This window comes from Lycium barbarum, chromosome 5 (genome assembly GCF_019175385.1).
Source record: "Lycium barbarum isolate Lr01 chromosome 5, ASM1917538v2, whole genome shotgun sequence".
NCBI classification, from domain to species: domain Eukaryota; kingdom Viridiplantae; phylum Streptophyta; class Magnoliopsida; order Solanales; family Solanaceae; genus Lycium; species Lycium barbarum.
In genome coordinates this window covers 12,705,954-12,778,042 of record NC_083341.1, presented here as the reverse complement: position 1 = coordinate 12,778,042, position 72,089 = coordinate 12,705,954, and the positions used below count along the sequence as shown (strand labels likewise).

The 72,089-nt window shown below is 35.0% G+C and overlaps 3 protein-coding genes across 8 annotated transcripts in view; 1 reads left to right on the top strand and 2 right to left on the bottom strand.

Annotated features, from left to right (window-relative positions):
* Window positions 1–1,764, bottom strand: part of LOC132640494 (DNA-directed RNA polymerases II and IV subunit 5A-like) — a 4,459-nt gene extending 2,695 nt beyond the window's left edge. Inside the window, exon 1 of the mRNA XM_060357101.1 lies at window positions 1,605–1,764. The gene's annotated coding sequence lies outside the window, so the exon portion shown is untranslated. The remainder of the gene's footprint in view (window positions 1–1,604) is intronic.
* A 5,176-nt stretch (window positions 1,765–6,940) lies between these two features.
* Window positions 6,941–11,539, top strand: LOC132642299 (glutathione hydrolase 1-like). The gene is made up of 7 exons (XM_060359542.1): window positions 6,941–7,063; window positions 7,732–8,069; window positions 8,580–9,098; window positions 9,398–9,633; window positions 9,853–10,117; window positions 10,223–10,360; window positions 11,085–11,539. Exons 1-7 carry the CDS (start codon window positions 7,051–7,053, stop codon window positions 11,310–11,312), a joined length of 1,737 nt encoding a protein of 578 aa, XP_060215525.1. The 5' UTR covers window positions 6,941–7,050; the 3' UTR covers window positions 11,313–11,539.
* A 9,210-nt stretch (window positions 11,540–20,749) lies between these two features.
* LOC132640492 (systemin-like) lies at window positions 20,750–69,086 on the bottom strand. Of its 6 annotated transcripts, none has more exons than XM_060357099.1 (11): window positions 69,005–69,086; window positions 68,820–68,860; window positions 67,086–67,149; window positions 66,903–66,943; window positions 64,273–64,318; window positions 25,636–25,676; window positions 23,898–23,961; window positions 23,714–23,754; window positions 22,414–22,459; window positions 22,220–22,260; window positions 20,750–21,213 (listed from the first exon to the last, which is right to left on the bottom strand). In XM_060357099.1, the coding sequence occupies exons 1-11, from the start codon at window positions 69,036–69,038 to the stop codon at window positions 21,205–21,207; spliced, it is 468 nt and encodes a 155-aa protein (XP_060213082.1). In that variant the 5' UTR covers window positions 69,039–69,086; the 3' UTR covers window positions 20,750–21,204. The 6 variants fall into 6 exon arrangements, with proteins under 6 accessions (XP_060213082.1, XP_060213078.1, XP_060213077.1 ...); XM_060357095.1 differs by having other exon boundaries at window positions 20,750–21,253; window positions 23,898–23,963; window positions 25,641–25,676; window positions 69,005–69,070; XM_060357094.1 differs by having other exon boundaries at window positions 20,750–21,253; window positions 69,005–69,066.
* Between the last annotated feature and the right edge of the window lie 3,003 nt (window positions 69,087–72,089).

The following is a 72,089-nucleotide window of genomic DNA, read 5'->3' as shown; positions in this document are numbered from 1 at the left end:
GGTGGGAAAAGAGCGTAGTACAGTGAGTAATGGTACTCAATGCATAACCTGAGAACATGAGTTCATGATAAAGTACATAGAAGCACACAAAATATTGAGAATGCAAAAACTAACTTAAATAATCCAGATGATTTCACTTTTTTTTTTATCTACCATAGTTGTCATCATCTTCCTAATAATCCATCATTATCATAATCAACCTCGCCATAGTTTTCATTATCAATTGAATCACATCAACGTACTTAGTCGCAAGAGACAACAAGGGATAACAACCATATCCTTTTTTAAGTGGATCATAACCATACAATTTTGTGTTTCCTCTTCTAATTTCTCCTTCTAGTTATTGGGAACCTTATAAGTCTTGTTCTTTTCTTTAATAATGGTGGTGTCAGGGCAAGCTTGCACACACCCCAACTAATTCACCTGGTATCTATTGCCTTCCACTAATGCAGATACAAAACGACTCTATCCACCCAAGCTTATACAAATGAAAAGAGATCATCAAGTTCTTTTTTTTCTTTTGACTCTGCTGGAATTTGAACCCGGATCTCTCACGGTCCATTCAACTTCATCGGCATTTCTTTTAGTCACTAAAAGCCAAACAATATTTAAGCCTAAAACTATGGATTCCATTGGTAACTATACAATTACAATTACAATTAAATCAATCTCAATAATTCTCCTATTATACAAGCAAAAAGTTCAATCAACTAATTCTCAGGAATGAAGAGCAGTAATCATGTATTTCAACTAATTTTAGTTAAAGAACAGATTTGCAACTAAGGCAAACAATAGATATGTATAGTCCACCCTAGAAAAATCACTAATTTTGACACAAAAATTAGTAAGTAATATAGGTTATACAACAACATATAAGTACAATCCATGGAGCCATGGAAACAAAATAAAAACGTACAAAACCTAAGAAGAAATTGCCAATCAAAAGAGGAAAAATAATATGCTGTCCAAGAATCAAAATCTAAATGTTAGAAGCATAAAGACAGAAACTTCTTTTTTTTTTTTTTTCACTTACAGTACCCTAAAAAAATAAAAAAAGCAAATTACTCGATTTAAAATCATATCAAGTGACAAACACAACTACTTACAGATATCATTATAAACCCCATATAAAAACTTTCCACAAAATTTCACAATCGGATTAAAACTAAGGGCGTGTTCGGTATGGAGGAACATGTTTTCCTACTTATTTTCTCATGTTCGCCTGTTTAGTGGAGAATGTTTTTTGGAAAATAGCCACCCCCACACCCCACTCCCATCTTCCACCACCCCACCCCCACTAACCTCCCATCATCCACCCACCCACCTCCACCACCCCACCTCACTCCCACCCCCTCCACCGCCCAGCCCATCACCCACCCACCCCACCCCCACTAACCTCCCACCATCCACCCACGCACCTCCACCGCCCACCCCATAACCCACCCCCACTAACCTACTACCACCCCTAAATATCAACTCAACTTTTCTATCATGTATCAGCATAAAGAAAAAAGAAACAATAATATTGAACAAATTGAATATAGTAAACAGCATATTAACAAATGTAACATCTATGAAGCACTCAAATTAGGAGATACACATACGAGTATTGACGAAATTCTCAAGGAAGAAATCCGATAAATGTTGGCGCCTTTATAAGGGTCTGGTCGGCTTTCTCTTTATGACGAAATTCTGGAGGAAGAAATCCGATAAATGTTTTAAAATTGAATAGATTTAGGTTTTGGGCTTTTGGCACGATTCCCTTATTCGGAGCGGGCAATCTGCAGCATTGCTGTTCGCTGGGGGTGGCCTTTAATTGTTAGCCCTCAAATTGGTGGTTTTTAACTTTTGTCCTTAAGGCCTAAATTCTGCCTTTGCATGGACATAATTTTGTCTTATAAATTTATTTATTTTTTGCTGAGCTGGGGTTCGAACTCATAACCTCAGGGTATTAGGTGAAGGGAAAAACTTAAAGACCACCAATTTCAAGGACAAAAATTAAAGACCACCCCAAATGAAGGCCAATCCGCGTAAAAAAAAGATTCGGTGGTGGTCTTTAATTTTGGGCAATTTGCACGATTGCTCTTACTCAGGGGTGGTCTTTAATTTTTGTCCCTCAATTGCTGGTCTTTAATTTTTGACCTTCGCCTAATACCCCGAGATTCTCAGCTCAATAAAAAAAAATCGCAACGTAGAGTTTCGTAGCAAAATTAGGCCTATTCGGCCAAAAGTTAGGCTTTAAGGCAAACCTCTGCCTTAAGGCCTAACTTTTGCCCGAATAGACCTAATTTTGGGCAGAGGTTTCGCGAAAGCCTTGTTTTGCAAAATTCTTTTTTTTTATTGAGCGAGAGTTCGAATTCAAAATCTCAGGATATTTTCGATCACCCTTTTTAAGCGAAGAACAAAAATTAAAGACCAGTGCGTTTGAAGGGCAAACAAAAGATCTCTCCATTTCTTTAAGTTGGGCTTTTTATTTCTTATACTTGGTGCTCTAACAATGGAGGAAGTGTACAAATACATTTTTTTTGCGCGAATTGTCCTTCTTTTGGGGTGGTCTTTAATTTTTATCCTTCGCTTAAAAAGATGGCTGAAAATATCCCGAGATTCTGTGTTCAAATCCCCGCTCAGTAAAAGCAAAAAAAAAATCGCAAGACAAGGCTTTGCGAAAAGTCTGCCTTATGCGGCAGACTTTGCCTTAAGGCATAATTAAAAGTTTGCCTTATAAGTCAAAGTCTGTCGCATAAGGCAGATTTTTTTTGCAAAGCGCTGCCTTGCGAGTTTTTATTTTATTTTTACGACTAAGCCGGGGTTGGAATCCAGAACCTTGGGATATTTTAGTTGAAGGACAAAAATTAAAGACCACCCCCAACAAAGGTCAATTGTGCAAATCGTCCGTACAAATACGCACTTTTGGGGCCGTTAAATTGTATCCAAAGTTGAAATTCAATATATATGCTTTTAAACCACTTTAGACATCCGGCATATGGGACCGAAGTTTGACAGACTTTCAAACTTTTTTTGTTTGAAGTGTTGCCTCGTTAAGGCCAAACATCAGATTTTATTAAAGTTGTGATCTTTGCAAGGCTAAACTTCTGACATATATTGACTTGCCAAGGCATTAAACATTTTACTAAAGTTGCAGGCTTGGTGTAACCTAACTCCAGACAATGTTAACTGAAGTAGTGGCCTTGCAAGGCTTAACTTTAGACATACGCTTTAGATATTTTGGCATGAAGTTCAGTTTCTCAAAACCAACAACTTGTTCTTCAAATTTCAGCAATTCAGCACAAAATTCAACACAAATCTACCACAAAGAAGCTTAAATTTGAAACATAAGTTCCATATCCATATTAAAAAAAATGTCAATCATCAATTTGTCGAAAATAACAACAAATTTAACAAACGCATTTTGCAACAATGGTGATTTGTCGTTGTTTTCAAGCTTTTTCAACAACACACATTTGATTTATACTTAATTTACGTATTCAGACCAAGACCACTTCTTTAAAATATTATACTTTAATTGCTATAAGTTTGAAATATATTATTATACAACAATTAAGGAGGAGGAGGAGGAGGAAAAGCAAAGCAAGCAATTTTGTCTGGAGTTATCCATAATTGTGCCTGTTAAACTTTTTAAAAAATTATGTAGGGTGATCAAATAAGGTAGCTGGTGAAATTTTTGGCCCTTTACAAACTTTTTTTGTGCCTGTTAAACTTTTTCAAAAATTATGTAGGGCGATCAAATAAGGTAGCTGATGAAATTTTTGGCCCTTTACAAACTTTTTTTAGTGTTGTGACCTTTTTACATGATATCTTCATTTTTTTACACATAAGAGATATGAAAAAAACACATAAGAGATCTGGAAAAGACATTTTCGTCTATTCAAATTGTAAAAGGCCAAGAGATCCTATTTCTCCGAAAATTTTCCTCTAACAATTTATGCACAAAATAAAATTACTCAGTAACTTTAAACCTACTTGCAAACATATTCATTTTCTCTTTCTATTATTTCACTTGTCCTATAAAATTTGGTATCCCTAACGAAGGGAACTTTGTTAATTAAATATCTAGTGTTTCAAAAGTTCTTAATAATTAAAACAACATAAATCCAAAAACAAAAATTTTCACAGACTATAACCTTACTTATGTAGTATTCTGGGTTAGGTTTGTAAATCAGAAATTTTAAGCTAAATCTTTTTCTTGTTTATATTTAGCTTTACTAGTTTTCGGACACATGCGTTGCACGTGTATTTCATGCTAATTAGTACAATTTTTTTAATATAGTTGAAATAACATTATAATAAGTGCGTGATTGCACAAATTTTGAAAGGGAAAACGTGTTTTGTGAGAGCATACAACACCAAATCAGAGAAAATAAATCCAAATCTTAGATCAAGCCAAACATTTTGTGATCATTACGTTTCCTCATAACGAAATCTTAAAATTTGACGGGATAGATTTTAAAAGTTTTACCAACGAGATCGTTCTTTTTCTTTTCAGGCTTGATTGTATTAGTTTTAGGTATAAATAACAAAATTTTAAATTGAATTAGTCATACAATGAAAATAAATGAGGAAACTCTAAAATTGACAATATATATATATATATATATATATATATATATATATATATATTGTGCCATCAAAGTAAAACGTCTTTGATAAACTATAAAGCAATGGATTATTAAATATGGTTAACCGTACCAGTTAGTACTTTGAGTTATCAAAAAGGATACTTTTGATAATTATCTTGATAAATTGTCAATCTAGATTCAAATAGAATCCCTAAAAATTAAGCATCTCATTCCTATCAATTAGAATCACCAAATGCCCTAAAATTTTGGGTGCTATTGTCAACTTCATCTTCTCTACTAAGTCCGTCCACCAATAGTTTAGTCTTTTTTTTAATCCTCCGCTCCCTTTAATTTGTTGATTCCATCTAAAAGAAATTTCGTCTTGTTATCGTATTCGTCTTAATTCATAAACATAGTGAAAGATATACTACTTCTAATTCAGTACAACAAGTTATATAGTGTATATAGTATTTTTATCATACATCAACTATATTTATATATAAAATTGTTATGTACTGAGCCAACCAAACTGATTGACGTAAACTACATAAACACCAAAAGAAAGGAAAATGAATGAAGAAATCGAGCGGATGCGAGAATTTCAAAAGATAACCATGCAAAATAAGTAAGGTAATATATAACAAAATATGAAGATTGAAAACACAAACAATCAACACCAAAGAGCAAAAGAGAACGAAAATTAAGAGCAAAACGAAGGGCTAAGCAGCTTTAAAAAAGCTGGTTATATGTGCAAAATTAAAGGAAGGCTAACAAACTAACATTAAAATAGTATACCTTTGTTGCAGAAAGGGTTGAGAATACAACAAACATTGAGTATACTAAAGACAAAAACATATAATAATCTGATAATGGACCAAAGGCTAAAGCTACTGTGGCCCGTGGAATTTATAGAAGGCAAAAAGATTTGAAAAGTGTTTTAACTGATGGAAGCTTCAAAGAAGTAGAAAATAGTAGTAATTAAAAAGAAAAGGACAAACTGATGGAAGCTAAACAAGCAGAAAATGAAAAAACAGACAGCTTATATTAAATTAAGATGGTCCCACCTAACCACATTCTGTCGTTCTCTCTTGCTAACATTTACTATGTGTTTTTGGTGAACTGAATGAGTATCATTAAAGTACTACGGTTGTATTTCTAATTTCCCCCTTATGTAATTAAAATATTAGTAGTAATTAATTGAATACTTAATTAGATTTTGATTTACTGAATTAAAATATTATTATTTGATTAGAAATTTATTTAGATTTTGATTTATTGTAAGGGTAAAATTGTAATCTAACTTTTAAGATAGGAGTTTTCCACTTTTAATATAATATACTCTGTGATATATGATATGATATGATGATATAATGTTACGTATATAAGGTAGTTCATTTATTAGTACCTGCAAACATAATACCTATGTGGTCGTTTGGTTTGAGGTCAAAATAGTCCCGGGATTACAATCCCGGGACTAATTTATACCATCTGTTGGTATTATTTTATACCATCTGAAAGATGGTATAAAATAATACCAGTATAAGTGGGTTAAGAAGATATAAGTTGAGTTATTCCAGCACTAATTTTTATACCACGTTTGGTACAAGGTATAAAATAATCCCGGGATAAATCTATACCTTATACCAAACGTGGTATAAAAATTAGTACCGGCATAACCCATGTTATACCTTAAACCAAACGACCACATAGATTACTAAGCAACACACTATGATGTATAAAAGAAAAGTTGACCACTAGCTTCGTCTTTCTTTACTTATTCTACATTTTAATGGAAGGAACACTAATAAATTACTTGATCTCCTTTCGAGATCCGTGTTATTTCAACTTAATTACAAGCTTAGTAATTACGTTAATGTTCTAAATTTCACATGATAAATAGCAGAAATGCTAATAAAATAATTGAGTCCCGTTATTTGAGATCTAACTACTAGTAGGGATGTCAATGGTACAATTCAATTGGTTATTTTTTAAAAAATTATATCATACAAATTTTTAGATTAATCTGTCAATGGCACAATCTGATCGGTTATTTAAAAAAAATTTATATCATACTAATTTTTAGATTAGTCTACTGCGTGTAATTAAATTTAGACTTTTTAAAAGCGTCTCAATCATCTCGGTTTCTCTTCGTATATGGTACAAATAAATAATCTGAGCCAAAGCTATTGAATTCTGCCGGACCCGTAGCTAATACTGTGGCTCTGCCACTGGGAAGGATTATCCAAGACCCTGTAAATACTAAATATACATTAAATATTTACAAACATTTGACTATAAACCAGTTATTATTGTATATTAATTTGAAATCGCTATACGAACCCATAAACTTCAAATAATCCACTTCTGCATGAGCTATGTAAAAGTTCTTTTAGACTGGAGAGGTTCTATAAATTCAAACTCTCCAGTAGAGCAGCACCAATTCTAGCCTGCAAGAGTTTTTCAGCTCTAAAGAATGAAAACCACTTGTAAGTGATAAATGAATTGTAGAGTTATTTGTTTCAATTCCTTTTGAATCCGTAGTTTTTACTAGTTCTTATCCATCTCAAGTTCAAGAATATAGATTCAAAGGTGAGGAATTTGCCTTCGGATTTTGATTTTGATCAAAGAATTACCAAGAAATAAATAATTGCTAGCTGCTGTTTTCCTTGCTAATGATTAGGCCATGCAATCTTGTTCGGTTGCTTTATTCTTGTTGTTGAGTGTAGTGTTTTTTTCATAGTGTAAGCTTTTTTAACTGAGCAGGAAAAATCTAAATAGAGATCAGTACTGTGTAGTTCAAGTCTTGCATTTCTTGTTTTCTGAAATGCAGGTTTCTATATTGAGAAAGAAACAGACATGCAGAACTCAGATGAAGAATGAATGAACTCAATTTATTGAATTTTCCTCTTTCAGATTGTTCGTTATGAAAGCTGATGACTTTATTAAGCATTTAGCCTATTTCTATTTCTTTTGGGATTATTGTTGTTGGTGATCTTAAGCTTAAGCCTGAGTACTAATTAGCCTATGTGTAGTTCAAGTTCTGTCATTTGGTTTTTCTTGAAAATCAGATAAAGCAATGGACTCAATTTGTCGAATTTCCCTCTTCCTAGATTGTTGGTCATGAAAGCTGAGGAGATTATTAAATATTTTACAGCTCTGTTGATGTCAAACTCTAGATTGCTGTTTCTTTTGGCATCACTGTTGGTGATATGGGGAACAAGTACGTGTTTAGCCTATGATAGACGCGAGGTGATAAAGGCAAATCATGGTGTTGTTGCCACTGATGATGGCCGATGCTCGAGGATCGGAAGAGATGTTCTGAAAGAAGGCGGCCACGCTGTGGATGCAGCGGTTGCTGCAGCGCTTTGCTTGGGAGTTGTCAGTCCGGCGTCTAGTGGCATCGGCGGAGGAGCATTCATGCTAGTAAGATCAGCAGATGGAAAAGCACAAGCCTTTGATATGAGAGAAACTGCTCCCAAACAAGCCTCTAAGGTATTTGAACTCTTTGGTGGAAAACAGAATGGTCATTGGTTATACTACTACACTTTACTCCCTCGTCCTAATTTACGTGAAGGTGTTTGACTGTGCACGTAGTTTGAGAGAAAAAAGGAGACTTTTGAAACTTGTGACTAAAATAAGCCATAGAAATTTCTCTATAAATCATCTCATTAAGGGTAAAATGAAAAGTCAAAGTTAAATTGTTACTGAATATAGAAATATGTCATTCTTTTTGGGACGGACTAAAAAGGAAAGAGTGTCACATAAATTGGGACAGAGGGAGGACAAGAGCAATGCTTACAAGTTGGTAACTTCAGTTGTTTAAGATTAGTATCTTTAGCTATGATATGAATTGCATTGCTTGTCATTTATGGCATATCAACTATTATTTGAGTAAGTCTTTCTCAATCGATATTGCTTCAAGTTCTTGCATTTTCAACAAATATATGCACTTAAAGTACCAGTTAGACTTCTTGAAAATCATGTCAAATCTTTCTTGTCCAGGATATGTACGCGGGAAACGCTACTCTAAAAGCTAGAGGAGCTCTTTCAATAGCAGTTCCAGGAGAGATTGCTGGCCTTTACAAAGCATGGAAACAATATGGAAAGCTTCCATGGCGAAAGCTTGTGAGGCCTGCTGCACATCTAGCTCATAGTGGGTTCAAGATCTCACCATATCTTCACATGCAAATGCGTGCAAGTGAATCATCTATAATGGCAGATAAGGGACTTCGTGACTTGTTCACATCAAATGGTAGCCTCTTGCAGATAGGAGATGTATGTTATAACAAACAGTTGGGAAAAACACTTAGAGCACTTTCCGCGTATGGAATTAGACCATTTTACAACGGATTGATTGGGGTCAAATTGATCAAGGATATAAGAAAATCCGGAGGCATACTGACAATGGAAGACTTGCAGCAGTATCAAGTTAGAATAAGAGAACCTATCGCTGCAGATGTAATGGGATTTAAGATACTCGGTATGCCACCTCCTTCATCTGGAGGTGTTGCAATGGTGCTAGTAAGTATATCTCTTTGATCATTTCCTTTAATCAACGGATTTCAGATAAGTGAGACTTTAACTCTTAGTTTGCTTGTTTTTCCCTAAAAGTATGTGTTTCTTATGTACATTAAACCATCTAGTTCGTGTGAGTGGGCAAACATGAGCTAGATTTGGTAGTTTGGAGTATCTAGTTTAGACATCGGAGTCGTAATGTGTGTTTTTACATTGTGTTGATACTTCTTATCGTTCAGAGCATGTTGTGATAATTGTTCAATATGGTACACTTTTGAAGAAATGCCTCTATTTGTCTTCCTTAGATACTTAACATTCTTGCACAATATGGAACTCCGATGGAAGGTCCAAGCCCCCTTATGATTCACCGACAAATTGAATCCTTGAAGCATGCATTTGCAGTGAGGATGAACCTTGGTGATCCAGATTTCGTCAACATTAGAAGTGTCACAAATGATATGCTGTCAACTGAATTTGCAAAGCAGTTGAAGAAAACCATATTTGACAACATGACTTTCGATCCCAATCACTATGGTGGAAAGTAAGCAACTTGAACTAGTTCCTCGAGTGATTATGATTTTGTTCCTTCTATGTTAACTAATTACTTCGAGCGCTCTAAGTAGTTAACAGGATTCGTATGTCACTTACTCACGTACCAAGATATTCATCATTTTAATCTTACAAGAATTAGATGTTGTTAGCAGTGTGCTTGTATCTTACAAATATAACAATTTTGAAAAGAACCTTCGATCACAAATAGGTGGAATCCGATCAACGATCATGGTACCAGCCATATGTCAATTGTGGATAGTGATCGAAATGCTGTTTCAATGACGAACACCATAAATTCTTACTTTGGTGCTAAGTATCTGTCACCAAGTACCGGGATAGTTCTTAACAATGAAATGGATGACTTCTCAATTCCTACAAATAGTTCTGAAAATGTCCGACCACCAGCACCTGCAAATTTTATCCATCCAGGCAAAAGGCCATTGTCATCAATGACACCTACTATTGTTCTCCAGGTCAGATTTCTGATTTATCCAAGTTTTAACTCATGTAAAGAGCAGACTTTTTTAAAAGATACTAATTCAATACGGGATTTTGTTGAACTGCATTTGTAATAACAGGGTGAACAACTGAGAGCTGTTGTTGGTGCAAGTGGAGGAGCAATGATTATTGCTGGTACGACCGAGGTTTTTCTGAATCACTTCGTGAGGGGAATGGATTCCTTCTCTTCTGTAATGGCTCCGAGATATTACCATCAGGTATCTATATTCTAAAAGCCAATAGTTCTATTATTTAAATAATCGAAAAGAGAGTTTCAATCAAGTCTTTCTCTTTCTGACAGAAAGATTATATAAATGGATATTTTCAATCTCGGTGAATAAATTTACAAAGATGCTTCTCATAAGTTTGCCTTTAAAGAAAATAGAGTCACCTTCTAGGGGTGTTATAAAAAGTAGATCTTACACATATCAATGCAGTGGCAATGGTAAAAAAGTTGTACACATATCTTTTCTTCCAGTTTCTGATTTACAAGCTGATTGTTATGGTTATTGAATTTCAGCTTAAACTTAAAGGTTACATGTAGGGGTGTCAAATGGACGAGTTGGGCTGAATTTGGGTGGGTCAAAATGGGTTGAGCTAACGAATGGGCAAACTTGAACTGGTTGGCCAGGTCATGTTTTCATGGGCTAACTGCCACCCCTAGTTACCTAGCTGGTAAATTTAGTTTCTCAACCGTAAGGCTGTCGTATTATTACCCACCACATAGCAAGGCCTTGAAAAAATCCAATAAAATATGTTGTTATTAGTTTCAGAAAGGTTCTTAGCACTTAACTCATTGGATCGTTGAAATTCTAGTACTAATTGAAAATTTAGTAGTTTTTCATATATATGTTCTGTATTGAAATACAACCCATTGTTCAAAAACTCCATAACCCTTTGCTTAAAAATGCACTGTTGATCTCTCACGTTATGGTGTTGCAGTTGATTCCGAATGTGCTACAATACGAGAATTGGACGATCGTGACAGGTGACCACATAGAGGCTCCAGAAGAAACAAGGGCTGCCCTGCAAAAGAAGGGACATGTCCTACAGAGTATTGCAGGAGGGACAATTTGCCAGTTTGTTGTTCAAGAATTCGAGTCATCAAAGTTAGGAGCGCTTGTTGCTGTAAGTGACCCGAGGAAGGGCGGATTTCCTGCTGGATTTTAGATCTACGACGTCTAACAAGAAGTCATCACCTATAAGGGATTTACTGCATCACTAAGATAGAAGATACTTACCTTCGCACCACATTGGGTACTACGTGAACGATTAGTTTTGTCATGTAGTTATTTTAATTCATGTATTACTAATTCCTGTATCCTTATAAAATGAAATAAAGATCTCTGCATAACTTACGCAAGTATTAGTTATGGGGAAAAATAATTTAAACCAAACATTCTAATGAATTATGCTAAGGTTGATGTGGAAAAGCAAATTAAATTCCTACTAATATGAGCAATTTTTTCCCACGAATACAAAACTTGATGCTACATAATTTTAAAACGGAGTTGTGATTGTATAGCTATAGAGTCCTTTAATACAAATATAACATCCATAGAATGAAAACTGGTATATCACCTCTTCAAATCCTTGCTAGGATTCCACTTGTCCTTCGAATCCAAACAATTGAATATACAAAAACATAAACAAAAGATCCAATCAGCATCCGCAGAATACATAATTTCTACGATGATATTGATGAATTAACTGGTGAAGCTGTAATGATGTAGATCTAATTTTGAACAATAATCAACAGAATTGAAACAAGAAGTATTTTTTTTTTGGGATAATTTTCTTTATATATGAAAAACTTGTAAAATGGAACTCAAACAATAGATCTAGAATTGATGAATAAAACTAAGCTATTGGATAGATGTGATACGCCATAGCCACGAGAATCTGAAGAATTGAAGAAGAAGAAGAAGAAGAAGAAGAAGAAGAAGAAGAAGAAGAGATTAGAACAGGAAGAAGGAAGAAATCGAGAGAGAAGAAGAGAAATGAGGAAGAAACCTAATTTTTGCTCAATGCCCTTTCTCTCTCCTCTCGTGGAAGTTATAACAACTTTGGCTGACGTGGCTGAATCCTGTCCCTTGCTATTCATTAATGCAGATTTAATCTCTACCGTTCCTTCAAAAGCTGGTCAATATTCCTTCCTTGTGTACCCGATATCGACCCCGGCCAACTTCATAGTTATTATTTATATTTCTACAACTTCTACTACTTTATACTTAGAATATATGTGAATCATGACATACCCTTCCCCTTGAAAACATCCTTGTCCTCAAGGATGGTAAATGAATAACTGGAGCCACCCAGATCAAAAGGAAATGTCAGAAAATGTTCTCCAAGCTTAGCACGCAAAGGTCGATGATCTCTGGTTATATCTTGTAGCAAGGAGAATTGATAGAATGTATCCCATCCAAAAGCTTTGCACTGCTCCTTTAAGGTTATCTCAACATGAAAGTCCACCAGTTGTTGATATGAAAATATACCTTCCATCTCAACTCTATAAGTATTTGGTGTTAGAAATATCAAAGGTGCTCTAGATCAAGTCAGGCAGTAGTACCCTTTTACGAAGGAGCCTCTGATGTACCGTGAATTTCAGCACACTTTATGCCTTTGTTACTAGAAGTGTTGCCTATTTTTAAATGTTTTTACATCGTTTCTTATGTTATTTTGGTGTTTTGTAGGGTTGGTTGACTAAGGAACGAAAATGATAAGAAATGCTGAAAAACGGACAGCTTGGAGCAAAAAGGACGGTCCGTAACTCGAGTGACGGACCGTAACGTGATCCCTACCAGAAAGGAAGATCCAGATACGTTCCGCTATCAAATGACGGTCCGTAACTCATGTTACGAGCCGTAACGTGTACCGTAAGCTGAGGAAAATTTCCAGTAAGAAGCCTAAGTAGTGTCACAGGTTACGCCCAGAAGGACGGTCCGTAACTCATGGCGTAACGCATTGGCCACTGAAGACTGAGGCCATGATCCGCTGGAAGATACGAACCGTAACCTGTGTTACGGTCCGTCGCAAGAAGCCGTGACGGTTGACCTAATCAAGCTGACAAAGGACGAAACCGAAGGACGGACCGTAACCTGTGTTACGGTCTGTAACAATGCCGCGTAAGGGTGTTTTTGTCCAGAAACTTGGCACGATTTTTGGCCCTATAAATACTTAAAGTTAGGGTTTTAATCAAAAATTCTTATTTTCTTTGGAGCATTAACTTTAAGCCTTAAATATTTGAAGTGGTTGGAGCATTTAAAGCACCAACTTCACTTTCATTCCATATTGTATTAGCATTGTAAGTATATTATGTTAACTTTTAAGCTTTCTTTGTTAACCAAAATGATGAGTAGCTAATTTTAATTCTAAGGTTGTGGATCCCATGATGGGTATTATGTGAATGAGTTTCTACTATTGATATATGCATAATGGTTGTTAGTATTTATTCTATATTTGTGCGTTAGCGTTGGGTAATGATTGCAAGCATTAGCCTAAGCCATTATACTAACTTTTCTTGGGAAAGAGAGTCAGTATTTGTAAGATTGAATAACAATGATTCGGGGCGTTAACCCTCGTTTAATAGACTAACTTAGGGATAAGAACAAGTCTAATTGGCATTATTGGTCGCTCTTCAATTTCAACTCTTTTACATTTGGAAAAATCATAAAGAGGAAATACGACATAACTGTTGGGAAACATTAGGAAGTCCTTAAGAGATCAAGTGAATACTCTTAGAACAACCATTAGAAATATATCACATTGAAACCTGAAGCATAATATCTAATCAAAATGGGGAACACAACCTTAGTCTCTCTCTCGCATTAAGTACAATTCAATTCAAAGTATTCAATTACATTACTCAACAAATATTTCAAACTATTCGGAATAGGATTAAAGCCTTTAAAGACTAGTACCCTTTTCTCTCCATATTCCCTGTGGGATTCGACCCCAACCTTATTTGGGTTACTATATTTGACAACGTCCGCTTTACGCCATTAATAGGTGTAATTTGAGCGTATCAAATTTTGGCGCCGTTGCCGGGGAATACGGTTTTGAAATTACTGATTGTTGCGTACTCTTCTTTAAAACTTTTTCTATTTCATCACACCTTATTTGCTGTTATGGTGAACCAGGTGAACATGGCTGGAAGACAGAATCGAAATCAAGGAAACCGAGGTGGACTCCAAGTGAACCCACTTGCACCAGAAGAGGACGAAGATGAGAATATATTTGCGGAATTCATCAATGAAGCTGATCATGCTTCTGTTGTGGTCCCTCCTAGGACTGGAAATGCTACGTTCAAAATTGATAGTTCTATCTATCAGCTGCTGAAACTTGAAGGTTATTTCCGAAATTCTTTAGAGGATTGTCCACTTCGACATTTGAAGACCTTTCTGCACGTGTGTGCTCAACAATCCCAAGGTGTTGTTTCTGCTAATGCACTTCGGTTACGGGTCTTCAAATATTCCTTGGCTGACCAAGCAAGGGAATGGTATGAAAAGCTTCCTAGCAATTCTATTCATACCTAGAGCGAGCTAGCCAATACATTTCTGAAGAAGTGGTTCCCACCGAGCAAAAAGGCTGAACTTCGAGATAAGATCTTTGAGTTCAAACAACTCCCGGGGGAACAATTATATTCGTCATGGGAGCGGTTCAAGTAATATCTAGCTCAATCTCCAACTCACGGGTTTCCGGATGCTATTCTCACGGAGAAATTCTACAAGGGCTTAGATACAATGAATCAGATTGCTGTCAATACTGCCGCGGGAGGATGCTTCATGGACAAGTCATTTTTCTCCATCACCCGTTTGCTTGATAAACTCACCACCCACAATCAAGCTTGGCATGAAACTGATAGTGAGAGTCTCTCTTATGGTGGTCCATCACTAGTTGTCGTTGCAAAAGAAAACCATAAGGAATTACCACCTCATCCACAAGGGATGTATCAAGTCCCTGATGGGATGTACCAAGATGGGCAGCAACAGTATGAAGATGCTAATTATGTCAACAACTCGCAAAGGGGTTATCAAAGGCAAAATTATCAAGGTCCGGGCCATCACCTATGGCAAAAGCCTCAACACCAATTTCAAAGGAACAATTATAGCAGAAATGATCAGGGAAATCCAAATCAAGAGAATTACAAAAACAACAATTATGGCAACAAGAGCTCGAACCCCTACATTCCACCAATGGGGCAAGCACCAAGTTCCCAACAGTGGAGAGATAATTCAGCTAGAAACTCTGCTAGCAATGCTGCTAATGATTCTGCTGAGCTGAAAAGTATGATGCAGAAAATGCTAATGAATCAGGACAGAACTGAGAGCACGATAAAGGGAATGTCTCAGGTTCAACTATCTCATTCATCTTCCATTCAGAAGCTTGAATCGCAATTCAGAGACCTTTCCAGCGAAGTGCATACTCCTCAACGTGGACAACTACCAAGTGATACAGTTCCAAATCCGAAAGGTAGTGGGGTAAACTCTGTGGAGCATGTAGCTGCTATTAGCACCCGAAGTGAAAAAATACTTCAAGGTGCTGATAAAAAGGTGATTGATCTCGAGTCAATTGTTGAAGAAGAAGCACAACCTGATGTATCTAATGTTATTGTGGAGGAAGAAACAGAGGAGGAAGTCCCTATTATAGCTGAAGAGGAGCAAAATCTTGATAATCTCAAGGCACAAGGAGAAAAACATGAAAAGGGGAAGGCAAAACTTTTTGGCGCTCTACGCCCTTTGAGTCAAATGTTCAAATCTTCACCGCCTTTTCCTCAAAGGCTAGTGAGGAAAACAGAAGATGACAAGTGCTTGCGATTTTATGATCAACTCAAGCAGTTGACGATGAACATTCCTTTCATGGACGCCGTCTAAGAAATGCCTGGTTTTGCTAAGTATTTGAAGGATCTCTTAACAAAGAAGAAGAAGCCATTGAAACACGACATTGTGGGTATCACTCATCGCATTAGTGCTATTATTTCCAAGACCACAGTGCAAAAAAGGAAAGATCCTGGAGCATTCACCATTCCATGCACCATAGGGCAGCAGAATATTGCCAAGGCGTTGTGTGATAACGGAGCTAGCATAAATCTTATGCCCCTTGAGATTTTCAAGAGATCAGGATTAGGGATACCAAGGCCAACTACCATGAGGTTGCAGATGGCTGACAGGTTGATAAAAAGGCCAGTTGGGGTAGTTGATGATGTGCTTGTTCAAATTGGGGAATTCCTACTGCCGACAGATTTCGTGATTCTTGACTGTGCTATTGATCAAGAAATTCCTATTATTCTGGGGAGACCTTTCCTTGCTACAGGGAGGGCTCTTATGGATTCAGAGAAGAATGAAATCAAGTTCCGGGTGAATGATGAGGAGGTGACTTTTCACGCCAACAAGGATATGAAATTGCCTAGTCTTTATCAAAGTATTTCAGTCATTAATTCTCTTAATGTGGTGGATGAAGCGGTAGAATTCAAGATGGAGGAAGAATGTTTGGGTGAAGCACTATCGGCCATTTTGGTAAATTTTGATGCAGAAGAAATGGAGGGATATATTGAGACGGTGAATTCACTCACCGATCTGGGGTCTTACTCTTATGAGCCTAAGAAATTGTCTCTTGATTTAGAGAAGCGAACAACTCCTCCAGCAAAACCGCCAATTATTGAGCCACTGAAGTTGGAGCTCAAGCAACTTCCATCCCATCTTAGATATGAGTATCTTGGAGCAAATGTCACCCTCCCAGTTATTGTGTCATCACTTCTGAATGAGGGCCAAACTCATAGACTCATCGCAGTTTTGAGGAAACATTTAAGAGCTTTGGGTTGGACTATTGCAGACATCCGGGGGATTCCCTCCGAAATTTGTGAGCACCGAATTCAGTTAGAGGAGGAAAGTTCACCAAGTGTTGAGCATCAGAGAAGATTGAATCCATTGATGCAAGAGGTGGTAAAGAAAGAGATTATTAAGTGGTTAGATGCTGGGGTGGTTTACCCGATTGCCAACAGTCCATGGGTAAGTCCAGTCCAGTGTGTGCCAAAGAAAGGGGGCATCACTGTTGTCCCTAATTCTAAAAATGAGTTGATTCCTACAAGAAATGTCACCGGTTGGAGAGTGTGTATGGACTACAGGAAGTTGAACACTGCATCTTGCAAGGATCATTTCCCGATGCCTTTTATTGATCAAATGCTTGATCGGCTAGCTGGAATGTCTTATTATTGTTTCTTGGATGGTTACTCAGGGTACAACCAAATCAACATTGCATTGGAAGACTAAGAAAAGATTACTTTCACTTGTCCCTATGGGACATTCGCTTTCAGCCGGATGCCATTTGGTCTTTGCAATGCCCCAGCTACTTTCCAACGATGCATGATGTCCATATTCTCTGACATGGTTGAAAAATTTCTTGAAGTCTTCATGGATGACTTCTATGTGGTGGGAGATTCATTCGATGAATGTTTAGACCATCTTGATCGGGTGCTACAAAGGTGTGAGGAGACAAACCTCGTTCTCAACTGGGAAAAGTATCATTTTATGGTAAATGAGGGAATTGTCCTTGGCCATAAGATTTTCGAAAGAGGGATTGAGGTTGATCAAGCCAAAATCAATATGATTCCAAAACTCCCTCCACCCATCTCAGTAAAAGGGGTTCGAAGTTTCTTGGGGCACGCCAGATTCTATAGAAGATTTATCAAAGACTTCTCCAAAATTGCAAACCCAATGTGCAAACTCTTGGAAAAGGAGTCCAAATTCAATTTTGATGAGAAGTGCATCGAGCCTTTCGACGAGTTAAAGCTGAAATTAACCTCCGCCCCTATTGTTGTGTCCCCGGTGTGGTCGTTGCCCTTTGAATTAATGTGTGATGTCAGTGGTCTTAAAATTGGCGCTGTGCTTGGTCAGCGGCTCAACAAAATCTTGCACCCAATTTATTATGCCAGCAAAACACTAAATGGAGCTCAACTGAACTATACAGTAACAGAGCAGGAACTACTTGCTATTGTTTATGCCTTTAAAAAGTTCCGGGCTTATTTATTGGGTGCCAAGGTAGTGGTTCACACTGACCATGCTGCCCTGCGATACTTGATGGCTAAAAAAGATGCTAAGCCTCGGTTGATAAGATGGGTGTTGTTGCTACAAGAATTTGACTTTGAAGTCAGAGACCGAAAAGGGTCAGAAAATCAAGTAGCTGACCATCTCTCCAGACTTGAAGCACCAGAGAGACCGATTGATGTGCTGGATATTGATGACACTTTTCCAGATGAAAGAGTCTTGGCAATGTCCAATGATGTGGCACCATGGTATGCCGATATTGCCAATTATTTGGTAACTGGTATTGTTCCTGAAGATTTGAAGGCATATCAAAAGAAGAAATTCTTGAGAGATTGCCGACAGTATTATTGGGATGAGCCTTACTTATTCAGGACTTGTGCAGACAATATGATCAGAAGATGTGTGGCTGAATCTGAGGTGATGGATATTTTGTCGTGATTCTCCGGTTGGTGGGCATCACAGTGGAAAGAGAATTGCAGCCAAGGTGCTAGAGTGTGGGTAATATTGGCCATCTATCGTGATGCAAATATGTTGGCACGTTCTTGTGATAAATGCCAACGCTAGGGCACAATAGGTCGGAAGCATGAAACACCGATGAATTTTGTGCTTGAGGTGGAGCTCTTTGATGTGTGGGGCATTGATTTTATGGGGCCCTTCGTGAGCTCATATGACCTGAAATATATTCTTGTTGCGGTGGATTATGTCTCCAAGTGGGTGGAGGCGGTGGCTTTGCCTAACAATGATGGTAGGAAAGTCAATGCCTTTCTAAAAAAGAACATCTTTACTAGATTTGGCACTCCTAGAGCTATTATTAGAGATGGTGGTTCTCATTTCTGCAACAAACCATTTGCTGATCTTCTTGAAAAATATGGAAAGCTGAGGTTAATTCAAATCAACGAGATGGATGAATTTAGGTACAATGCCTATGAAAGTGCAAAACTGTACAAGGAAAAGATGAAATACTATCATGACTCGAAGATCCTCAAAAAGGATTTTTAGCCGAAGGACTTGGTCTTGTTGTACAATTCGCGCCTAAAGTTCTTTCCAGGCAAGCTAAAGTCTCGATGGTCAGGTCCGTTTGAAATCGCAAGTGTTTCCCCAAATGGAAGTGTCATTGAGGTGAAAACCGAGGATGGCACTCGGACTTTTAAAGTGAATGCACAAAGAGTAAAGCACTACCATTGGTGCATTGATGATGGTAAGGTGGTTGATAGGTATCGTTTGAAATACGGTTCCTGAACTGGAAATTGAGGTATCACATCGAGCCGTGACGTTAAATGAAGCGCTGTGTGGGAGAAAACCCACATTTACTGCTTTATAAGTACTTTAAATTTCGTATTTCCTTTGTTTTCTTTTATGTTTTTGAAGTTTGCTGATGTGGTAGGATTGTGAGGACTGAAGAGGCCAAAAGAAAATAAGTGCTAAAGTTTGCAAGGAAGGACGCTCCACGTTACGGCCCGTAACTCATGTTACGGTTCGTATAATGGAGCGTAACAAGAGAAAAAAAATGCAGAAATCACTGAAGGATGAGGGAAAAGTGTTACGGTCTGAGTTACAGACCGTCGAATCGCGTTACGGATTGTAACTCAGGAGCGTAACCTTGACAACAATCTGGGCAACCACTGGAAAAATTGCACCCGTTACGCCAGATAATACGGACCGTAACACGAGTTAGGGTCCATCGGCTGTAGTGCCATGTCATTAATGAAAACTGAAAACGGGGTCATTTGGTTGACCGTAACACAAGTTACGTCTCGTATCTCATGTTACGGTCCGTCACTCTAAGCGTAACGGTCGGGCATGTTTAAATACATCACCCGACGGTTACACTTTCAAATTCAACCGGCGCTTAATTTTTTTTAACCCCTCTCTCCCTCATAACTTCCCTCATCCTCTCTTCATCTCCCCCTTGCCATCTCTCCATATTTCTTTCACCATAGTTGTTATTTTTCTCTTCAAAATCCATCACTGTTTTGCTTTAATCTCGAGTTTCATCCAAGCATCGCCAACGATCAGGTATGAAAATGTGTTGACTCTCTCTCGTCTTTCATCTATCGATAAGATTGGTATGATCTTCCATTAGGAAAATTCGTATACAATGCCATGTAGTTATGATTTTGAATGATTTTGAATCCTCATTGAATAATTGCGCGGGATTTAACAATGGTGGGGGGGGGGGGGGGGGGGGGGAGGGGGTTTGGGTTTGGTATGATTGTTGTTTGAGAGACTCGTGGGCACAAGAACATTGTCTCCCACTGAGTCGGAGGGCATCCCGATTGAGGGTTTCATTTTCTGCATACACAAAAGCTTATTGAAAGTATTTGTCGGATGAATCTTTAATCCCTCTACCAACATTTAAAGAATCTCACCAGAAATTTTCTTCTTGCTACCATCACTGCTTATTTTAGCTTGTCTCACAACAATAACATTGTCACCCATATGGCTGCTAGCGGTGGAGGCAGAATTTTCAGCTAAACAGGGGGGATTTACCTTAGGCAAGCTAGGTGAAACTAATAAAGTTATTTTTCAGATTACTAGTGCATGGCACTACAAAACGACGAAAAGTGACATAATTATCTAAATATTGTATTTATCAATACAATACAATACAATAAAATACAATACGATACAATACGATACGATGCAATACAATACGAAACGATGATACATTGTCATCAGACGATACATAAAGGTTTGAAATATAATTGAATTTAAGTGACCTAACACAATCGGATTGATTCATCTTATTTTCTTAGGTGACAACTCCACCCTTTTAAAATAGTAGTTGAAAATTATTCAAAAAGAAAGGAAGTGGAGTACAAGCACCACTTAACTTAACAATCTAACAAACTTTTCAAAGTACTATAACCAAATTACATTATTTAGTCAAATATACCATAAATATATTTTCAGGTCAACATATTTGACCTTTGTATTTATCTATTAGGCTATGGTATTTTATCCTGTCTGCATACCGGGAGGACCACGTTTTCCTGGAGGTGCTGATGTCCTTGCTGGCTTCATAATTCCTGGTGGCCTTATAGTTATTCTCTCTTTTCCATGTTTTTCCTGTAATTTTGAAGGAAAAAAATATAACATCCTTTAATTATAAATCATATGTTTCCTACTATCAATTTTGTATGACGATGTTAAACTAAATGTAAAATATTAAAAATTAAAGATTTCTAACACGTTAGCAAATTGTATATAAAGTACCAACTAAGTGGGTGTCTGAAAAAGTCATGTCACTAAGAGACCTTTTGGATCGGCTTATAAGTTGGGCTGTTTTCAGTTTTTTTGAGTGTTTGGCTGATCAGCTTAAAGTCATTTTGTGCTTAAAATAAGTCCAAAAGAATAATTGGGTCTGTTTGGCTTAGCTTATCTAAAGAAGCTTATAAGCTACTTTTTTTATGTCCATCCAAACAGGCTCTAAGAGGTCGTTTGGTACGGGGATAAGATAGGATATCCCAAGATAAATTTATACCATCAACTAAATACAATATAAATTTAATTCCAGACTTCATTCTGGATATTCCATCTTATCCCATCAAATTAGGTGGGATAAATTAGTCCAAGAATTATAATCCGGGACAATAATACGCTAACCAAACTGGGTACAATGAGAATGTTAAGATCAAATAATTTTCAAAAAGAGAAAGATATCATTCTTTGTAGGACATATTAAAAAGGAAAAAGTGTGTGCGCGATAGAGAGTAGAAAAAAGTATTTCGGCCAAATAATTAGGTAGAATCTTAAACTTGGCAAGATTTGTAGGTTAAACACAACCATATAGACACTTCGACTTGATAAATATGTGTCTCTTTGAATTAAAAGTCAAAACAAAGAAAAATTTGCCGAGAGGATTTCAAAATTTTGTATTTGTGACATTATTATATTTCAGATCATGTGGATCCCAATTATTTTGTGAAATCTAGCATAATCAATTACGTATATACAAATTGTGAACATGAAATTAACTAATAGAAAGATATACAAAATTAATATAATAAAATGTCGAAGGAGAAATTAAGTTACCTCCTCATGTTCCACTTTTGATTTTTCTTGTGCATCATCTCCTGGCGGATAATATTAATGATTAAAGATTTAAAGTTTCCCAAAAATTATACTCTTATTAACTTCTTTAAGGTGATTCAAAAAAATATTGTATTGAAGCAGATGAAAAAATAAGAAGAAAAATAAATACTTTTAGACATATGAAGAGATGATACCTATGATCTTGATATCTTCGGATGGAGTCTCTTTTTCAGCTCCTCCCTGTAATTTTGACGAAAAAAGAATCAATATCCGTCAATAATAAATGATATATCTGTCTAATTTTATTGAGCATGTTTGACTGGCCATGAAGCAAATTGTATACAAAGTATGAAATTCATTGTTTTAAATGAGTTGTGTTGTATATAAGGATGACAAATGGGCAGGTTGAGTTGAATTTGAGCGAGTAAAATGGCTGAAGTCAATATACAACTTTACTCAAAGATAAATTGGATCGAGATGGACTAAAATATAAAAGAGACTTATAACATTTATAAATGGTGATGCAAATGCAATTTGTTAGATATCAAGAGCAAACGGGCAGTACAATATAAGAGATATGTTTCCATGAATTAAGATTGAACATTATAATTTACAAGAAAGATTTTGGAAGTGGATGATTTTGAAACTTTTACCTCGCTTTGTCCCGTGAGCAAAACTAAAAGTTTTAATAAGTTTTGCGCTTTAACTTGAATATTTGTCCATGAGGCAGTGGAAGGGGTGAGGGACGAAAGGAGGGGGAGGGATCAAATGTATAAGATCATCCATCTTTAATGTCATTGAACGTAATTTCCTGGCTTGAACATTTTCATGAGTCAACATTGAAAATCATTATGAATTTATTTGGGTTGCTGATTTTTGATGAATTAAACTTGGGTATAAACCAAATCAACTCATTATCAAAATTACTTTAGTTCAAACTCATTAAAACTTGACGTGTTGGAAGATTACATTTGGTTTGATCGATTTTGACAAAAAAGTGCTCCGTCTCTTTTCTTCATATCTAACAATAGAGAATAAGCCTTATGGTTTATTCTCAGTTTTGAGGATATCAATATAATGATTATTAGTAATATAATGTAAAGGAAAGAACAGAAATGAAAGGAAATTAAAAATCAAAATAAATAAAAATTCGCAAGAGCGATTTCAATTTTTGTTAAGCAACAATTGTAAATATTACCATTGATAACAATAAAAGCAAAAATACACCTAAGAGAGCACCTAATCCCCCCTTAATCACCTTCTATGAAGGGTGCCAAGAGAGTTAATTAGGCCTCTAATCGGACTAGTTCCATAGTAAGTATTGAACAAATTTCAAAATTTTGAGACATTATTAGATTTCAGATGAGGATCACGAATTATTTTGTGACATCTAGCATGGATGATTACAGATATATTACTTATGAACATTTAATAAACAGATAGAAAAATATACAAAAATAATAAATAAAAAATTCGAAGGAGAAATTAAGTTACCTTTTCATGTTCCACTTTTGGTTTTTCTTGTGCATCGTCTCCTGGAGGATAATATCATGATTAAAGTTACCAAAACATAATATTAATTTCTTTAAGATGATTCGGAAAAAAAAAAAAAAAACTTCCATGAAAAGAAGATGAAAAATTAAGAAGAAAATTACTTAGATATATGAAGAGATAATACCTATGATCTTGATATCCTGGGATGGGGTCGCGTTTTCGACTACTTTCACTTTTTCATCTCCTCCCTGTAATTTTGAAGAAATAAAAATCAATATCCTTCAATAATCAAATAATATCTCCTTTGTCCAATTTTGTATATGATGCTTGACTGAATACGAAATTTAAAAAAAATTAAAGAAGACATGTGATATTTAAGCACATTGTATTACAATGTCCCAAAGCTATCATTTTAAAGGAGTGACAAATAGTGTGATAAATAGGCGAATTATGCCAAAATTGAGCAAGTCAAAATGTGTTGAAAATAAACGAGTCATTATTCAACGTTGCCCGAAGATGACGGGGTGATGAGCTAAACAATGAGTTATAACTCGACCCACCCAACTTGACTCATCATTTTTATAATTCCAAATTATACATTTTATGACTCCATTAATATAAGACAGACTTATAATACAAACAAAATGGTGATTCAGATGCTCTATTTGTTAGACATCAATACCAAATGGAATCAAAAGTACATTTTCATAGGTTAAAATTGAGTATTTTCATGGATCAAGATTGAGCATTAACATGTGTCTATTAATTGGAGTGTTGATTTTTGATGGGTTAATTTGGGCTTAGCTCAAATCATTCCATCTTTAAAATCACGGGTCAATACTAGCACTTTTGGTCCTGGAATTATTGGTTAATTTTTTTTTTTGGTCGCTATGTTATTTGACTAGGCATATTAAACTTTCAATTAATTGAATTGCGCACTTTTAATTCCTTTACTTGTGAACATTCACAAATTTATCATAATTATTAACCATTTCACTACTTAATTACTTGTGTATTAAGTTAAATTTGTCTTGTTACTTCATATTTGACGCTGGTATAGTTTTATAAATACTCAAATACTACATATTTAATACATGAAAGGACCAAAAACACACATCTTGATTAATTGAAGATCAAGTATGTTAAGTCATATATCACAAGAACTAAAACTAGAATTTACCCATAACTTAAGGCGACAAAGTGCTCTATCCCTTAAAACTACTCTAGCTCAAATTTATTAAAACTTGATCGTGGGAGGCAGGCTACAAGGGTTTGGATCAATTTTGTCGTCCATACTTGGGTATTGGGTCTCAGCAATGAAAATGTCAAGATTAAATAGTTTTTCAAAAGAAAATTGTCATTCTAAAAAGGAAAAAGTGTGAGATAGAGGGAGTTGGGGAAAATTATTTCCTCATGTAATGTCCTTCCTCTTTTCCTTCCATCTGCATTTTCTATTTTGAAGGTTGGGATAGTGTAATGAACAATTGAATAATAGAAGAAAAACTCACTACAAGAAAGTATAGAAATGGCAACAAAAAATTTAATATTTGGCAACAACTTAGTTTTATTGTTGGCAAATGAATTTTTTTATTGTCAAAGCATTTAATTTTGTTGCCATTGTATTGATTATTGTTGCAAAAAGTACTTTTGGCAACAAAACAAAAAAATTGTTGCACGTTGTTGCAATATCAGCCGTTGGGAAAAGTCTATGCAACAAAAAAAAAAAATTCTTGTTGCCATAAGTACTTTTTGGAACAATAATCAATCTATGACAGCAAAAGAACATTTGTTGCTTAATATATTTTTTCTTATAGTGAATAAAAAACAAAAGTTATTAGGTTTATTGTAAAAATGAAATAAACTGACAGAAAAATGTACAAAAATAATAAAAAATAAGTCGAATAAGAAATTAATTAAGTTACCTCCTCATTTTCCACCTTCGGTTTTTCTTGGGCATCATCCCCTGAAGGATAATATCATGACTAAAGTTACCAAAAATTCATTTTAACTTCTTTAATATGATTAAAAAAATAATTAAAAAATATCTTCCATACTAAAAGAAGATAAAATAAGTAGAAAATTACTTCGACATAGGAAGAGATGATACCTTTGTTCTTGATATCTTGGGAAGGAGTCTCCATGGATTTTCTTGGTTTATTTCAATGGTTCAGAGATGAGCTTTATATACTCATCATTGAGCATTACTGTCTTTTTCCTAAACTTATAATTACTTAAATTATAATATACTTATGTTTTTGGGTTTCTCACCTGGTGTCCCGTGTCCGCATTCGGGATTCGCGCCGCGTAGGGCTCATTCGGGGGAAGTGCTCCCTACCAAGGATATATTTATACCTAAAATTCGAACCCGATATCTTTGATTAAGGGAGAAGCGACCACATTCATTGCACCACATCCTTTGGTGGTTAATTATTTATATTATATAAATATATAAGTGTAAATATAATTATACATTATTAGTGAATTTTAATTTGTAATAGTTGGTTCGTTATCATATGTACCATATTACCAACTAATTTTTATAATAAAGATTTGGGATAACACTTTTAGTCCTTCAATTATTGGTAAATCTTGTTTTTATCCTCGCGATATGGTAAAACATGCATAACCTTCAATTAAAAATAGTGTGCACCTTTGGTCTCTATGATTCTGAATTTTCTCAAACTTAATGAATTATTTAATTATACATGTGTTATGTTAATTAGTATTGTCACTCCATATTTTGAGGATAATTAATTCTACAAATAATCTAAATTTATGATATTTCCTATATAATAGACTAAAATATACATTTGCATGAGTCAAAGGTTAAGATCCCGTTAATGGTGGTTGTAAATATTTAATAGTCATTACATGCTGATAAGCACCTTTAAGTGTTTAGATTAATAATAAGCAGCTATATATTTGGATGAAATTAAAGCATATGTTGAAATTGATAACAAACACTTGTAAGGAAAATGATGAACAGCAAATATGTAATAAAGAAGAAGTTAGAGGTTTTGTTTTGTAAAAGGTATTTTGTGAATTAGAAAATAAATAGTTAAAAATTTGATTAAACTAAAAGTGTCTATAAGATGAGTTCAGGGTGATCAAATTTTGGCTTTTGGCTTCTAAGCACTTTGGGTATATGTCAAACGCGTAGATAAGCTAAAAGGTGCTTCGAAGCCAGTTTGACCAGTCTATACTTTATAAGCTTAGTCAAATACCTTCTAAATGTACTCAGTCAAATATTACAAAGGCTAAAAGTAAAATTCATCAATAACTTGAGGACCAAAATTAAAGTGCCTTGATTGTTAAATTCCTTTTATACCATGAGTGAATTGAACTTAAAGGAAATTTTAGCACGTTATAAATGTTACGAACTTACAATAATGGAGTATATTCAATCATGAACCACAAGAAGTATATACAATAATTTCACCTTTTGATTGTGTGTCGAAGAGATAAAGAGCATGCAGTTTCCATCATACAGAAAAGGGGATTTTGATAGTTCGTGGCAAATTTACTTTGCAGACAATAGTACACCGAACACTTGTATGCAAAAAAAAAAAAAAAAAAACTATTGAGAGTTTGAGACCACATAACGGATAAAGTGTGATGTTTTCGGTTGTCTGGCATTAAGTTTATTTTGAGTCATTCAAAATTTAATGAATTTTTTATAAATAAAACGTCATTTTTTTTTTTTTGTGGAAAGATGCATTCAAATTTTATAGGACATGAATACAGTTGAAAAGATGTATCCAATTCTTGTAAAATAATGTATTTAACCCTTTACAAAAGAATCTAAACTTGAAGCGTCTTACATTTGATCTTTGATCTTCTATCTCCTCAAAAGTCTCTTTTCTTTTTATTCCGAATTTTCTATACAAATAGTTGAAAGATTTAACAATTTTCGAAAGTTTTATTTAAGTGCACATTAAAAAGTTCTTGAGTGGGTTGTTATATTTTAAGAGTAGAACATCGGTAGAGACAAAATTCCACTATGAAGTAAGCACTTTTCATAATATGTCTAGAAACAGTTTTTCCTTTGCAAAACTCTTATCTCTTCTTTTCCAGTTAACTATTGTGTCTTGTTTGTTGATCAAATGTATTCCATTTCTAATATTTTTCCAACAGGTAGATGCGTTTATTTACATAGAAGTATAATATATAGCTGGATCATTTGTCTGACGAGTCCTATATTAGTTCCTTCCGATTACGAACTTCGTGCACATACTACTAAATATAAATTCATTACTTAATTACATATAGTTTTATGCAAAACATATTTACTCAAACATATGTATCATTGCCAACCAACGACTAGACAATTTTCATTCGTTTTTTTTTTTTTTTTAATTTCGCCGTACGGTGGCATGTTTTTTTTTCCATTCATTTTAAGTATGAAACAGTTCACACCATTGTCTAAGTCATACTTCTCCACTCCACGTAAGTCGAAATCGAACAAAATTTAATTACCGACTCACTGTATCGTACAAATCAAAACCAAACCTATAAGTATCTTATCATACCGAAATAATTTTGTACGGTCATGATAGGCTATTTTTAAAAAATAAAAATTATCAGATCGAAAATTTTAAAATCGTACTGTACCTGAGCACCCCTAGACGAAGGTACGTTTATAGAGTTGTGACTTGTGAGCTGGAAACTGGAAATGATTGCTTACACGTAAATTGAAGAAACTTTGAAGGTTCAATGTGTGCTTATCTTGCTTATGAACAAGGTGAAAACCGATACTATTGTCTAGAAAAGCATTTTGTCCAAATATTATTTACTCATAAGACATAATTATTTTTTAAATATTTCTTAAAAAAAGAAGCTGAAATTTAAAGAGTGGGGTCAAATCCAATTCCTTCCACAACACTTCAAAAGTAATAGCACTGGGGCTGCGATTAAAGTTTTGGTCCCGTTTCAAAAAAGTTCAGCAAAAGTAAGTTGCGTGCTAAAATTTGGAGCTTGCCGGTCAGAAATTGACCATAAATTCTAGCGGAACCGGCTCCTCTCCAGTGATTTTCTCTCCATTTCGTCCAGTAGCTACTTAGATTGTTAACACGTGTTTCATTAATGTAAAGAAATGGATCAGATGCCTAACTCAACCTCAAAAGCTAGCTTATGAGGGGAGGATTGCCCAAATTCATATAAGGAGACCACCCATCTCATTAACCACCGATGAGAGACTTTTTTTCATTCTTCAACAATTAAAATTTTAATGACCAAGATCTGTTTAGTATTTAACCCCGGTTTACATAATCTTTCTTCTTCCCTTAATTACCTAAGTTCAAAATCCAAGACTCTCATCAGCATCCTTCTTCGCATTCTTTTCTCAGTTTCTTAATTCCTTTTTCAGAAGAGAATCAAGGTTGTCAAGAATTATATCCAGGATTTACTTAAATTGATAGAAGTCAAATAGACAATTCATATTTAGAGATACGGAAAAAAAAAAGAAGAAAAAAATCAACATGTAAAAAAACATCTTTCGTTCTTAGTATTGGGGTAGCAAAATCAGACTCTTTTCTGTCCATACTATGAATCCAAGCACAGGTCTCATTGAATGAAGTTTTTACAAATTATAGTGAGCTCCAATATCCTTATGGACTGCCAACATTTTCAATTTTTCGAGTATTACATCTAGTCTCTTTTTTGTTTTGTCTTCTTTAATTTTGTTCTATTCTTCTATGACTACCTGGTAAATACTAGTCAGAAAAGAGTTCCTCAATTAAAAAATGGGTGGAACATTCAACTGAGTTCCGGAATTAAAAAATGAGTGGAACATTCAGTTGATTCACTTTTGCTTATCAGATTCACCCACCAGATACTAAAAACTCATTTCAAAACAAGACATGTAAGTTCAAATTCAACCTACAATCTTAATAAACGAAAAGCTCTTGCACGGATTCCAAATTGTTAAGGCTTAGTTGCAATTCTAAAAAGGACAGGAGAAGAGGACGATGAAATGGGTGTGAATTTGGGTTCGTGAAGAGGGGAGCAAGTATGGGTTCTATGAGAGCGAAGTAACTTAACCACAGTTAATAAGATAAATCAAATCTTGGTCGTTAAACTATTAATGGGATACGTGTCAAAAATCTAAATGCTCAACTGGACGAAATGGAGAAAATACTACTGGAGAGGAGCCAAGTCCAATTCTAGCGGATCGCCATAAGTATGAATAGATGGGCAAAGATGATGAGTCGTGAAATTACGCGATATTCGATGCTAATTCCTTAAGTTTTTGCGACTCTTTAAGCACTTTTGTTGTTACTTGTTGTGTTTTTATGTTGTTTTGTAGCAAAATGGATCAAAATTGACCAAAATGGAACAAAATAGAGCAAAACAAGCCAAGTAGCTGAAATGAGTGATCGGAAGAAACCAAGTGAAAAGAAAGTCAAAAAGAGGTCAAACTGGACATTTTTGCAAAACTGTCAAAACTGGACAGTTTTGCAAAAACGGGCAGAATTGCAAAAACAGAAATATGGGGGCAGATTTTGACATTCTTTTGAACTTGGAAGAATTAGAGGAGCTACAAAAGAGAGGCTTAGGGCAAAACATTATCATCTTTTGCCATTTTGCAAGCTTGGAGTCTAGGGTTCATCTACACCACACTTTGGGGTTGAAGATTTGAAGATTTGGTTGAGCATTTCTTAAACCTTTAATTCATTTCTTCAATCTCTTGCTTTGTATTGTATATCTAAGTGTGTAGTGTTTATTTTCTTCACTTGAATCTTGTTTATGGAAATATTCTAGGATTAAAGTGTTGGATGAAACTCTTGTTTTGCTTATGTATTGAATGATTTTTATTGCTATTGAAGTGGGTCTTTGTTGATTTAATTAATCTCGTTCTTGAATGTTTCCAAAGGGATTAGCTAACCCTAGGACTCACCCATTTACTTAGATTGAGCTTGGAAGAGGAAATCTAGGTTGAGAAAGATTAATTAACAAGAATTTGGGTCATTAAACTCATCTAATAACTTGAGCTCGGAAGAGGATAGTTACTTGAGGTTAAATTGATTGTGCCTAATATCACACTCTAAGGCTTGGAAAAGCTTAGAGTGAAATTCATTGATTTGGTTGGAAGACTTTCAATGAGATTTTAGAAATCATTATCTATTGACATAAACCCGTTCTTAGTTGTAAAATCGTGAAATACATTGGATCGTTACTTGAGTGTAATTTCCTTTGTATCCAAACTTGTGGCCATTGATCATTTTACTCGCTTTCTAGGTTAGTTTATATTTTTGCACTAATTATAATCTTTTCCAAAAACCCAAAATATCATTTATCGTTTGGCTTTAGCTTAGTTGGTGAAAGTTCCTTACTTTCTTAATCTCCTAGCATATTGTTCCCTGTGGGATCGACCCCAACTCATAGTTGGGTAAATATATTGCATACGACCGTGTACACTTTCTCTTTGAGGAGTGTATTTGGACGCTATCAAAAGACCTATCTTGCCACAAGTTCTGCCAATCACTAGGTAGTATAAATTGTGTCTCTGTATTGGAACACATTGTTCACAACCCCTAGTGGATCACCATGACTTTTTGATGTATGGACAAGGAATTGTCTTGCCACATATAAGTCCTGGCGATTAACAGGACTTTAGTATAATTATTTGTTTAGTTTTGAAAGAATCAAATGAAAAAACACATTCAAACCCTATTTTTTATTTATAGTAAACGTGTGTTTGCACATAATGTGTTTTAACTAATTTTTTGTATTAGTTATTTAGTGAATGGGGAAAATCATAATTTCAAGAAGTAAGTAATACGGAAAAAAAAAAGTTTATGGGTGTTTCTATGCCTTATCCCTTTAAAATTAGAATAATATACGTTGAACAATGCCGACTGTTGAGCATGATAATAAATCAAACTGTAATAAAGACCTATGATAATATAACTTATATATACACATATAATAAAGAGTTTAAGTTATATACATCGTCAGTATAAAAAAAAATATTCCATTAGATCCCTTTTACCTCCTATAGCAGGTAATTAATTAACTTGTTTTATTTCCAAGATTACATATCTCACATTTTAAGGAGGCTTACCTGTAAATATTCTTTTAGTGACTTGTAACGGTGGACAAAAACAAAAACAAACATGACATATGTACGTTATATGTTAGGCCAATTACGAACTATCATTAAGGCTATTTTCCAATCTTGTTCGGCTCAGAGCGATCACTTGAATATAACGGTATTGATCGATCTACATAAAAAATTCGGACTTTCCTTCCTAGGATTGTATATCTACAGAATAAAGAGAACACGCAACACACTAAGCTCCTTCAAAAAAGAAGAGATTAATTACTTCCAGATAGCCTTTTCCCCAAACCCTAACCAATGAATGATAGGTCGACGAGTTAGGATTTTGAGTTTCTAGATTAATTTTTTTTAGAAAAAGACTACTTAATTATTAGTTTCTAGATAAATTATATTACACATATTCAGTGCATTTATTAGCATAAATACAGGGTTTGAGTCGAAGCTACTAAACTCTGCCGAACTTGTAATTAAGCACAACTATATATTTCTCCATCGTTCCGCCCCTAATGACCTGATTATATAAAAATATCTTCACACCAATAATGTATATAACTTAACATCATAAACTCTACATTATCTTACCCACACTAATAATAGTTAGAGGGATCCAACTAATAACATAAAGACCCAAAGATCATTGTACTCATTATATCCTTACAAAGACTCAATTTCAGGTCCATCTGTGTATAGGGTTTCGACATCCTTTGATTTAACCACACGTTCAAAATGTGCCCTCATGTACGTCATCTTGCCGTTGATAAATAATTTATACGTATTAAATAATTTTTTTAACACAAATACAACATGCTAGGACCAAGCTAATGAATTCTGTTGAATCCATAATCAGAATTGTAGCTTCGTTCCCGACCCTGGTGACTTGATTGTGTAAACAAATTCTTACACTGACGATATATATAGCTTAAACTCTACCATAAATCCCTCACTAATCATTTTTAGAGGGGATCAACTAATAATAAAATTAAAAGACCCAAAGATCATTGTATACTCATTATATTCTTACAAAGAAAATACTCAATTCAGGTCCATCATTTGCATCTGGGCTCAACATGTATAGGGTTTCAGCATCCTTTGATTTAACCACACGTTCAAAATGTGCCCTCATGTACGTCATCTCGCCGTTCGGCCCTTCCACGTCGGATTTTCCGGGCAAGACGCCGGCGCCCATCGACACTGGCTTGATAATCTCCATCACATTGAGATCTTCTTCTGTAGCTTCTCTTTTCACACCATAGCCATTTTTTTGCCATTACAATACATTGTCCATAATGGTTCTTCAAGAAGATTTATCTTCTCCTTTTTGTCCCTTTTCTCACATTCTAAAGCAATCCTCACCTAACCAATTAGGAAGCATATAAAAGGTATCAAAAATAGAAATTGAAGACTCAATGCCGGAATCAGAATTTTGATAGATTCAAAATATGATAAGTAAACAGATAGAAAGACTGAGGAGATTTAACATATGATATATACTAAAAAAAAGATTTACATATCTATGTAATGTAATTTTCTAGATAAATTATGTCAATTGACACCCCTCAGACAACGGCCGCTGTGCCACAGAGCAGAGTTATATAATTAGCTCTATAAGGCCATCTGCAACCTTGCACCATTTTTTGTGTTTTGGAGCTCCAACCTCGCACCATTTCTTACACCATTTTGGTGTGTGAAAAGTGTTACACCAAATTTGGTGCAACATTATTCATCAACACCATTACTATTCATCAATATTTTATTATTATTTTTTATTTTATAACACTTTTAATTAAACATATTATAAATTTTAATTTTTTCATTTAGGTCCCTAATATACCTAAATATTACCTAAATATTTTTTATGTAATATCTTTATAATATTAATTTTACATCTCAAAAGAAGAGGGTTCGGACGAACCCCCTTTGGCGCTTACTGGCTCTGCCTTTGTTCACGAGCCACAATCTCTAAAGAAGAAATACTTCACGACGAAACAAGAATCATGTTGAAAAGATGTTGAACTTGCATCCGGAGTTTTGCAATCTCATTTTGCAATTATTGCAGGGCCGCCACGTTTTTGGAGAAAAAAAGTGCTACATGATATATTAACTACATGTATTATACTGCACAACATGATAATCGAGGATGAGCGTGATCTTAATACACCAATTCAAGATGCTTGGGAAGGTCCAACTCCAACAGTAGAAATGGTAGTAGATGAAAATTACCGATTTGAACAATTTTTAGCTCGACACGAAAAAATTAAGAACAAAGATGCTCATTTTGCACTTCGTAACGCATTAATAGAGCATTTATGGGAGCAACATACTAATCATAGAAGTTGAATATTTCTGTAGAAATTAAAATAAATTTTACCATAATGTAATATTTATTTAATTATATTTTATCAATGATTTCACTTTTATTTGAATTATTCATTAATATGTATAACATATAATATTTGCTTACAATTTATATTATTTAAAAATTTATAATTTTATATTAATGGTTATATAACAAAGGAATGTGAATTACATGGGATGAATATGTACAAAAGAAAAAAAAAAGAAAAAAAAGAAAGGATTTGTTTTATGAAATAAAAAAATAAAATTTAAATAAAAGAAAATAATATAATATAGAAGAGAGAGAAGAATATAAAAGGAATATTTTTTTTTTGGTGTAAAAAATAGTATAATAGGTTGGAGTTAATTTCCACCATTTTAACTTGCATACATCACATGCTTTTACATTGAGGAAAATCAAGTCGTTGATAGTTTAGCTAAAATACTTTTGAAGATGGTTTGTATTATGATTCCTCGTCCAATTTTGTGACAAATAATATATATATGGAAAAGTCTTAAGAGGGACAAAATCTACAAGAATGGTCCCTTCATGTAATATGATGCCAATATAAGTACATATATATACCCCATTTTATCCCAGTTTATACGACACTATCACTATCTGAGAAGTCAAACAGTTTTTTTTTTTTGCTATGATTTTCTAAAACTCCTATATTTGTTGATTTATAGTAGTGCTTTACACGTAATTTTCAAATGTGTAAATTTTACTCAGAAACTTTACGTATAATATTAAGGAATTCAACAAATGTGTGATTTAGCCACGAAATTTTTAGCTACGGTTGAAAATTCGTCACTAATTATGCACTTTCCGTGACAAAAATTACATTTCCTTGTCAAATGCACGATTCACGTACTTTTGGTGACGAAGAAAAAATTTCATAGCTAATGTTTTGTCTACGAAGCTTTCCCGCCAAAAAAATGAAATGGCGCCAATTATCGAGTAGTTTAGCTACAAAATTGAGGACATTGGCGACGATTAGTTTTGTCGCGAAGCTTGTTGACAATTTGTGACAAATCATTATTTGTCTTTAAATTAGCTTAAGTTTGGATACGAAAAGGTTTCGTCACTAATAGTATGTAATCAAATTAGCGACATAATAATATTTGCAGTGAAATGGTGTAAACTTCGGCGCCAATTATCGGGTAGTTTTAGCTACAAAATTGAGGACACTGGCGACGATTAGTTTTGTCGCGAATCTTGTTGACAATTTGTGACAAATCATTATTTGTCTTTAAATTCGCTTAAGTTTGGATACGAAAAGATTTTGTCACTAATAGTATGTAATCAAATTAGCGACATAATAATATTTGTAGTGAAATGGTGTAAACTTTGGCGCCAATTATCGGGTAATTTTAGCTACAAAATTGAGGACATTGGCGACGATTAATTTTGTCGCGAATCTTGTTGACAATTTGTGACAAATCATTATTTGCCTTTAAATTCAATTTAGTTTGGATACGAAAAGGTTTCGTCACTAATAGTGTGTAATCAAATTAGCGATATAATATTTGTAGTGAAATGGTGTAAACTTTGGCGCCAATTATCGGGTAGTTTTAGCTACAAAATTGAGGACACTGGCGACGATTAGTTTTGTCGCGAATCTTGTTGACAATTTGTAACAAATCATTGTTTGTCTTTAAATTCGATTAAGTTTGGATACAAAAAGGTTTCGTCACTAGTAGTATGTAATCAAATTAGCGACATAATAATATTTGTAGTGAAATGGTGTAAACTTTGGCGCCAATTATCATATAATTTTAGCCACGAATTTGAGTATATTGGTTACGATCAACTTTGTCGCTAATTTTGTTGACAATTTGTGACAAATCATTATTTGTCTTTAAATTCTTTTAGGTTTGGATACAAAAAGGTTTCGTCACTAAAAGCATGTAATCAAATTAGTGACATAATAGTAATATATGTAGTGATATTGTGTAAACTTTAGCGCCAATTATCATATAATTTTAGTCTCGAATTTTGAGGCTATTGGTGATGATAAGTTTCGTCGTTAATTTTGTTGACAATTCGTGACAAACTATTATTTGTCTTTAAATTCATTTAAGTTTTGGATACGAAAAGATTTCGTCACCAAAAAGCGTCATATAGGGGTTTTATAGCCACAAATTTTGGGTTTTTTAAGCCACAAATTTTGAGATATGGTGACGATAAGCTTCATCGCTAATTTTATTGAGAATTCGTGACACACCATAATTCGTCTAAATTCGTTCAAGTTTGGATACGGAAAGATTTCGTCACTAAAAAATATGTAATCAAATTAGAGACTTTATAAAATCTATAGTGAAATGGCGTAAACTTTAGCCTTTAACTATATATTATTTGTTACCTTAGCTTTTGCACTAATTTTACTAATAGTATAGACAATAGTGACAACATAGATGAGACCATTTATGGCTTTATCCTAAAGCATCAGATTATGTCAAACATTTACCGAATGATACCTCAGATTTCACATAAAAGATATAATGTAGAAGATTCGACAAATAACAAATCGGAGAAATAAAAAGTGCTTCATAAGACAGAACATCACAAATTCTCCAACCTCCTTCACCTGACATGGCAGGGATCTTTTCAAATCTTAAAACCTTGGTTAATAGAGGAAGCATTAGACGATGAAACACACAATCCTAACTAAATTTGATGAAAAATCCAACATTTCTTTTCTTGGTCTACAACGAATGAAAAAGTCCCTAATTTCAACTCATGTTACCACTGAAGGAGGAATTTCTGAGGGTTAGGACAAAGAGATCAGTGAGAGGAAAAAGAAACTTGCATATTTTAGTGTAACCAAACAAAGGAAGAAAGAGGAGTAGTAGCAGAGCGAGCGCACACAAAAAAAATTCGAGAAACAACTCTGTTTCAGTCAATTGTGCTACTCCTAAGTCCTAACAAACAAAGCACACCATTGAGTATCACCAACAAACATAAAAATCAAGGAACAACAAAACCAGAAAGTAGGAAAGGGAAAAATCAAAATACTGATTTTCGACAATAGAGAAAGAACGTGATGAACACAAACTTATAACGACAAGAATAGCCGTACTTTCAATTCGAAGCCCAGCAAACACACATGTGCAAAAGAGGTCCTTTTTCATCCCAATTCCGAAATAGCTCTTTTTCACATGAAACTATGAATAAGGGCGATCAATGTACCAAGTAATTCTCCTCACAATATCTAATAGGATTGAAATTATAAAACTGGTATATAAATGAACTAAAACCCACCAAGAAGCAAGAATTTAACCATCAACTAATACTCTAAAGAAGGCCTTCACTACTTTCGTTTACCTCTTGTTCTTTTGTTGCACCTACAAACCATAAAAAAAATTGATCTATATCAAATTTTTTGGTAACTAACAATTTCCATTAATCACCAGTAAAGCTTTACATTGCCATAGCATAGTTCATCCCTAACTAGCTATCTAAATCGACTAACTCATTTACAAACCCATCCTATACTTGTAATTACAACTCAATAAATCAAAAAACACATCCCTGAATTAGTGATTGAATTCCAGGTGTAGCTCTGACATTGCAAACGTAGGCAAGTTCTCGTGCAACTCTCTCCACCTCTCTGCTTCTTTTCTCAAACACCCTTTGGTTTCTCTCTATCCAAACAGCATGGATGACTTCGGCATAAACCATTCTGAACAGTCTAGCTCTTTGCGATCTCCGTTCTCCATTAATGATTACCCATTTCATATATCTTTCCCACGTATTAGTATTGGGTACTGGTAGTTTAATCCAGTGAAGTATTCGAGCCTATAATCCAAGTGCGTACATGCACGAAGCATACAGATGGTCTCTGTTTTCAGCAGCAGCTTCACACAGATCGCATGTTGGTTCGACTTGCATCCCCATTTTAATAATCTGTCGGCCGTAAGCATCCTCCCATGGAAGTGAATCCACATAGTAAATATTGTCTTTGGCCTTGCATCGTTTTGGAACATCATGCTTTTCCATTTCACTGGTTCATGTCTCTCCAGGAGCTGAAAATAAATATTTCTGATCATACTCTTACCTGTCTATTAGGATTGGAGACTTGCTCTAAGATTCCTCTCGTACCAATGATCTGTCTGACCATCCAGCTTGCCTGTTTGGGCATAGTGGCTGTTTGGACAGTTTAAGCCTTAATGTAGTAGTCGTGGATCCACCTCATCCATAATTTATCCTGTTTGTTAGCCAAATCTCAACACCTTTGTGCTATTGCAGCTTTGTTCCTTAAGGTCAGATTCGTGAGGTTCCAACCACCACTTGCTTTAGGTGAGCTGACCCTATCCCAAGCCACTAGGACATTTTTTGTGATGGCATTAGTTCTCGACCACACATAGCTTCGACAATAAGCCTCAATTGCTTTCACAACATGAGCTGGTAGTATATATAATTGTGCCCACTATGCTTGAATACCAAATAAAACAGTTTGTACTAATTGCATTCTACCTGCATACAAAAGCTTTTTTGCAGTCCATGAGGATATCCTTTTGACAATCTTCTCAATCAGCGGTTGCCATTGTACTAGAGTAATCTTCTTAGTAGCTAATGGAATTCCTAGATATTTAAAAGGAAGTTCCCCATGTGAATAACCAAGGAATTGTAGTATTTTGGTCCTCTTGGTCGCTGCCACTCCCCAAAAATATACTAAGCTTTTGCTCAGATTTGCTTGTAGCTCGGGGCATTACTACTACGGCTACTATCGACCCGAGCCCAAAGAAGGAAAAGCCAGATGCTAGGGAAAACTTAAGAAAGCAGTTATGAAGTGCTGAAGCTGAAGCTATGTCAACCCTTGAAAATAGAAGTAGGTCATCCGCAAAGCTAAGATGAGTGATTCCCAATTTTGAACATCTCGGGTGGAATTTAAAAGTCTTGTCTTCCTTCAAAGTGTTGAAGCCTCTACTTAGATACTCCATCACTATCGCAAAGAGGAAGGGTGAGAGGGGGTCTCCTTGTCTTAGCCCCTTAGCTGCATGAAAAGGCTCTATGGACTCCCTACAACAACAACAACATACCCAGTGAAATCCCACAATGTGGGGGTCTGTGAAAGGTAAAGTGTACGCAGACCATACCCTATCTCGGAAGACAGGGAGGCTGTTTTCGAAAGACTCTCGGCTCAAGAGAAATAACAACGAGAAAGGTTAGATAAGCACAAGCAGTTCAAAGCAGAATGCAAATGAAACTAAAGAAAGCGAATAAGTCAAAATAAAGCAGTCTGAAAAAAGGGAGCAGTAGCTACCACAGATAAATAAGATAATTAAAGTACAAGAAATCACATATAGTAGCAAGAAACAAAGGGCAATAGACTATAGATCAAAACAACTACCTACTAGCCTTCTACCCTAATCTGAGTCCTCCAAAACCTCCTATCTAAGGTCATGTCCTTGGTAAGCTGAACCTGCGCCATGTCCTGTCTCAGCACTTCTCCCCAATACTTTTTCAGCCTACCCCGACCTCTTCTAAAACCATCCATAGCTAACCTCTCACACCTCCGCACTGGGGCATCTATGCCTCTCCTCCTTACTTGCCCAAACCATCTCAGCCTCGCTTCCCTCATCTTGTCCTCCACTGATGCTACTCCAACCTTATCCCGAATATCTTCATTCTTAATCCTATCTCGCCTGGTGTGCCCACACATCCATCACAACATTCTCATTTCCGCAACTTTCATCTTTTGGACGTGAGAGCTCTTGACTGCCCAACATTCTACCCCATACAACAAGGTCGGTCTCACAACCACTTTGTAGAACCTGCCTTTAAGTTTTAGTGGCACCTTCTTATCACACAGCACTCCTGAAGAAAGCCTCCATTTCATCCACCCTGCGCCAATACGATGTGAGACGTCATCATCAATATCCCCATTTTCTTGTATAATAGACCCGAGATATTTGAAACTTCTTTTCTTTGGGATGACCTGGGTATCAAGCATCACTTCCATGCCAGACTCATGTGTCCCGTCACTAAACTTGCACTCCATGTACTCTGTCTTGGTCCCGTCACTCCGCTGCGTGTCTCGTCGATCAAGACTATGTCATCCACAAATAACATACACCATGGCACCTCACCTTGAATTCGCCGCGTCAGACAATCCATCACTAGAGCAAATAAAAATAGGCTAAGAGCTGATCCTTGGTGCAACCCCATCTCCACTGGGAAGTGCTCCGAGTCTCCTCTCACTGTCCTTACCCTGGTCTTAGCTCCCTCATACATGTCCTTGATCACCCTAGTGTACGCTACAGGTACACCTCTGGCCTCCAAGCATCTCCATAAAACCTCTCTTGACACTTTGTCGTAAGCCTTTTCTAGGTCGATGAAAACCATGTGCAGGTCCTTCTTCCTCTCCCTATACTGCTCCACCAGTCTCCTCACAAGATGGATGGCTTCTGTAGTCGAGCGCCCCGGCATGAATCTGAACTGGTTCTCTGAAATGGAGACACCTCTTCTCCACCACCCTTTCCCACACCTTCATAGTGTGGCTTAGCAGCTTGATCCCTCTATAGTTGTTGCAACTTTGAATATCACCTTTGTTATTATACAAAGGGACCATCATACTCTACCTCCATTCCTCAGGCATCTTCGCTGTCTTAAAAATAACATTAAAAAATCCAGTCAACCACTCCAAACCTGCCCTGCCCGCACTCTTCCAAAACTCCCCAGGGATCTCGTCAGGACCAGTATCTCTTCCCCTGCGCATCCTGCGAACAACACCCTTAACCTCCTCTACCTTTATACTCCTGCAATACCCAAAGTCGCGACGCCTCTCAGAGTACTCCAATCTCCCAACACAATGTCTCTCTCACCTTCCTCGTTCAAGAGTTTATGAAAGTATGACTGCCATATCCGTCTAATGAGAGCTTCCTCTACCAATACTTTTCCATCCTCGTCCTTGACGTACTATACTTGATCCAAGTCTCGTGCCTTTCTCTCCCTCACCTTGGATAGCCTGAACAACTTCTTATCCCCGTCTTTGTCCTCTAGTTCTGCATATAGACGTTCGAAAGCTGGCGTTTTTGCCGCCGAAACTTCCAACTTCTCTTCCTTTCTCGCAATATTATACCTTTCCCTATTCGTCCACTTCTCCTCCAGTCTCTTCAATGTCTACCAAACTCGCGTACGCCACTTTCTTTGCTTCCACCTTTCCCTGGACTTCTCCATTCCACCACCAGTCTCCACGTCGCCTACCACGGCGACCTCTCGAGACTCGCAGGACATCTCTAGCTATTTTCCTAATGCAGCTCGCCGTCCTATACCACATACTGCTCGCGTCCCCCCCTACTCTCCCAAGCCCCCATAGCCATCAACTTCTTCCCCATCTCCTGGGCACTCGACAAAGTCAGACTCCCCCACCTGATCCTTGGCAGGTCATCCGCGGCCCTCTTCCTCTTCTTTCTCGTAATCCCCAAATCCATCACTAAAAGCTTATGTTGGGTCATAAGGTTCTCACTCGGAATGACCTTGCAGCCTTTACAAAGGCCTTTATCCTCTTTTCTAAGGAGCAAAAAGTCTATCTGCGTCGTCGCTGTCGATCTACGGAAGGTTACCAAGTGCTGCTCCCTCTTCAGGAAATGCGAGTTGGCTACTACCAATCCAAAGGATTTAGCGAAATCCAGAAGTGAGACTCCTCCTCCATTTCTGACTCCGAAGCCGAAACCTCCATGCTCATCATCATAACCCCCGAGGTTTAGCCGATGTGTCCATTGAAATCTCCTCCTATGAATAACTTCTCGGTGGGCGGTATACCTCTAATTATTTTTACTAAACGAACATGAGAAAATTGGAACTAGTTAAAGACCACCAATTTAGAGAGCAAAATTTAAAAACCACCCCAGCGAAGGGCAATCTTGCAAATTGCCCCTCCAAAATTGATATATAGGCCCTCCTAACAAATGTAATTAGGACTAGTTCTTTGTTAAGTCGTACTAATAGATGAACAACAAATCTTAGAACTAGTTGGGTCGCATCAATAAATATGAGTTGAGTAATTTAATTCACATTGAATTAATATTTGGACCAATCATACACTTCCACGTGGATTTTTATAAAGCCCTATCTAGTCAACTTTTAGTTTTAGGGGCATTTTTAAGCCAAAAGATTACGATGAGAACATTTTCGGTCCAAATAGGTAGACGGAGGGGCATTTTTGGACCAATAAGTGGAAGAAAGTTATGTTTTTAGCCTAATCCAATAGGTCAGGGGTCTTTTTGAGACTCCTCCCCCCCCCCCCCCCCCCCCCCCCAAAAAAAAAAAAGGTAATAAATTATGGGAATGAGCTCTTATGCCTCAATTGGTTTAACTTGCCTTCACCTCTTAAAACACTTCAAAGCAACTTATTTATAATTAAAATAAACTTTTTATATGAACATCTTAACTTGATCCAAGAGGAAAGTAGGAAGAATTAACTGAAGGTGACTAAAAAGTCTTCAAATTACTAAAGGTGACGTGTAGGAACCACCCCACATCAAAACCCAATTAAATTTGGAATTAAGAAGAGTGGGGGTTTAAAATGTAATTTTTAAAACTTCTTAATCTTTTACAAACTACAAAAAAACCCAAAACACCCACCCATTATACTAAAACACCTAACCATTATTCAAAACATCCCAAACAGTTCCCTTCCCACAACTCCCTCGCACTTCTTCCATATTTCAAAATCAAAACTCCCAAGCAAACAGTTAATCTCCTTCACTTGGACGTCTCTCATCTCTCCTCTTTTCTCGTCATCTTCTTCTTCACCCTCGTCTATAGGTGCCACTGCTGCTGCTTCTTTTTTAATATCAAGGTAAAATTTTTGTTTCACTTGTTCCAAAATTTATTTGGTAGAAATTGATGATTTTAGTTGTAGAAAAAGAAGAAGAAGAACATGGGTTTGTCTTCAATGTTGTTTATTTTGTTGTTCCTTGGTCAAGAAACCCTTATTCGGGGTATTTATTTGACTTGTTGGGATTTTTTCGTTTGTAAATAGCGTACATTGTTCTCAAATTATGGTTTTTTGTGATGTTTTTGTTCTTGTTCTCCTTAAGATTTTGAAAAAATGGCTTGCAATCTTGTTGTCCTTTTCGAACAGATGAGTAAGTTGCTGCAATAACTTCAGCATTTGTTTGACAGTTGCAGACAGTTGCTGAGGTTTCTTGATTTAAAAACCTCTAATTAGTGTATTTTGTAGTGAAATATGTTGTTGGTGTTGGTGTTGGTGTTAGTGTTGGTGTTGGTGTTGGTGTTGATATTGATGTTGGTGTTGGTGTCGGTGTTGATGTTGATGTTGGTGTTAGTGTTGTCCTGTTATGGTATGGTTTAGGAAAAGAAAGGATAAACAATTATTGCACATACATTTGGTGTATTTTGTTTAACTTGTATGATTGTGTGTCTGTAGTAGACGATTTGGTTGTTGTCTTGGAAGTAGATGCTTGTTGTTTTGGTTTGGTTAAGTGTATAGGAAAAGCTTGGATAAAATCCATCTTGTTGTTGTTGTTGTTGTTGTTGTTGTTGTTGTTGTTGTTGTGTGTTTGTAGTGAAATAAATGCTTTTTTTCTATTGTTGTCCTGGTATGGTTCAGGGTTTAGGAGTAGATATCCAATAGATGGTTTTTTTGTTCTTGTCCTAGTATTTATCTGGTTCTGTTTATAGAAGCTATGTCCAACAGATTTTTAGTTGTTGCAACAATTTCTACACTTGTGCCAACAAGTAGATAATATGTTGCAACAACTACAAATCTGTTGGACATAGCTTTAGTTTTTTAGTTCTGTTTGTAGAAGATATCCAACAGATTTTTAGTTGTTGCAACAAGTTATACACTTGTTGCAACAAGTATCCAATATGTGGCAATAACTACAAATCTGTTGAACATAACTTTAGTTTTTTGGTTCTGTTTGTAGAAGATATCCAACAAATTTTTAGTTGTTGCAACAAGTATACAATATGTTGCAACAACTACAAATCTGTTGGATATAGCTTCAGTTTTTTTATTCTGTTTGTAGAAGATATCCAACAGATTTTTAGTTGTTGCAACGAGTTATACACTTGTTGCAACAAGTATACAATATGTTGCAACAACTACAAATCTGTTGGACTTACCTTCAGTTTTTTGGTTCTGTTTGTAAAAGATGTCCAACAGATTTATAGTTGTTGCAATAAGTTATACACTTGTTGCAACAATTATACAATATGTTGCAACAACTACAAATATGTTGGACTTAGCTTCAATCTTTTGGTTCTGTTTGTAGAAGATGTCCAACAGATTTATAGTTATTGCAACAAGTTATACACTTGTTGCAACAAGTATACAATATGTTGCAATAACTATAAATCTGTTGGACATTGCTTCAGTTATTTGGTTGTGTTTGTAGAAGATATACAACATCTTAATCACTTATTCAACAACTGAAGAATCTATTGCAACAACCTATTCATTTGTTGCAACAGTTACATCATTTGTTGCAACAAATTCTTCAGTTGTTAGGGAATTTTGTTACTTGTTGTATTTTGTTTGATCTAATGCTGCACTTCTTATTATCTATTTACTTTGAATGATGCACTAATCAGTTGAAGCTTTTTTTTTCCTCCTGTGTGTAGATAAAATGTCTCCAGCCAAAAGAAAAGTTGAGAAATCAACTGAGGGTCATAGAGATAATAAAAAAGCTAGAGTGCAATCATTATTAGAGAATCTTGCTGATTTAGCAAAATCTATTGTTGAATCAACAAATATAGAGGAAAGAGACAACCAAACTGACAATCAGTCCTCAGAAAGAGAGGAAGTATAGAGCCAAGAAGCAGTAGATACAAATGAACAAAGTGAAGAAGAATTAGAAGCTGAAGAAACTACTGATGGAGTAGATGGATTGGATGAAGATGATGAAAAGGATAGTGCTTCCGAAAATACAGTTCATTTGTCGACATTCATAGTTGAATTAAGAACAAAGAAGAGAAATAGTGTGAATGCCAATTTAATTGCAGAATCTTCTAGTAGATTGGACATAGATCATAATAGACCTTCCATTGCTGAGGTCGTCAAGGTTTTCAGTATTGACAAGTATGCCGTGAGGATGCCGTTGAATGAAAATAATGATTTGACCGTTGATCTTACGGTCAAATCAGGCATGGGCAAGAACTTTGATATGTTTAGGCTGATTCTTAAAAAGCAGGGGTTGGAGGATTTCTTTAGGAAAAGCTGTTTTGGGGTATATTTGGATCTTCCTGAAGAAATCGGTGCACAGTTTCAAATGAAACTGGTATATGGGCTTTATGAAGCGTAGAATTCTTTCGGATGCAAAAGATGAGCTTTGGATTAATTACTGTGGCATGCCGGTGTGCTTTGGCTTGAAAGAATTTGCCATAGTTACTGCCCTTAGATGTCATCCTTGTGAGCTTCCTACTGTTATATTGAATAATCCAGCCCGGACTAGCAAGACAGCCAAAGAAGCCAAGAAAGTATGAAATGGTGGAAAAGATAAGAGCGAAACTGGTTTGGTGGAGTTAGTTGGAAAAAGCTACAAAGGAGATAAGCTACTTGTAGATTTGCAGTCCAAAACCATGTCAAAAAAGCATAAGCAGTCCTTATGTTTAGTTTGGTTTGTGCACTGTGTTCTTATGGCAAAAGATACAAGTCTGAATATACCACTTGGTTTGCTTAAACTTGCGGAGGACTATGAGGCGTTCAACAACCATGGATGGGGTCAGGAAAGCTTCAAATTGACTGTTGACTATTTATCGAAAGAGCTTAAGCCAACAGTGAATACAGTCAATCTATATGGCTTCCCTTGGGCTTTCATGGTAAAGCATTTGCAATGTCAATTTCTTGTACTTTTTGTATTTCTATCATCATTCTGATTTTGATGGTATCTTGTTTTCTAGGCTTGGGCATTTGAAGCCATTCCTCACCTCCGACAATAAGTGAAGGACTACCCTTCAGAAGTGTCTTTTCCAAGAATGCTTAGATAGCTGACTGCAAAGAGCAACACAAGATTGAGTGTTGATCTTTTTAACCCTCCTTTGGAAGAGGTAAGCCTTAAGACATGTATATAGAATAAACTTGGTCATCTATTGGATAATGTCCAACAAGTATGACACCTATTGCAACAAGTTACTAATCTGTTGGACAATGTCCAACAAGTATGACACCTGTTGCAACAAGTTACTAATCTGTTGGACAATGTCCAACAAGTATGACACCTGTTGCAACAAGTTACTAATATGTTAGACAATGTCCAACAAGTATGACACCTGTTGCAATAACCTAGTCATCTGTTCATTTCATGATTTAGGACCATATTAATATATCTACTTTTTTGTTGTAGGTTGTGCACTCGTGGCTTGTCCCGATAGTACGGGAGTTGGAAATGCCATTCCTTGCTTCCTTTGAGCCCTTACAATCTGTTCCTGATAAAATGATTGAGGGGATGAAATTAGAATTGGCTGGAGTGACAGCCATCAAAAGGGAATCAGTTGTGGTAGATGTTGGTGGTGGTGGTGTTATTGCTGGCGGTCAATCTGCTGTTGATGACGTTGCGGCAGAAATTGCCGGTGAAAAAATAATAGATGATGATGTTGATTTTGGTAGACAAACTCCAATTGGTGGTGTTGTTGGTGGACAAACTCTAATTGGTGGTGATGTCGGTGGACAAACTCCAATTGATGGAGATGTTAGTTGTGGCGGATTTGGTGGTAGATTTTCCTTTGTTGGTGCCGACACATCGAAATGTGCTTGTGAATGCACCTATTGCAAGCGGTAAATGGATGATTTGATAAACAAAATGTTGAGGAGTTGGTGAAGGCACAAAAAGACACAAATTCTACTTTATAGAGTTTGTTATCCAAGAGGGGTGTCAATCCATCCAAGAAGCTGATCTCACCCTATACTCCTATTCGCATTCGCAAGAAGGGAAAAACAATTTCCAAGGTACTTGCCGATTTTAGGTCAAGGAAATCTTCTACACCCTACAAGGCAGCTGCTATTGTTGATCTTAAAAAGGTAAATGTGTATAAGCATATAGATGCTCAAAAAATGAAAAAGCTTGAAAAAATCGTCAATGCCAAGAAGAGCAAGGGTACGATGTATTCATTGCATGAATTTAAGGCCGATGACTTCAGGATAATGACAAGCATGGAAGATTGGTGGCTGGCCAGTGTAAGTTTTAAAACAACAATCATTTTTGTTAAAACAAGTCTTATTTTGGTTGTATTAGTTGCAACAAGTTATATATTTGCTGCAACGAGTGGAACACTTGTTGCAACAAGTATTGGTCTTGTTTCAACAACTCACTTAGTTGTTGGAGATTGCTTACAACAGTTGGGTGAAATAGACCCAACTGCTGTAAGAAATCTCCAACAACTAGGAGAGTTATTGCAACAAGACCAATACTTGTTGCAACAAGTGCACACTTGTTGCAACAACTCACTTAGTTGTTTAGGTGACTGACATTCCTTATTCTTTTAATGCAGTATATTAATGAAATTATGCTCTTAATGCGTGTGAGGCAAAGCACTTTCACTGAGCACTATGCTTCCACAGATATAATCTTGGATCTCAACTTCTACAATATCATGCTCAAGCGATACACAGAGTTGTCGGATGAAAGCACATAGACGGAAGCTATTCCATTCAATCAAATTCTTGATGATTTTATATGGGATGATGATGTTATCGCTCACTATAGAGGTACTGCACCAGCCAAAGCTGGTCGCGAGTGGGTTGGTGCCAAAAGGGTGCTTACTATCATGAACATAAATGTCAGACAGTTTGTCACCCTCGAATTCATAATTGAGGAGGGGGTGATAAATGTTTATGATTGCAACATCCCAAAAATCCAAGAGGATGACTTCTTCATCCACATCCAGCCAGTCATTGAATTATGGCCGAAACTACTGAAGTAGACTGGCATGTTTGAACGCTTGCCTGAAAAACTGCTCAACGAAGCTTGGAAATTTGTGCTGAAGGAGAATGTCCCCCGCAATGAAAATGCAATGGCATGCGGATCGTATTCACTTGATTTTATTAAGCATTTGCTTACCGGCACTAACATGATGAAGCCTGAGACTCTATTGTGCGACAACTCAGTGGCGAGATGCAGTGGCGGTGGGCAGTGTGTGCGATAGATAAAGTTTTGGAGCCCTGAGCTGGCTGTTTAACAAATTACTACTTGAACAATTTTTTTTGTCCTTGTTATTATTTATGAATGATATTGCAACAAATGCAACAGATAGTACAGTTGTTAAAAAAGTTGCAAAAAATTACCAATCTACTAATCTGTTTAGAAAAGTTGCCTAAATGATTGCAACAGGTCATACATTTGTTGAAGAACTTAATAATCCGTTCCAAACAAGTAACTAATTTGTTTAAACAAGTTACTAATCTATTGCATTTGATAATACATTTGTGAAAGAAGTTGCAGCAAATTACTAATCTGTTTCAACAAGTTACAAATCTGTTCCAACAAGTAACTAATCTGTTGAAACAAGTTACTAATCTGTTGCAACAGATCATACAATCGTGGAAAGAAGTTGCAACAAATTACTAATCTGTTCCAACAAGTTACTAATCCGTTCCAACAAGTAAATAATCTGTTGAAACAAGTTACTAATCTGTTGCAACAGATCATACAGTTGTGGAAAGAAGTTGCAACAAATTACTAATCTGTTCCAACAAGTAAATAATCTGCTGAAACAAGTTACTAATCTGTTGCAACAGATCATACAGTTGTGGAAAGAAGTTGCAACAAATTACTAAAAATTGCTTAAGTATATATATTGATCAATAAGTATGATTGATTTCCATTGTTTATCACTAAATGTGGGTGAATCAGGAAGTTCACATCAATTCACTCCAATGATCACTCCATTTAATGTGTATTGGATTTAGTTGATCATCTATCCTGACTCAAAACACCATGAAATTGATTAAGTATATATATTGATCAATAAATATGATTGATTTCCATTGTTTATCACTAAATGTGGGTGAATCAGGAAGTTCGCATCAATTCACTCCAATAATCACTCCATTTAGTGCGTATTGGACTTAGTTGATCATCTATCCTGACCCAAAACACCATGAAATTTCTTAAGTACATATAATAATCAATAAATATGATTGATTTCCACTGTTTATCACTAAATGTGGCTGATTCCCTTTATTGATCACTAAATATGGCTGAATCAAGTAGTATCTATTGCAACAGATGTAGTATCTGTTGGAGCAAGTTTAGTATCTGTTGCAGCAAACCGAGTAAGTTGTTGAACAAGTCCTTACTCTTGTTGAATAAAACACAACAAGTTGCCCATTTTCTGTAACAAGTCACTCCACTTGTTTGATTTCCTCTCTTTATCACTAAATGTGGCTGATATGTATTTTTTATCACTAAATATGGTTGATTCCCTGATCACTAAATGTGGGTGAATCAAGTAGTATCTGTTGCAAAAGATGTAGTATCTGTTGGAGCAAGTTTAGTATCTGTTACAGCAAGTGTAGTATCTGTTGCAGCAAACTGAGTAAGTTGTTGAACAAGTCCTTACTCTTGTTGGATAAAACACAACAAGTTACCCATTTTCTGTAACAAGGCACTCCACTTGTTTGATTTCCACTCTTTATAACTAAATGTGGCTGATATGCATTGTTTATCACTAAATATGGCTGATTCCCTTTATTGATCACTAAATATGGGTGAATCAAGTAGTATCTGTTGCAAAAGATGTAGTATCTGTTGGAGCAAGTTTAGTATCTGTTGCAGCAAGTGTAGTATCAGTTGCAGCAAACTGAGTAAGTTGTTGAACAAGTCCTTAATCTTGTTGGATAAAACACAACAAGTTACCCATTTTTTGTAACAAGTCACTCCACTTGTTTGATTTCCATTGTTTATCAGTAAATGTGGCTGATATCCATTGTTTATCACTAAATATGGCTGATTCCCTTTATTGATCACTAAATATGGGTGAACCAAGTAGTATCTGTTGCAACAGCTGTAGTATCTGTTGCATCAAGTTTAGTATGTGTTGCAGAAAACTGAGTAAGTTGTTGAACAAGTCCTTACTCTTGTTGGACAAAACACAACAAGTTACCTATTTTTTGTAACAAGTCACTCCACTTGTTTGATTTCCATTGTTTATCACTAAATGTGGCTGATATCCATTGTTTATCACTAAATATGACTGATTCCCTTTATTGATCACTAAATATGGGTGAACCAAGTAGTATCTGTTGCAACAGCTGTAGTAACTGTTGCATCAAGTTTAGTATGTGTTGCAGCAAACTGAGTAAGTTGTTGAACAAGTCCTTACTCTTGTTGGATAAAACACAACAAGTTACCAATTTTCTATAACAAGTCACTCCACTTGTTTGATTTCCATTGTTTATCACTAAATATGGTTGATTCAAATTTTTTATCACTAAATGTGGCTGATTCCCTCTACTCAATAATTAAAACTTGAGTGACTCCACTTGTTAGAAAAAACCCAACATATAACTTAGTTGCATCTGCTTAAAAACTCCAACGACTTACTAGTTGCCGCAACAAGTCCTGTTACTTGTTCGATAAAACCCAACAAGTTACCCATTTTCTGTAACAAGTCACTCCACTTGTTTGATTTCCATTGTTTATCACTAAATATGGTTGATTCCAATTGTTTATCACTAAATGTGGCTGATTCCCTCTACTCAATAATTAAAACTTGAGTCACTCCACTTGTTAGAAAAAACCCAACATATAACTTAGTTGCATCTGCTTAAAAACTCCGATTTTTTGTAATATGTTCAACGACTTACTAGTTGCTGTAACAAGTCTTGTTACTTGTTCGATAAAACCCAACAAGTTATAGAGCTGTTGCAACAAATTCATTACTTGTTGGAAACTGTACAACAATTTATTAACAAGAATATACACATTAGTGATTTGAACACGGACAACATATCATATAAACCAAGTTCATAATCACCAAGAATATAAATTACCATGTTAAGAAAGAATAACATTAAAATATCATAAAGATCCAACAGATAACTATTATTACAACACAATGCAATCTACAACTATAGAGCATTTCGGCTTGGACATGTTGTTTTTTTGTGGCCAACTGTTTTGCATAAGGAGCATTTGTTTTTCCGCATAGCCCTCTTTGTCCACCTTCTTCCGTGTTTGCTAGAACTTAAAATCTTCACATCCCTTGGCCACCACTTGCACTTCAGATGTTCACATCTAAAGCAATACACACTTCGCGAATTGAATGACATTCCTTTATAAAAACCTGTTTCATCATCTTGAACATGGCTGGACTGTGACGATTGTGCAGCACACGGTGTATTACTAGCAAGTTCGGGTATAGGGATCGGCTCACCCCCACTTCCATGGGGCTTCGCACTTCTATTATCTTGAATATCCATATCCACCCCCTTACAATTTATCATTTAATACATCTTGTTGGTCTTGAGCTAAATTATGGTTCTCAACCGGGCTTCCAACCACGTATACCCTTAAAATGGGCCTAGCTACATCTTTCAAATAAGTACGCAAACGACTTTGATCGGTTATCTTAAAAGGCAAGACCCTCCGGTTTTCAAAAGAGCTATGCATGTAAGTGATGACCAGGTCTTTCGGTTCACAATAGTTAATGATTAAGTTCACAAAATCATCAAACTCAACATCTCCTGGGACAGTCATCGCAATCGTCTCTAACATGTGACTACCCTTCCATCGCCAAATATATCGATTGTTCACCTCGATCCATTCACCATGACAATCAACACCTATTATTATTGAGTCCCCCATTAATGGTGCCTGAAGATATTTTATTTTAAGAAAATCAGTCATGACCGGCGCAAGTCAAAGGCCACTAAAATTTATGATTAAGTTAATTATTGAGTGGTTTTTTCTGAAATTTTGGACCCAAAATAGTTAACTTAATCACAATTTTTAGCGGCCTTTGAGCTTGGATGTTCGAAGTTGTCACAATTAGTAATTACAATGCTTGAATGTCAAGTGTTGAAATTACTCTAGGTGATAGCTTTGACCACCCCAAGCCCAAAGTCCACTTAAATTTATGATTAAGTTCATAGTTGAGTGGTTTTTTCTTGTAATTTTGGACCCAAATTAGTTAACTTAATCACAACTTTAAATGACTTCTTAGAACAAATAACTGACTTGTTGCAACAAGTAGGTTACTAGTTGCAACAACTCGCTTATTTGTTGGAAACAACTTCAGTTTTTTCTCTGTCTCATATCAAAATGGAACAACTATATGACTTGTTGGAACAACTAACGTACTTGTTGCAACAAGTATGTAACTTGTTCCAACTACTTGGTAACTTGTTGGAGACAGCTTCAGTTTGTCTGTTTGATAACAAAATGCAACAACTAAGTGACTTGTTGGAACAAATAACTAACTTGTTGCAACAAGTAGGTTACTAGTTGCAACAACTCACTTATTTGTTGGAGACAGCTTCAGTCTCTGTCTCTGTTTCATAACAAAATGGAACAATTATATGAATTGTTAGAACAACTAACGTACTTGTTGCAACAAGTATGTAACCTGTTCCAACTACTTGATTACTTGTTGGAGACAGCTTCAGTTTTTGTCTGTTTCATAACAAAATGAACAACTAAGTGACTTATTGAAACAAGTAGCATACTTGTTGCAACAAGTAGGTTACTAGTTGCAACATCTCACTTATTTGTTGGAGACAACTTCAGTCTCTGTTTCATCCAACAATTGTAAAATATGTCCAACAACTACTATAATTGATGCAGCAAGTATCATACTTGTTGCAACAAGTAACTCAGTTGTTGGAAAGAGTAGGGGCTCTCCAACATATTTCACAGTTATTGCATAAAGTACAACAATTGTTGTAAATTATTTATTCACATTTTTTGTAATTGTTGCAACAGATTAGTAAATTTGTTGCAACAACTTCATAATTTATCAACAACTCTTGCAGAAACACTAGGACTACAACAGCTGATGCAAAAAGTTCAGAAGCTCTTAGACAACAGCTTTAGAACTTGTTGCAACAACTATACTGCTGTAACTACGAATCTGGGAAAATCAGCAAATAAGGAAACTCTATCCAGATGAACAATTGAAAGAAATAGAATTGTTTAACTTACCAATGGACCCGAAAACACTTATGAAGTAATGCCAGTGCTACACCAATGACATTCAATCAAAAAATTGTAAAATCGGATGATTTTTTTTCTTGAGCAATGGCGGAAGAAGAAGAAGAAGAAGAAGAGAAGAAGAAGAAGAAGAAGAAGAAGAAGAAGAAGAAGAAGAAGAAGAAGAAGAAGAAGAAGAAGAAAGCAGCACGAAGAACAGATGCGAAGAACAAAATGGAGGAAACAGCGCTGAAGAGGATTTGTTTTTTCCCGATTTTTGTATTTTAGGGTTTATAGTGGTTGGGTCAAAGTGTTAAAAACAAAACTTTGAGGCAAAGTGTTAAAAGTAAAGTTTAAGGTTAAAGTGTTAAAAATAAAACTTGAGAACAAAGTATTAAAAATAGAACAGAGGGCCAAAGTGTCAAAAATGAAACTATTGGGCAAGCTCAAAACCCCTTAATCACTAATCAAATTTAGTCACCTTTAGTCAATAATTAAAACTTGAATCACCACCCTTCAATTTTAAAACTAAAACATCACCTATAATTATTTTAAAACTAAAACATCACCTATAATTAAATGCCCCCGGAAATTACGGTGACACAACTCCTACCACTTCTCTACAACTCCACTTCCTAAATTTTTGGGATAACTTTCACAACTCTTCAAATTGCTTTTTCTAATCCCCACCAAAAACAGAACCATCCGTAAAAATGCCAAAAAGAACCGTATTTTGGCGCTTAGTTTCTAGGTTTTTGGCTCCAAATTGGATTTTGGAAGAATATATGGGACAAATGAAAAGGCTAATTGCAGAGAAAAGAAGGATTCCTGAGCTTGAAATAGAGTCTTGTGTATGTTCAGTTTCAGTTGAAATTCTCATTAGGGCGACAGAGAAGATTGAGTTAATAGGAAAAGAATTTAAAGAATGAACTCAAAAAAGCCTTATGGCGCAAAGAGAACTACACTCCCACACTTAAAATTGTGTTGCTTAAGGATTTGAAATATGATTTTATAGATTCCAACTGCAGCTATCCTTACTATGATATTTAGCAGGGATAAAAGCAAAGTGCTCATGGCACCAGGAGGACATGTCTATAAGCAAAATACACTTACTCGCTAAACTATTTCAGTTACTCAATTTGCCGATGAGTCAAATAAGCCTACTCCTGCTACTACTACAGGTAATATTATTCCTTAGATTAATCGGTACATATTTATTAGTTACTTTTCTGATTTGAAGTGAAAATTTAAACAATTAAGGCTTTCATTCATGTTAAATTTTAACCATAATGTTCTGAATTGTAATATAGAAAATACTATAATGTATACACCACTATTTTGCAATTTAGATATTATTTTGAACTGAGCTTTTCTTAATCAGACAATACAACTAGAATTAAGAAAGGTCGAGGAAAAACTAGGGGTGAAGGTCTCGAGAAGTTGAAGTCATCTTTGGGAAAAAAGATGGTGATTGAGATCCCAGTTGGTAAAGGGAGGCCAGTTGAGGCAGTTCAATCAGCAAAACTCTCAAATGAGTTAGGCATCATTGCGCGGAATTTTCTTACGCTTCCGAACAAGTGGAAGGAACTCACAGTAGAGGAAAAAGATGATGTGCTGATTAGATGCCACGTAAGATTTCTATATTTTTTTGATTTTGTTACGTTGTGATATGTTAGTGTCTAATCTTTTAGTATATAATGGGATTTTGATTTTTATCTGTGTTCCTTTAAAACTTATTTTTAGGAGAATTTTGGAATTAATTTGGACGAGCATTATGTCAAAGATAGTTGTGAGGATATCCTCAAAAATAGAAGTCGGCAGTGGCGCTATAAATTAAAAAGGAAGTTTGAAAGTGCAAACTCCGTGGAAGATGCTCGTAAAATTGAAGTTACGGAATTGACCCCAGAAAACTGGAATACACTTTGTGACATGTGGTCAAGTCAAGAGCATAAGGTGATCGATCCATATTCAAATAAATATACACTTCATTTGTTTCATTGCTATTTAATTTACTTATATTTATATTGTCTTTGTAGAAACGATGTCAGGTAAACAAGGTCAATCGATCAAAACTTAAATATAATCATGTCATGGGGTCAAAAGCATTTGTAGCTGCTCGTGCTAAAATTGTAAGTTATACAATTTTTCATTTTTTTACTGATGGTATTTAACTGCTGAAATTATTGTTTGCGCCTTCCTTTTGTGAACAAGTACATGTATTTGTTGTGTTTGGATAGGCCTGATTTTGTTTCTCCAGCATTTTGTATGATTTTGCCCAATGTACAGAACACTATGCAGGCTCCTAGAAAATTGTTACAGTTTATCTACCAATCGCAACTACTCTGCATTGCTGCGTGCTTACTTACTTTCTGCCTATGCAACCAATATGAAGTATATGTCTGTTGACATAAGCTCAACAAATGAAAGCCATAACTTTCGATATCTACACATTAAGTAGGAAAGGCAAAAAAAAAAAACATGTACTTTTTCGGGACATCTGTTGTTATTCTTGGTAATATTTGGTGGATAGGCCTATCAGTTGTATCTTTCAGTTTTACCATCAACATGAGGTGATCTTCTTTAATTTGCTTATTCCAGTTGAAAATTTCTCCTTATTTTCATCAACAAAGTACAACTTTTCACTGGAGCTGATTAGACTGCATAATAACACAGTTCTCTTTTCAACTTTGTTGTTTCTTCATTTGTCTGATCAAGCTTGTGAAATTTCTTGTTGCTCCATAAAAGAGTTGAAGATGGTTCTCAGTATATATATATGTATGAAATAAAATGTTGAAGAAAGCTCTCTTTGCCTCCCCTTCTATAGGGCAGAGTGCATGAAATGTGCTGTTACTTCTCGGTTAAGTACACAATGATACGATAGTAGCTTTTTCTTTCTGCAACTTATTTGGTCAAGTTGGCTGGTATGAAGCACACTGTCCAGAGAGTACCCATGAAGAGAACTAAAGAAAACCTTGCATACAACTGGTACTATTTTTTGTCAATACTAATATTCATATTTTTTATTTATTCTGTAGGGTAAAACGAACGAAAGGGTAGAACCCGACAGAATTGAGTTCTACAAAGATACTCATTACTCAAGTGAAAAAGGCTGGTCATCTCAAGAAGCTAAAGATAACTATGTGAGAAAGCAAATATTTTAGTCGCATATTCAATAGGATTTATTTGTTGTTATCATAACTTTTAAATAATACATTATTATTCTGCAGAATGACATGAATGATTTGAATGCTCTATATAGCGAGGGAGATTCTACTATGACTATTGATGAAATTGTGGATGTTGTACTTGGTAAAAAGTTGGGATATTTAAAAGGTCTCGGTTATGGTCCGAAACCTAATACTGCTCGAGCAACGCAAAGGAGAACAGCAGAGTTAGAGGACTCTCTTAGAAAGGCGAAAGAGGAAGCTGCTAGTGCCCAAGATGATTTTTAGAAACGATTAAATGCAGCTGAAGTTGTGGTAGAAAATCAGCAAACTCAGATACAAGACCAGCAGTCGCAGATACAATCATTAAATTCACAACTGAATACTCTATTGGCACGCCAAGATGATATTTCAAAACAACTACAATGTTTTATGAGCTCATCCCGATCAAGGTTAGAAGTAGTATAACTTTAAATAATAAATCTCATTACAGTTCTTTTTTTTTTTTTTTAGATATAGATCGTACAAATGACATTTAAAGAGAGAACAATGGGCATGAAGAAGAAATCAAAAGAAAAGATTTGCATGATGAATTTTGATATATAAAGGGTAGATGGTGTCTTAGTTATTTTAGATCAAACATGGCAGAGACAGATTCAACAATGCTACAGCTGGCGCAACATGCCCAATGCCTACACAAACAAAACGAGGTCCATCTTCTTAACCAAGAAATTGACTTGTGTACTATGCAAAATTTATTAGTCTCACTTCACTAAACTAAATCCTATAACTCTACTACTAGATCCTCTTTATAGAAAGAATATCTATAGCTATTCCAAGTTTCCTTCTTAAATTGCTAACCCCATTTGCAGATAACTTTTTTTTTTTTAAACTTCTGGAGACAGGTCAGATTCCTAGTACTTTCGTTGGTGAATGCGTGAGCTGTGTTGTGATTCATATGTTCAATACAATAAATAGGCGAAACAGACGATATCCAGTGTCCTTAAAGTGTCAGAAACTGTAATCTTACATTGATCGTAATCTTACAGAAAAGATATATAGAATATACATAGACAAATAGAGTAACAGTAGTAGAGGACCTCATCTAAGTCTCCCATCCTTTCCTGGACGACCTTATAACAAGGATGTTTACATGAACATTTTATTAAAATTGAAGAAAAGAAGGGCACATAACTTCGTGCTAGTTAAGACTTAGTTTCCACATAAATTAAATCCATTATTATAAAAGCATATCCCTGTGTATTACTATCTCTGCATTTGTATAGTATCTTGCTATTTTGCTGTATGATTTTATTTTAAGCCGAAGGTCTATCGGAAACAAACTCTCTACCCGGTGTACTTACATCTTACCCTCCCCAAACCATACTTATAGAATTACATTGGGTATGTTGTTGTTGTTGTATAAAAGCATATGTCCATAACTTGCATGATATCAAACTTTTCACCATAAAATTACTATAATACATGAAAAGGTAGAAGGTACCTAAAGAGGGTTGGATAATTGGAAATAGTATTGGATCTTTGAGAGATAGACAAAGGGTTGATATGAAGAAGCAAATGTTCAACTTCTTCATAATCTCCATTGATCCCTATGTTCTTGCAGACGTAGCAATAGGGATTTGCCAATCCAGCACGTTGTTTTTCTGAAGCCAATTTAGAGAAAAAACCGTAGCTTTCATCTTCCATTGCTTTGATTACTTGTTGAGGGACACCATGGTTGGACTTCATAATCTCGCATCCCCTGGATGCCTTGTTATTAATATACCACTTATTTCATCAAAAAAAAAAAAATCATTGTAAATAGAATCGAAGTCCTACAAGAGATTGGAACAGTCTTTTGTTGTTTACTCTGTTTTCATGTTAGCTTGTGCCTGAACTAGTACTTTTCTGTTCGCTCCGTTTTATCTCTTCTTAATTTGTAAGCGATATTACATTTGTATTTACTTTCAATTACCAATTACCGAAATCAAACTTTGAAAATGTTGAACCCAATAAGAGCGCCCACCCCTAATTAGCTTATACTTTTTACAAGAGTTTTAGTTTGTATTTTAGTTTGTTCATCTCATGATATCAAAGTATGAATTCAAATCTTAGATTTTTCTTTCTTCTTTTACACAGGTTGAGGAAGGTGGAAATCAAGAATAGTTCCTAGAGAAGTGTTACTACAATGGTATTTTGAGAAGCAACCTCCATTTTTTTCTTTGTTTTGTTGATGTTTAGTATGTTTTACAGTTACACTTTCAAGTTGGATAACATTACTTAATATTAGTTTTTAGGAGTATTAGTTTTTCTTTTAGGAGTATATCATGAGATAGCATCTCAATGTCATTTTGGTTGTTCTTAATTACTATGTGACAGTGTTTAATTTTCTTATTATTTATCTTGCTTCTTTTAGTATGTTGTTATTTTTAGTTTGTATAAAGCTCATTATAGAATCAACTACTCCAGGCTATATATGAAGTTTAAGATATTTATATACTACTAAATAATTGTAATTTTTTTTTTATAAATTTTCAAATTAATGGAAACCTGGCGAAATACAAATTCTAAACAGTATCGTTACAATTAAAACGTCATCATTCTTGTAATTAGTGACAAAACATTTTATCCTCAAAAGCTTAACCTTTAGCCACGACTACATTGTACTTTTTAAGACGATCACATTCTCGTCATAAAAATATGACATTTAATGACAAGAATAATGTTTGTCCCCAAAATCGCCTACTTATTGCCTACAACTTAGCTTTGTATTTTATGACAATTGTGATCGTCACTAATTATGTCATTTTGTAGTGACAACTTTTTTTTTGTCGGTAAAAGAAATAATTTTAGTGACGACATGATCGTTTTCAACTACGAAATTGTAAAAAGCAAAGTTGTCACTAATATATACATTTAGGGACAAAAAATAAAAAGACAAACACATTTTCGTCATTAAAGTATGACATTTAGTGACGAGAATAATCTCTGTCCACAAAATTGCCTACTTATTACCTACAAATTAACTTTGTATTTTATGACAATTGTGATCGTTGCTATAATGCCATTTTGTAGTGACAATTTTGTTTTGTCGGTAAAAGAAACAATTTTAGTGACGACATGATCGTTTTCAACTACGAAATTGTAAAAAAGGAAAGTTGTCACTAATTTATTCATTTAACAACAAAATAGAATTTGTATGTAAAAGGTAGTTTTTAGTGACGAAATAATATTTTTTTAACTACGAAGTACATATAACTTTCGAGACAAATTATGTCGTCACTAATTAAACTAAATAGTTAGTGACATATCAATTTCGGCAGCATTAATAACCTCTTTAGTAACGAAAACATTCTATTACCTACAAAATTTTATAATTTTCATGACGAAGTTGTTCGTCATAAATACTATGCATTTGGGGACGAAAAATATATTCGTGGTTAATACAACTCTATTTAGCGATGAAACACTAAGTTGTCGTTGTATAAATTTAGCGACATATGTTTTAGGGACGAATGGTTGACGATTTATTTTTCGTCACAGAAGGTATTTTGTGACGAAATTTGAGTTTTAAGTGACAAAATTATTCGTCGCTGATAGAGCAATTTGTTGTAGTGGCATGGGGGGAGGGGAGGTGGGAGAGGGGAAGGAGCCGTGGAGGTTTGTCTATGAAACTGAATGAGAACCTCAAAAATTCATTATAATTCAATGTCCATCACTTTCTCATTGCACGATTGGCTCTGCTGCGCTAGGACTAGGTTCTCCCTATGACCCTATGTACGCATCGTTCGCTTCGATTGAGTGAATCTCGCTATTCCAGTTTGAGAATATATACTATGTATGAGGTCGAGCCAGCTAACTAGCAAATACATATAAAAAGACTTTTACGAATGCATATAAATAGGTGGAGCCATGGTACTTGACCTGTAAACTTGCATGAACCTAGATTTGATACACTGGTGTAAACTGAACCTCGGAATAATGACTAAATTGAAAAATTAATAGTTGGTTTAAAATATAGTTTTAAGTTTTCTATGCCATGTTGTCTGTATCTCAACATATGCATGCTCCATGTTCCTTGAATCTCTTTTTTATTAGGCCTAAGTCATAGATAGATCCTCAAACTTATTTATATTTTTCATTTGGACCCCTCAACTGAGCAGCGTACCATTTGAACCCTCCAAGAAGGCGTTTACTGTGCCATATAGACACATGTCACTGTGCGTGTTGCCCACTTTTTTAAGGAGCGTGAGAAGCATTTCAAATGCTATTGATGTGGATCCCAGTTGACAAGTGTCACCAGAAAAACATTTAACTAATAAAAAGTAAACTTTAGATGATATTTTTATTAATTAAATAAAATAAATAAGAAAAAGAAAGGAATCAAATTGAAAGAAGAAAAATTATTTTCCAAATTAGCCCCTCCATTTTAAATTATCCCAACTTTCACCACTTTCTCTCTTACTGCTACTTTTCCATTTTTTCAATCTCTCTTAAATTCTCTCTTATTTACATTTCTCTCCCTCTATTTTCTCCCTTTGATTGCCGGAAAATCCTTTTCCGTCCGATCACCGTTCATTTTCTCCTCTCTCTACAATTCTCTCACTAGATCCACATTTCCAAAAAAATTACAAAAATTAGCACATTTTGAAAAAAATCAAGTGCTCGTAAATAGTAATTATTGCTAATCTCAACCGAAGGAGGAGATTATGTTATTGTTTTTAATGTTTGATATGCTAATAACTTAGGTTTTTTATTTTTTTTGAATAAAATGTTGAACAAAATCATTAAGCGAGGGCCGAAAAAGGTTCCGAAATCGGATCCATCATCGGATTTCGGGTTGGGTCACCGGAGCTCCGGTACAAATGTAGTTGTCGTTAACCACTCTTCTAGAAGCACCGCCGGAATAATTAATGGTCCATGATTTCTCCATTAATCGACCAAAAAAATCAATATAAATTGGTAATTCCTATGCTCTGTGATATCACTTCTATTGCCTCTTCCAAAACTATGCTCATTCCTTTTTTTTTTTTTTTTTGTAGCTTCGTTACAGTGGAGCAAGAAGAAAAAGAGAGGAAGGAGAGGGGCGGTGGGGGGCTGAAGAAGAGGAGAGGGGTTGGGCGCGGGGTGGGGGGTGGGGGGGTGGGGGAGGCGGGGGGAGCTGAAGAAGACGACATATTTTTGTATTTACTCTTTTTTTTTTTTTTTTGTAAAATCCTTTTTTTTTTTAAAGCTAAAATCCACGTGGCTCCGTCTTATTTGTTATTTTTGTGTGTGAATTACACGCACCATTTGTGTGTTGTTGCATATTTATTTTGTGTTTAAATGACACATTAATAGTTATCTTGAAGGGTTCATATGGTACGACCCTCGGTTGGGGGGTCTAAATGAAAAATCAGGACAAGTTCAGGAGTCCATCTATGACTTTGGCCTTTTTATTAAGAGTGTCCTTCTTATCACATGAAAACTTAATTCTTATTGTTCTTTCCTATCTAAAAGACCTCCGTTTCAATTAATGTGAATTTATTTCCTTATTAGTTCGTATCAAGAAAAATGATCCCTTTCTGTATTGGAAAACAATTTATCTTTCTGCAATGATTTATAGCCAAAATATATATGACTCATGTAACACCACAAATTTAAAAGTAATTTTTTCTTTCTTAATCTCCGTGCCCAGTCAAATATGTTCACATAAATTGAAACGTAACGGAGGGAATAACAATTTTGATCCTTGAGTTATTACTTAATACTGAATAAGTTGAAAAAATACTCGTGTTTTAGTTGTAGGTATTTTTTTCGTGACTCCAACTTAATTTCTTTGATAGCATAAAGTAACCTTTTTTTTTTTTTTTTGGTGAATACATAGACGGCCTCCTATACTAGTTCAAATATTTCATTTGAACATCTTACACCTAAGCTGAGCCTCTTTCCACCATAGACACTCTAGTACGATTTTCACTGGATCACTTAAATACATTTCGCTGATGTGTAATTATACGTGTTTCAATTCAATCATAAAAATTGTTTTGAATCTAAGGACAAGTGTCAATAAGGAGATTTTTTTTTTTTTTAAAACTTTTATCTCTCCTTCTACTCGTTTTCTTCACCACCACTATGGTGCGTTTCATTTATGTTTGAATTCTTTAATTCTTCAAAACTTTTTGCATACACAAAAGCTTATTGAAACTATTTGTCGGATGACTCTTTAATCCCTCTACCAACATTTAAAGAATCTCACAAGAAATTTTCTTCTTGCTACTGTCACTGCTGATTTTAGCTGGTCTTATTATATCACAACAATAGCACTGTCAGCCATATGGCTGCTAGCGGTGGAGGCAAAATTTTCACCTAGACAGGAGTGAATTTAGCTTAGGCAAGCTAGGTGAATTTAATAAAGTTGTTTTTCAGATTACTGGTGCATGGCGTTACAAATCGACGGAAAGTGATATAATTATCTAAATATTGTTTTCATCAATACGATACAATACATTACAATACAATACAATACAATACAATATAATACAATACGGACCGGTACATTATCATCCGACGACATATAAAGGTTTGAAATATAATTGGATTTCAGTGACCTTACACAATCGGATTGATTCATCTTATTTTCTTAAGTGACAACTCCACCCTTTTAAAATAGTAGTTCAAAATTATTCAGAAAGAAAGGAAGTGGAGTACAAGCACAACTGAACTTAACAATCTAACAAACTTTTCAAAGAACTATAACCAAATTATATTATTTAGTCAAATATACCATAAAACACTTTCCGGTCAACATATTTTCCCTTTTTATTTGTTTATTAGGCTATGGTATTTTATCCTGTCTGCATACCGGGAGGATCACGTTTTCCTGGAGGTGCTGATCCTCTTGCTCTGCCTGGTGGCGTTATAGTTATGCTCTCTTTTCCATGTTTTTCCTGTATTTTTTGAAGGAAAAAAATTATAATATCCTTTAATTATAAATCATATGCTTCCTACAATCAATTTTATATGACGATGTTAAACTAAATGTAAAATATTAAAAATTAATGATTTCTACCATGTCAGCAAATTCTGTATAAAGTACCAACTAAGTGGGTGTTTGAAAAGTCATGTCACTAAGAGGTCGTTTGGTACGGGAATACGGTAGGATATCCTAGCATAAATTTATACCATCAACTAAATATACTATAAATTTAATCTGAGATTTAATTCTGCATATTTCATCTTATCCTATCAAATTAAGTGGGATAAATTAGTTCAAGAATTATAATCTAGGACAATAATGCGCTAACCAAACCGGGTACAATGAGAATGTTAAGATCAAATAGTTTCCAAAAAGAGAAAGGTATCATTCTTTGTATGATATATTAAAAAGGAAAAAGTGTGCGCGATAGAGAGTAGAAAACGTATTTCGGCCAAATAATTAGGTAGAATCTTAAACTTGGCAGGATTTGTAAGTTAACCATATAGACATTTCTACTTGATAAATATGTGTCTTTGAATTAAAAGTAAAAACAAAGAAAAATTCGCGGAGAGGATTTCAAAATTTTGTATTTGTGACATTATTATATTTCAGATCATGTGGATCCCAATTATTTTGTGAAATCTATCATAATCAATTAAGTATATACAAATTGTGAACATCAAATTAACTGATAGAAAAATATACAAAATTAATATAATAAAATATCGAAGGAGAAATTATGTTACCTCCTCATGTTCCACTTTTGATTTTTCTTGTGCATCATCTCCTGGCGGATAATATTAATGATTAAAGATTTAAAGTTTCCCAAAAATTATACTCTTATTAACTTCTTTAAGGTGATTCAAAAAAATATTGTATTGAAGCAGATGAAAAAATAAGAAGAAAAGTAAATTCATTTAGACATATGAAGAGATGATACCTATGATCTTGATATCTTCGGATGGAGTCTCTTTTCCATCTCCTCCCTGTAATTTTGACGAAAAAAGAATCAAATTGAGCATGTTTGACTGGTCATGAAGCAAATTGTATACAAAGTATCAAATTCATTATTTTAAATGAGTTGTGTTGTATATAGGGATGACAAATGGGCAGGTTGAGTTGAATTTGAGCGAGTAAAATGACTGAAGTCATTATACAACTTTACTCAAAGATAAATTGGATCAAGATGGACTAAAATATAAAAGAGACTTATAACATTTCTAAATGGTGATGCAAATGCAATTTGTTAGATATCAAGAGCAAACGGGTAGTACAATATAAGAGATATGTTTCCATGAATTAAGATTGAACATAGTGATTTACAAGAATGATTTTGGAAGTGGATGATTTTGAAACTTTTACCTCGCTTTGTCCCGTGAGAAAAACTATAAGTTTTAATAAGTTTTGCACTTTAACTTGAATATTTGTCCATGAGGCAGGGGAAGGGGTGAGGGACAAAAGGAGGGGGAGGGATCAAATGTATAAGATCATCCATCTTTAATGTCATTGAACATAATTTCCTGGCTTGAACATTTTCATGAGTCAACATTGAAAATCATTATGAATTTATTTGGGTTGCTGAATTAAACTTGGGTATAGACCTGATAACGTCCAAATACACTCCTCAAAGAGAAAGTGTACACGGTCGTATGCAATATATTTACCCAACTATGAGTCGGGGTCGATCCCACAGGGAACAATGTGCTAGGCGATTAAGAAAGTAAGGAATTTTTACTAACTAAGCTCTGCCAAACGATAAATGATATTTTGGGTTTTTGAGAAATTTATGACTAATGCGAAAATATATAAACTAACCTAGAAAGCAAGTAAATTGATCAATGGCCACAAGCATGGATACAAAGGAAATTACACTCAAGTAACGATCCAATATATTTTATGATATTACAACTAAGAGCGGGTTTGTGTCAATAGATAATGATTTCTCAAATCTCATTGAAAGTCTTCCAACCAAATCAATGAATTTCACTCTAAGCTTTTCCAAGCCTTAGAGTGTGATATTAGGCACAATCAATTTAATCTCAAGTAACTATCCTCTTCCGAGCTCAAGTTATTAGATGAGTTTAATGACCCAAATTCTTGTTAATTAATCTTTCCCAACCTAGATTTCCTTTTCCAAGCTCAATCTAAGTAAATGGGTGAGTCCTAGGGTTAGCTAATCCCTTTGGAAACATTCAAGAACGAGATTAATTAAATCAACAAAGACCCACTTCAATAGCAATAAAAATCATTCAATACATAAGCAAAACAAGAGTTTCATTCAACACTTTAATCATAGAATATTTCCATAAACGAGATTCAAGTGAAGAAAATAAATACTACACACTTAGATATACAATACAAAACAAGGAATTGAAGAAAGGTTTAAGAATTATCTCATTAAAGAACTCCAATCTTCTCCTCCAATGGTGTAGGTGAAAGAAACCCTAGCCTCCAAGCTTGTAAAATGGCAAAAGATGAACTGAAAATTTGCCCTAGTTTTCTATTTATATGAACTGGAATGGAAGAAATCGGCGAATCCCAGGTTCTGGTCGAAAACGCTCATAATTCCTTCAGTGCGATCGCGCCACGAGACAGCGCGATCGCGTTCATGACGTCAGCGTCCCCTGTCCCTCAATCGCGATCGCGGTTTGAGTCGACGCGATCGCGTGTCATTTAAATAGCGCGTGGGCGCGGTCGCGTGAAGTCTCGGCGCGGTCGCGTGGAATTAATTTCGTGCTATGGCGCGATCGCGTGAGTACACGGAGCGATCGCGCAGAGTAATTTTCCGCGAAATTTTCCAGAACTTCCAGTTATCCCCAGTTTTGCAACTTTTTTGCTTGTTTTTCACACTTAGGCTCTAGGGACCTCATATAACCTGAAACATGACAAAAACCACGTAAAATAACACAGACTTGCTCAAAAACAAGTAAAACTTATAGTTAAAAAGCATCGATTATGGTGTAAATTCACGCCACATCAAGACCAAATCAACTCATTATCAAAATTACTTTAGTTCAAACTCATTAAAACTTGACGTGTTGGAAGATTATATTTGGTTGGATCGATTTTGACAAAAAAGTGCTCCGTCTCTTTTCTTCATATCTAACAATAAAGAATAAGCCTTATGGTTTATTCTCAGTTTTGAGGATATCAATATAATGATTATTAGTAATATAATGTAAAGGAAAGAACAGAAATGAAAGGAAATTAAAAATCAAAATAAGAAAAATTGGCAAGAGCGATTTCATTTTTTTTTAAGCAACAATTGTAGATATTACCATTGATAACAATAAAAGCAAAAATATACCTAAGAGAGCACCTAATCCCCTCTTAATCACCTTCTATGAAGGGTGCCAATAGAGTTAGGCCTCTAATCAGACTAGTTCCATAGTAAGTATTGAAGAGATTTCAAATTTTTGAGACATTATTAGATTTCAGATGAGGATCACGAATTATTTTGTGACATCTAGCATGGACAATTACAGATATATTACTTATGAACATGTAATAAACAGATAGAAAAATATACAAAAATAATAAATAAAAAATTCGAAGGAGAAATTAAGTTACCTCTTCATGTTCCACTTTTGGTTTTTCTTGTGCATCGTCTCCTGGAGTATAATATCATGATTAAAGTTACCAAAACATAATATTAATTTCTTTAAGATGATTCGGAAAAAAAAAAAAAAACTTCCATGAAAAGAAGATGAAAAATTAAGAAGAAAATTGCTTAGATATACGAAGAGATAATACCTATGATCTTGATATCCTGGGATGGGGTCGCGTTTTCGACTACTTTCACTTTTTCATCTCCTCCCTGTAATTTTGAAGAAATAAAGATCAATATACTTCAATAATCAAATAATATCTCCTTTGTCAAATTTTGTATATGATGCTTGACTGAATACGAAATTTAAAAAAAAATAAAGAAGACATGTGATATTTAAGCACATTGTATTACAATGTCTCAAAGCTATCATTTTAAAGGAGTGACAAATAGTGTGATAAATAGGCGAATTAGATCAAAACAAATTGAGCAAGTCAAAATGGGTTGAAAACAAACGAGTCATTATTCAACGTTGCCCCAAGATGACGGGGTGATGAGATAAACAATGAGTTATAGCTCGATCCACCCAACTTGACTCATCATTTTTATAATTCCAAATTATACATTTTATGACTCCATTAATATAAGACAGACTTATAATATAAACAAAATGGTGATTCAGATGCTCTATTTGTTAGACATCAATACCAAATGGGATCAAAAGTACATTTTCATAGGTTAAAATTGAGTATTTTCATGGATCAAGATTGAGCATTAACATGTGTCTATTAATTGGAGCGTTAATTTTTGATGGGTTAATTTGGGCATAGCTCAAATCATTCCATCTTTAAAATCACGGGTCAATACTAGCACTTTTGGTTCCGGAATTATTGGTTAATTCTTTTTTTGGTCGCTATGTTATTTGACTAGGCATATTAAACTTTTAATTAATTGAATTGTTGCACTTTTAATTCCTTTACTTGTGAACATTTATAAATTTATCCTAATTATTAACCATTTCACCGCTTTATTACTTGTGTATTAAGTTAAATTTGTCTTGTTACTTCATATTTGACGCTGGTATAGTTTTATAAATACTCAAATATAACATATTTTCTACATGAAAGGACCAAAAACACACATCTTGATTAATTGAAGGTCAAGTATGTTAAGTCATATATCACAAGAACCAAAATCAGAATTTATCCAGAACTTAAGGCGGCAAAGTGCTCTGCCCCTTAAAACTACTCTAGCTCAAATTTATTAAAACTTCATCGTGTGAGGCAGGCTACGTGGGTTTGGATCAATTTTGTCGTCCATACTTGGGTATTGGGTCTCAGCAATGAAAATGTCAAGATTAAATAGTTTTTCAAAAGAAAATTGTCATTCTAAAAAGGAAAAAGTGTGAGATAGATGGAGTTGGAGAAAAATTATTTCCTCATGTAATGTCCTTCCTCTTTTCCTTCCATCGGCATTTTCTATTTTGAAGGTTGGGATAGTGTAATGAACAATTGAATAATAGAAGAAAACCTCACTACAAGAAAGTATAGAAATGACAACAAAAAATTTAATATTTGGCAATAACTTAGTTTTATTGTTGGCAAATGAATTTTTTTATTGCCAAATAATTTAATTTTGTTGTCATTGTATTGATTATTGTTGCATAAAATACTTTTGGCAACCAAACAAAAAAGTTGTTGCACGTTAATAACAGCCGTTGGGAAAAGTCTATGCAACAATAAAAAATTCTTTTTGCGATAAGTACTTTTTGCAATAATAATCAATCTATGACAGCAAAAAAAAATTGTTGCTAAATATATTTTTTCTTGTAGTGAATAAAAAACAAAAGTTATTAGGTTTATTGTAAAAATGAAATAAACTGACAGAAAAATGTACAAAAATAATAAAAAATAAGTCGAATAAGAAATTAATTAAGTTACCTCCTCATTTTCCAGCTTTGGTTTTTCTTGGGCATCATCCCCTGAAGGATAATATCATGACTAAAGTTACCAAAAATTCATTTTAACTTCTTTAATATGATTAAAAAATAATTAAAAAAAAATCTTCCATACTAAAAGAAGATGAAATAAGTAGAAAATTACTTCGATATATGAAGAGATGATACCTTTGTTCTTGATATCTTGGGAAGGAGTCTCCATGGATTTTCTTGGTTTATTTCAATGGTTCAGAGATGAGCTTTATATAATCATTGAGCATTATGTCTTTTTCCTAAACTTATAATTACTTAAATTATAATATACTTATGTTTTTGGTTTTCTCACCCGGTGTCCCGTGTCCGCATTCGGGATTCGCGCCGCGTAGGGCTCATTCGGGAGATGTGCTCCCTACCAAGGATATATTTATACCCAGTATTTGAACCCGATACCTTTGATTAAGGGAGAAACAGCCACATTCATTGCACCGCTTCCTTTGGTGGTTAATTATTTGTATTATATAAATATATAAGTGTAAATATAATTATACATTATTAGTGAATTTTAATTTGTAATAGTTGGTTCGTTATCATATGTACCATATTACCAACTAATTTTTCTTATAAAGATTTGGGATAACACTTTTAGTCCTTCAATTATTGGTAAATTCTGTTTTTGATCCTCGCGATATGGTAAAACATGCATAACCTTCAATTAATAATAGTGTGCACCTTTGGTCTCTATGATTCTGATTTTTCTCAAACTCAATGAATTATTGTGAACTATTTAATTATACATGTGTTATGTTAATTTGTATTGTCACTCCATATTTTGAGGATAATTAATTCTACAAATAATCTAAATTTATGATATTTCCTATATAATAGACTAAAACATACATTTGCATGAGTCAAAGGTTAAGATCCCGTTAATGGTGGTTGTAAATATTTAATAATCATTACATGCTGATAAGCACTTTTAAGTGCTTAGATTAATAATAAGTAGCTATATATTTGGATGAAATTAAAGCATATATTGAAATTGATAACAAACGCTTGTAAGGAAAATGATGAACAACAAACATGTAATAAAGAAGAAGTTAGAGGTTTTGTTTTGTAAAAGGTATTTTGTGAATTAGAAAATAAATAGTTAAAAAATTGATCAAATTAAAAGTGTCTATAAGATGAGTTTAGGGTGATCAAATTTGGCTTTTGGCTTTTGGCTTTTAAGCACTTTGGGTGTATGTCAAACGCGTAGATAAGCTAAAAGGTGCTTCGAAACCAGTTTAACCAGTCTATACTCTATAAGCTTAGTCAAACACCTTCTAAATGTGCTCAGCCAAATATTATAAAGGCTAAAATTAAAATTCATCAATAACTTGAGGACCAAAATAACTTGAAAACCAAAAACATAAGTATATTATAATTTAAGTAATTAAAGTGCCTTGATTGTTAAGTTCCTTTTATACAATGAGTAAATTGAACTTAAAGGAAATTTTAGCACGTTATAAATGTTACGAACTTACAATAATGGAGTATATTCAATCATGAACCACAAGAAGTATATGCAATAATTTCACCTTTCGATTGTGTGTCGAAGAGATAAAAGAGGATGCAGTTTCCATCATACAGAAAAGGGGATTTTGATAGTTCGTGGCAAATTTACTTTAAGCAGACAATAGTACACAGAGCACTTGTAATGCAATTAAAAAAAAAAACTATTCAGAGTTTGAGACCACATAACGCATAAAGTGTGATGTTTTCGGTTGTCTGGCATTGAGTTTATTTTGAGTCATTCAAAATTTAATGAATTTTTTATAAATAAGACGTCATTTTTATTTTTATTTTTTTGTGGAAAGATGTATCCAATTCTTGTAAAAGAATGTATTTAACCCTTTACAAAAGAATCTAAACTTGAAGCGTCTTACATTTGATCTTTGATCTTCTATCTCCTCAAAAGTCTCTTTTCTTTTTATTCCGAATTTTCTATACAAATAGTTGAAAGTTTTATTTAAGTGCACATTAAAAAGTTCTTGAGTGGGTCGTTATATTTTGAGAGTAGTGTTGACACCCAATTTTATCCCTCCTTTATTTAATTGTATTTATTCGGGCGTCTAAATTTATTAACGAGCTAAATACTTTATTTTCGCTACTTTTATTTTCAACATTACAAGTATTACTTTATCACAAATTTTAAATGGTTCGCCATCGTTTCATTTTTCGGGTTTGGACTCGTTAAATTAACTAAAAGACAGCACTTTGCTAAATCCTTATTTTTTCTACATATTAATTATTAATTGTATCCATATAGTATATATTGTACTAAATTAGAAGCCCAAAAATAATTAAATAGCGGAGGAAGGATCAACAATTCTCAGCCAAATTAATGGCCCGAAATACAAATACAATATTACTTCTCTATCCAAATAAACAACCCACATTTCTATTCCCCTACCCAACAGACCAGCCCATTGGATTAAACTTTAATCAGCCAACATTTTACCCGGTCCAGCCCAAACGAAATTGACCCGATCCGGCCCAAATCTTAAATCCCTAATCCCTTTTCTTTTCTCCTTCACCAGTCGCGGCTCTCCCTCTTCTTTCTCTTTCTTTTCCCTCTTCTTTGTCATCTTCTCCATCTCTCTACCCTACCCTCTCTCTCCCGCTCTCTTTCACGCTCCCTTCCACTTACCTCTGTCCCCCATGCCTGCTCCCTGCACCTCCACACTCCTCTGCTCCCCACGTTCTCTGCCGCTCCTTCGTCTCTCTCCCACGCTCCTCTCTTTACTCTAATACCAACGAAACCCTATAAATGTAATCCAAGTTGAATCGTTTTAGGGGGGGATTTCTCTTTTTCGGAGTGAAACCTAATCAACTTTAGGCAAAGGAGACCGAAAATCCCGTGAAAAATCACAAGGATCTGGAACCACGAAAATCCCCTACAAAACACAAGTTTTAATCAACAAAAACAGCCAACAATTACTCTATTTTCCTTTCTTTTTCTGTTTAAAACCTTAGTTACTTTAATCGAGTTCAGGTTCGGATTCTTCGAGTTCGAGCATAGATTCGAGACCCCGACAACCTCCGTTCGCTGCACCCACAAAAGGTAATCCTCTTTCTTTCGCCTTTATTTATAGCATTTAATGATGTTTAAGTGTCTTTTGTGTTAATTATGTGTTTTAGTTTCCTGTTTGCATTTGATTATGAGATTAAATTTGTTATTAGGGTGATAAGTAGTATAATTGGCTGATATGTTTCCTGTTGGTTTATAATTATG

Coding starts and splice junctions, on each gene's coding strand:
- LOC132642299 (XM_060359542.1), top strand. Junction 9,099..9,397: donor GAGGTGTTGCAATGGTGCTA/GTAAGTATATCT, acceptor TGTCTTCCTTAG/ATACTTAACATTCTTGCACA. Junction 9,634..9,852: donor CCCAATCACTATGGTGGAAA/GTAAGCAACTTG, acceptor GATCACAAATAG/GTGGAATCCGATCAACGATC.
- LOC132640492 (XM_060357094.1), bottom strand. CDS start 69,038: ATGGAGACTCCTTCCCAAGATATCAAGAACAAAG. Junction 66,944..67,085: donor CCAGGATATCAAGATCATAG/GTATTATCTCTT, acceptor ATTATACTCCAG/GAGACGATGCACAAGAAAAA. Junction 64,319..66,902: donor CAAAAGTGGAACATGAAGAG/GTAACTTAATTT, acceptor TCAAAATTACAG/GGAGGAGATGGAAAAGAGAC.